Genomic DNA, 72,089 nt, shown 5'->3' with positions numbered 1-72,089 from the left:
CTTTTTCAAAAGTTAAGGATGGCTCTTGTAGTGATGAAACAAGTTTAAGGGTATGATGAAATGAGAATAATATAAACTTGTTTTCATTTGTTTACATTAATTCATGAACTAGAATATTAATTTAGTATATGTATTAGAGTATGAATACATTGATATACTTTGGAAGATACATGTCTAGTAGTGTCATCCATGTATCTTGAAAGATGTGAGGTGTGAACTTACTTATTATGTTTACATGTAGTGTAGGCTAGATACATGAAAGATTTCTCCTATAAATAGTCATATATTCCTATCCATTTGGAGCAAGTGAAGTTGAATAGAAATCACCCTTTCCTCCACTTTCTTCTTTGTGAGTTTTGAGTGTTCTTTTGTATTGTCTTGCTCTCCCAAAATTTTCTAACATAAACAACAAGTGCGATTATGTATTTTTCAATAGCGTCCTGCGCTGGCCTTGATTTTCCTTCAATAGAAGTTTAATTATTCACCTGAATGGCTGAGCTTATTGTAAAAGACTCCTGTCTGCTGTCTACTTCAATATATGAACGTTTTTTTTTTTTTTTCATATGCATTTTACTTATTTTTCTAAGGATGGATCTCTATACATTTTTTGTTTCCGCACGAGATAATATTCCAGCAGAAAGATTGGCAGCTACGATGATTATAATTCGAGGTTTCGGGATAAACGAAACACGTTATCATGTCTACCTCTTGTCTTAATTATTTTTATATCTTTTCCCATAAGACGTACGACTAATTTCCATTAACCCATATCTTCTTATTCTTCTTTTTGGAAGTTCTATATATATACTTTTTACATTTCATTGTGAGGTTATTGGGAGAGGGTATATATACGAATTGCAAATCAGAGAAGATTAGATGTAAACACACCGAGAATAAAGACAACAGAACTTGCTCGATATTTGGCATTTTTTTCTCTTAATTTTAAGAGAGAGTCACTCCTGATCTCAGTTTACAAATTAGAAAGAAGGAAAAACAATTGCTCTAGGAACAATGTCTTAAGCCAAGTCAAAGTGGCATAACGCCATATGTAACCATTCCCGTTTCTTTTTCTTAGAATATAATCCTCCAAAATGTTGGCATCTGAAAGTAATTCAATATTTTAAAAAAAGGACCTGTAGCAAACATTATGCATGTGAAGTAAACGAAAAGAAAGAAATGTATGTTTTCACTTGTCTGCATCTAGCTAGTAAAACACACAACCCAAAGAGAAAAGAATAAAAGAGAGTATTTTTTCATGTTAGACGTTTCATATTCTTAAGAAAGTTTTTTTTATGTTTGAATTTGAAAAAATAACGAAAATAACTTAATTTATACTATCAACTGATCTTTAGCCTTCTGGGCAGTCATGCTAACCCACTTGGTTAATTGACTACGTGAATTTCCACCTTATTAGTGAGATTCGATTTCTGACCTTGTAATCCTCGACCCCACCACAATTAATCCCCCCCTTTCTCCTGCCGTGTATACCAAGAAAATGGGTTAATTACACTAAACACACCCATAATTAGTATGACACAGTTTTGGATATACTTTCTGTATTTAATTTTTAAAATTAAACATGATTTATATCCATTTCCTACATATAAATCCCCGCAGAGGTATAATATAACTAAGTATTACCGATTATTAAAAATAATTTATAAATAAAAAGTTTTGCACATTTTTATTTTAGTATATTTATTAATTAATTCGCTTTAAAATTATCTTAAATTTACTTTTCATTTGTTTAATTATATAAGAGATTTAAATAATTTTTAGAAAAATAGGGATAACAATATTATATTTAAGAGTTTACATATAAAATTATTTTGCCGAATACGTAAAAGTTCTAGTCATCTCATAATCAAGTAATTTGTGTTCATTTTCTATTTAAGAGTTTCAAAAGATACATATTTTAAAAATATTTATTCTCCTATTTAATCAAATATGTGTGAATAAAGATTTTTAACAAGAATTTTATACTCTTTTTAAATTTCATAAAAAATTAAATGAATAAAAACTTTTTATTTATAGTTTTAATGTGCCAGCTGGTAATAATTAAATCTAATATAGGATATACCTCATAGGGGATATAAATATAGGATTTCTATTGTAAAGGGGATTTAAGTGTTTGATTTTGAAATACATGGAATGTATCTGAAGCTAAGTCTTATTACAGGAATGTTTAGCTTAATTAACCCTAAAAAATTAACCTGATGATCAGTTCTCAGCTGGTGCTTTATCTGGGTCCCTTAAGAATAATTTTGAGATATATATCAATGACATGCAATATTTGGGGCATAAAGTGATTAGTGAAAGTTGTTTTCATTAATAAAGTTTTCTACTTAAGGCATAAGTTCCACGTTGTATGAGAACTTCCACAACCATGGCAACTTGCTTTTGTTCCCCTAATATAAAAGAAGGCCAAGGGAGATGTATCCAAATTATGTCACATAGTAGCCGGCGCCGTATTCACTCCCATCACTCCTACTAGGAAATTCTACACAAATTAAAGGAATCAACTTAGTTAGAGTAAGTCTGCAGAATTCTCGCCAAAAAAGAACAAAAAGAAAAAGGAAAAAAAATGTTTAATTTCTATATAACGACGGTAAAAAATTATTCATGTAATCACATCACTTATAAGGTATTATAATTAATTTTTATATATAAAATAATTGATAACCTTAACAATTTGTTTGGGGTTGTTACATATTGTATTGTATCGTATTGTTTATTTAAATACAATGTTTGATGTGATTGTTACTTTAATTTTATTAAGGTATCATATCGTTAAATCAGTCGTTATGTATGTAATGAGGATTTGGTGTGGTGGCGTCGTTACCTTATTTTTTTCTCTCATCTTGTCATTCTTTATTATTAAATAATCATATTTTATCCTTTATTCTACTTTTTTATATAATAATAATTCTACTATGTATTATATTTTTTCTTAGTAATATTACATTATTCTTCATGTTGTTGGTGCGTGACATCATCAAACAACGGCAAATGATACATTATATCCAAACATTTTATTCATCAAACAATATAATACAATATATTATGAAACGACATGTAATAACCATCCAAATAAGATGTAAAAAAACTATAACGCAATAGCTAGCTCTCACTGTCTCATATGTTTAAAATCAATGGTAATACAAAAAATCTTACACTTTAATTTTAGTATATAACGTGTGTGTGTGTATATATATATATATATATATATATATATATATATATATATATATATATATTTTATTTTATTTTTTTAAAAAAAGGAGAAAGGTTTGTGTTGGTGGGATACGTGGATTGATAACCTGAAAGTAAGATTCATATTTTCCTCTTTAATTTGCGCTGGTAAGTAGGTATTGTATATGCATTCCCCTTGGAGAGTTTGGCCCTGTGCATCACTGTCTATTGGTCTTCTGGCTCACTGGTTTTATGATACCTTTGATGTTTACATTTTCGTAATGCTTGTCTTTGTCCAACTTTAGAACTTGACAAAGATATGGAATTAATTAATTAGGTGCTTACTTAATTGATGCGTGATAATGCTAGTTTTCTCCTATCCTATTTCTAAGATTAATTCTTACTCTTTCTGGAGATGCCGTCCCCGCACAGACTGGAACTGGAATTTTTTCTGCATATATAGCCAACACCAGGAAATTTTGATTAAAATCCTATATATGTGGTGTAATTAACACCGGATACAAGCATATAATTACATATGTTAACCAAATACATATATATATATATATATATATATATATATATATATATATATATATATATGGTAGGCATTTGAAAATATGCAACTATTATCTTTACTCCATTCACTATTACATATCTGTTATGCCAATAACTACTAGATATGCAGATTTGAAAGCTAAATAAAGGCAAAATACATCGAGACTCTTTGAATTTGGTACAGTTTATTCAGTGCATACCTGAATTATTTTTTGTCTTATTTATTCCCTTGAATAAGAATGTCTTATGTCACCATCCAAATCGAAGGATCACGACGGGCACCTGGTACCTTACTCAATCGAATACCAACGCATGGGTAAATGGGCCAGAAGGGCCGTCATGAAATAATCAGATAATAAAACATGAGGGAATACTCGACATAGGACGACACAATGTGATATACAAACTTATACATGTAACATACGGGCTTATAAGTCGACATGATCATTTGTACGCTCAAAACATAGGCGAAAAAGGCATACAAGTCTACATATATATATATATATATATATATATATATATATATATAACATCAGTGTACAAGCCTCTAAGAATACATAAACGTCATAAAGGTCGGGACATGGCCCCGCCATACCAATCATTACATGTCCAAAGCATACTGACTAAATAGGCAACTCCGGAGCACCAACACCTTCCGCTGAGCTGATAGCCTACTAGGTGGACTATCAACCTATCTATCGGGACCTACGGGCATGAAACGCATCGTCCCCGTGCAAAAGGGATGTCAGTACGAATAAAGTACCGAGTATGTAAGGCAAGAAAACATAAATAAGAACAGTAATATAAAGAGAGATAGGGAAGATACAACCTATAACATCTGAGTACCTCTGAGGGTGACTGGCATGAAATGTATGATACATATACTTTTAAAAACATACGACGATGTGGGCATCATCATCATATCGTACCCGACCTCAAAGAGGACTCGGTAAAAACGTACCCGGCCATCATAAGGCTCGGTAGAATCGTACCCGGCCACATGGAGCTCGGTAAAATCTAATTGATCAGTGATTGCACAACAGATTTCGTATCCGGCCGGCCATCTATATATATATATATATATATATATATATATATATAAAATGCATGTTGGACTCATGGAATCACGTCTAAACCTTTTGGAGTGACGTAAGGTCGTCTCAACTTTAATTAACATTATGGACATCCATTTCATCAATATGAACCTCAATAGGATTCAAGGACCATACATAGTTGCTTAGAATAACTTTATAAGGAAAGAACAACATGGACAACCTTAGTTGCTAGGAGTAGATATGTAATGAAATAACGTATCGTTTATGTTCATTTCACTTTAGATCATGCCAAAAGAAAGAAGGAAGTGCCTTAACATACTTTACAATCTTCTCTCCAATCGCCAATCAAGCTCAATATGATCTTCTTATATCTACAGTGAGTAAACCGACTTCGTCGTCATCATATAAGCGTTGTAACTCTCATATTTCGAAACCAATATTCTACAAGAAAAAAGATAGCACCTCCCGTAATTGTATTACATCCCATAAGTTACTAAAAGTCACCAAATAACCCAAACAATAACAATATAATTCACAATAAGCTCTCTGATTACTTCAACAACTATTTTGAGCGGCAAGCTCAAATTTAAAATTAATCAAAATATGGTTTGAATCCAATTCCTTTTCCATGAATATAGCCTACCACATCTATAACATCATACTTATGCTTACCATATCATTTTCAACCCAAAACATCATAAGAATAATCTTCAAAAATAGTCCACACGCCTAGCACCTTAACCTTTATCGTCAAACTCTTATTTTTCATGTTATCTTCTTCAATCAACTTAATTAGCACATAGACAAGCTTAATAATAACATCCATAACATAATAAAACTATTCCTAACAATTTTCTGTCACAACAAACTATATATATAACCTCAATACAGCCCACACAAAAAAAGATAACGATTCCTTATGCCATGTTAATTAATATCTTATAGATTTTCACTCAAACAATACATTAACCTTAAGGTCGGGACAAGCCTCTAAGAATACATAAACGTCATAAAGGTCGGGACAGGGCCCCGCCATATCAATCATTACATGTCCAAAGCATACTGACTAAATAGGCAACTCCGGAGCACCAACACCTTCCGCTGAGCTGATAGCCTACTAGGTGGACTGTCAACCTGTCTATCGGGACCTACGGGCATGAAACGCAGCGTCCCCATGCAAAAGGGATGTCAGTAGGAATAAAGTACCGAGTATGTAAGGCAAGAAAATATAAATAAGAACAGAAATATAAAGAGAGATAGGGAAGATACAACCTGTAACATTTGAGTGCCTCTGAGGGTGACTGGCATGAAATGCATGATACATATACTTTTAAAAACATACGACGATGTGGGAATCATCATCATATCGTACCCGGCCTCAAATAGGACTCGGTAAAAATGTACCCGGCCATCATAAGGCTCGGTAGAATCGTACCCGGCCACGTGGAGCTCGGTAAAATCTAATTGATCAGTGATTGCACAATAGCTGTCGTACCCGGCCGGCCATCTATATATATATATATATATATATATATAATGCATGTTGGACTCATGGAATCACGTCTAAATCTTTTGGAGTAACATAAGGTCGTCTCAACTTTAATTAACATTATGGACATCCATTTCATCAATATGAACCTCAATAGGATTCAAGGACCATACATAGTTGCTTAGAATAACTTTATAAGTAAAGAACAATATGGACAACCTTAGTTGCTAGGAGTAGATCCGTAATGAAACAACGTATCGTTTATGTTTATTTCACTTTAGATCATGCCAAAAGAAAGAAGGAAGTGCCTTAACATACTTTGCAATCTTCTCTCCAATCGTCAATCAAGCTCAATATGATCTTCTTATATCTACAGTGAGTAAACCGACTTCGTCGTCGTCATATAAGCGTTGTAACTCTCATATTTTGAAACCAATATTCTACAAGAAAAAAGATAGCACCTCCCGTATTTGTACTACATCCCATAAGTTACTAAAAGTCACTAAATAACCCAAACAATAACAATATAATTCACAATAAGCTCTCTGATTACTTCAACAACTATTTTGAGCGGCAAGCTCAAATTTAAAATTAACCAAAATATAGTTTGAATCCAATTCCTTTTCCATTAATATAGCCTACCACATATATAACATCATATTTATGTTTGCCATATTATTTTCAACCCAAAACATCATTAAGAATAATCTTTTCAAAAATAGTCCACACGCCTAGCACCTTAACCTTTATCGTCAAACTCTTGTTTTTCATGTTATCTTCTTCAATCAACTTAATTAGCACATAGACAAGCTTAATAATAACATCCATAACATAATAAAACTATTCCTAACAATTTTCAGCCACAACAAACTATATATATAGCCTCAATACAGCCCACAAAAAAAAAAAGATAACGATTCCTTATGCCATGTTAATTACTATCTTATAGATTTTCACTCAAACAATACATTAACCTTAAGGTCGGGACAAGCCTCTAAGAATATATAAACGTCATAAAGGTCGGGACAGAGCCCCGCCATACCAATAATTACATGTCCAAAGCATACTGACTAAATAGGCAACTCCGGAGCACCAACACCTTCCGCTGAGCTGATAGCCTACTAGGTGGACTGTCAACCTATCTATCGGGACCTACGGGCATGAAACGCAGTATCCCCATGCAAAAGGGATGTCAGTACGAATAAAGTACCGAGTATGTAAGACAAGAAAATATAAATAAGAACAGTAATATAAAGAGAGATAGGGAAGATACAACCTTTAACATCTGAGTGCCTCTGAGGGTGACTGGCATGAAATGCATGATACATATACTTTTAAAAACATACGACGATGTGGGCATCATTATCATATCGTACCCGGCCTCAAAGAGGACTCGGTAAAAACGTACCCGGCCATCATAAGGCTCGGTAGAATCGTACCCGGCCGGCCATCTATCTATCTATCTCTATATATATATATATATATATATATATATATATATATATATATATATATAACGCATGTTGGACTCATGGAATCACGTCTAAACCTTTTGGAGTGACGTAAGGTCATCTCAACTTTAATTAACATTATGGACATCCATTTCATCAATATGAACCTCAATAGGATTCAAGGACCATACATAGTTGCTTAGAATAACTTTATAAGGAAAGAATAACATGGACAACCTTAGTTACTAGGAGTAGATCCGTAATGAAACAACGTATCGTTTATGTTCATTTCACTTTAGATCATGCCAAAAGAAAGAAGGAAGTGCCTTAACATACTTTTCAATCTTCTCTCCAATCGTCAATCAAGCTCAATATGATCTTCTTATATCTACAGTGAGTAAACCGACTTCGTCGTCATCATATAAGCGTTGTAACTCTCATATTTCGAAACCAATATTCTACAAGAAAAAAGATAGCACCTCCCGTATTTGTACTACATCCCATAAGTTACTAAAAGTCACCAAATAACCCAAACAATAACAATATAATTCACAATAAGCTCTTTGATTACTTCAACAACTATTTTGAGCGGCAAGCTCAAATTTAAAATTAACCAAAATATGGTTTGAATCCAATTCCTTTTCCATGAATATAGCCTACCACATCTATAACATCATACTTATGTTTACCATATCATTTTCAACCCAAAATATCATAAGAATAATCTTCAAAAGTAGTCCACACGCCTAGCACCTTAACCTTTATCGTCAAACTCTTGTTTTTCATGTTATCTTCTTCAATCAACTTAATTAGTACATAGACAAGCTTAATAATAACATCCATAACATAATAAAACTATTCCTAACAATTTTCAGCCACAACAAACTATATATATAGCCTCAATACAGCCCACAAAAAAAAAAGATAACGATTCCTTATGCCATGTTAATTACTATCTTATAGATTTTTACTCAAACAATACATTAACTTTAAGTACAACTAAGAACATGATTTAATTACCTTAGGAAGTAGATACAATTTGAAATTCCCAGATGGTGTAGCTCACAACAACCCTCAATCATACCACACCATTATAGGAGTTATATTTTGTTCTTGAATTAACTTTTGGTGTTCAAGATGATATGTAAACACTTGTATTTCGCCTTGAAACTCTAATATACATGAAGTAGGGACTGATTCTTACCTTAATAAACAAGAAATATACGAAATCTGAGGTTACTTAACTATGAAGAACCATCCAAAACAGTCACACGACGAAGAACTACGATCTAGCAAGCACCACAAGATTTCTAGCATTGGATTCATGTTTTTATCTTTGGTTTTAACTCTAGAATCATGGAGAGTGTTTTGTAGAGTGTAGGGTCTTTTTGGGTCGAATAATAAACCCAAAGGAGCCTTGCACAAATTTTTAAGATGGGAGAATCATCCACCACCTAAGTGGGTCCCATAGGGGTGGCTGCGCAGTCTCATAAAAATGGGAATATCTCTCTATTCCGATATCGTATTGATGAACAATTTTATATGCTAAAAACTTGACTCGTATACCTTCAATTTTATAGGTTGACCACCCCGTAATTCTTATTATATTGATATAAAAGCTCTGCTATATTTGACCTAATTTTCATCATATTTATGAATGTAACTTGTGATGACATTTGCCAACTTTTGTTCAACAACTCGCTTGACTTCAAAACATAACACACGACTATCATACGACTAAAATAACTCATAACAAAACCATATTATCACGTTAAGTACCCTAGTCTCACCCCAAAATTACATGTTATAACGTTCCAACTTGTAGACTTTTGACGAAACTTATTTTCTTCAATTCATTTAGCTTGTCTTCCAATCCTCTTGGTACTTGTTATTCATAATCTTAAATATTTGCAACCCCCAAGGTAACATGATTAACTTAGTTTATGTTTTTTCAAGGATGATATCATTTCTGAACTTACATCAATTGACTTATGACGTACTCTTACGTACTAAAATATGGGGTGTAACATCATTCCCCCCGTTGGAACATTCATCCTCGAATGTTGACTGATGCGCTTATCAGTTTCATAACCTATAGATCTTATGAATACTTTTATATTGTCCTTGCCATCTAGGCAACTTTTCTGTGAATCAATCCAAAAGCCAGGACACTCCCCCATTTAGGCCTCTTTCTCACACCACTACTTGTGGTCAGAATTCTTCCAATATCGTAACTGTTGCTATCTTCTGTCATGCAGCATGTATGACTTTGTCCTTTTATGTGCGCTATGTGAATTTCCTCTTCTTTTTCCTCCAGCTTTTAGCCAATCACTAGGCCTCACTTTGTGAACATATACAGAAATATGACAAACTGTGTCTTTGGGCATCTATAGGTGTACTGAAGTTCTTCGGTTGGTACTTTGTCTAACTTACGACTATTGCTATATATTGTTTTATAGCCTCGGTTATATATTCTTATGACTGTACTGCATCTAGGTAGGTCATACTATACCATAACACTTTCTTCGATTTATTATTACTGAGGTTTGCCACCCAAATCTAGGTTACGCTCTCGCTACTTATCCTATATGTATAAATCCAAGTCCTTTAATGCTTCCTCGTTACTGTTTATCTTAAGAATAACAGTCTAATCTTATCTCATACTTTGTAACTTTTATCCATCTATTTTTGATTCACCTTAATGTTGATCTATAATCTACCATTAATAACTTGAAACCTCTTACGTAATACATTTTCACTAGGGCTGACGTCTCATCGAGGAACATATGAAGTGATTTGCCTGATCTACCTATGGACGATACTATACTTCAATAACTGTATTTCATAGCATCCCAACATGATTCATCTTATAGGGTATTCTAATCCCGTGCAATTCATGAAATGTCTTTTTTTATATCATTGCTCAATCAAAGGCTTAAACGTCATCCTCTTATCTATCATAATTACACCCTTATTCAACTATCAGGGCAGCATTCCATCTCTTCTAAATTCTCCTAGTCTTAGATTCCTTCGAGTTCATTCAGGCTATACTGAGCTTTCTATAACTTACGAAAACCATGAGCTCTCTTGTTTTGATAGGCTTAATCCCGAGGCCTTACCTATTCTTGTCACCTTATCACTCACCTTTTTTTTTATTCTTACTCCTATCTACCTAAAACCTTATCACTCCACCATACTTTAGCTTGCGACCTACATGTATCTGTTTATACTACTTGCAACCTTCCTTTAACTTGCTAGCACCATAGATTTTCTTTTGTGTCTTCTCAGTTGTCTTTAAATATAAGCAATTACTTTGCCTGGTAGTTCTGCCACTTGTTGCATGAATACTTGGCTTATCTTAGTGCCCACACGTATTGGAATTTCATGCAACCCATATGATCGCGAAAATTAATTTTGATTTTTACTTCCCGTTCATTAGTTATGATAGGCGCCACTTTCTAACGGTATGCGTACGATGTTGTAGTGAGACTGTTGTTACAAGATCATTTCTTCTCTACGTCACTATGCTTAGGTTGAAGCCTTCTTCCTTATTTCCTCAACTAGTCTTTCGCGGTAATACTTAGGGGGGACCCTCTAACTCCTATAATGTTGCGAGCTTATTACATCGTATACCCGAAGGAATTTTTTATGTTCTTACTCGCCTATAATTATCCTTAGTTACTTACCTCCATGCCCTTGTGCTCGTAGGGTTTCTTCTGAACTGAAATTTTGACTGTCTCCCCAGTGGCACTCTCTTTTATTTCTGTAACACTTATACGGTACATTTAACTACCCCAACTCCTATCTGAATATTTCTCAAGGATCACGATGTCATCATATCTGCAAGACTGAATTTCCTATGTTGGGTTTCACTACGTTTATCTTACACGATCTGTTGATTTATCCGTATCCTATTGACTAACCATAAATAGACTCTTCCTGAATCAACTACTAACTACTCGTTGGTCCATTCTCATATCTATATTTCGTGTAATCTCTCTTGGTTTATTTTATTTGTCTTAACTAACCTCTCGCACTGGCTCCTTATGTATCGAGTGTTCATTCACACTTATTTATCAATAACATCATGTGCGGGAACCCTTACTTTCTCTCCCCGACGTCATGCTTGCATAATGTTCTGGAGTCGTAACAAATCTGTAAGATCTGAATAAATGTAATCTCATTACCTTCGCCTTTTTACATCATTTATCTTTTACTATTCTAAAGTTACCTCTTCATTTTTGGCATTTTTTCACATCTTCACTGACTCTTACTCGCCTTGCGGTAACTCTTATGTACCCAGGATAACTGAACTTCTTGCGCACGAGAGTGACACGTAGTGTAACTGACACACTTAGTCCCTGAAGCTTAACTCTGCTCACAATGCTTTCTTTAGGGAAGCGTCTTCCTGAATGACCTTTAAAGGTTATTCTTCTATTGTCCATTCTATTATCGCTGGAACGCGATCTCTAAAATTCTCACGATGCCGACTATTATCGAACACTCTGATCCCTAACTCATGTTCGGTTTCATCTTGTCTACTAGCCCATATAAATTTCTATTACTATGGGGTCTAACTTAGCCTTTTGGTAATCACGTTGGAATTACCAACTCATTTTTCAAAATGAGGATACGACTTTATGACTTATACTCTTTTATTGTCTCAAGGCATGTCTCCTCTTGTACTTTTATTCACTGAATATAGACTTTGTCATCCTATCATATTTTGATTTACTGTTACCAACCATTTATCACATCTTAATCATAATGCTTCATTTCTCACTTCTTATTCTCCTTCTAGTATTGTTGTCTATCACCTTATTATGAAAACTTCAACAAAAAATTCTTTCACTTTTAACTCCCCTTTCTCCATCCGATGGCCCTTCAGTTGCCTAACGTTCTCTCTTTACTAGGGACGAGAGTTATACTAAGGTAAATATTTATCCCTTCTAGGATTCAGTGCCTATCTTCTGAATTTTCTGAACATTCTAGTATTCATACCTGACTGTACTTATTCTAGAGTGCACTACCTGAGTGTCTCACAAGGAGAACTACTATCACATTTGCAATATCCTTCAGAAATGTCAGCTAATGCTAATAATCCATCCACCATTTTGGGTTACTCTAACCCCATCTGGATACTAATATCTCATGTGTCTCTTAAACTATATTTGTTAGCTCCCGTATGGCATAACTGAGATGGGTGTGGCTAATTGTACATACCTCTGTTACTGTTGAAGGTAACTCAGAATACTTATATTTCTCTGCATGAGTTGTAAATATTGATAATCTTTACTAACTGGGTACCTCGTACCCTTCTTCACATTGCTTCTATTACTTGCTGAAACTTGTATTCATCTTCTGATTCTTTTATTGCTTTTTACCATATGGGTGGATAGATATTTATGCCTTAGGGCTCCTTATCAAGAAGCTTACACATCTTAGTGCACACATGATCTGCTGAATACCTCACATTTACTCATCATAAACATGATGCAAAATTGAGTTCCTCTGACTCAACTCTTCCACAACCACATTCAATCTCTTACCAACTGTCTTTCAGGATGTAGGTATTGTTGTGTTACGAATATTAATGGAATTTAGAATTTTGAATTCTTACAACTGGGCTCTACCATACGATCAAGAGTAAGAAGAAAGAGTAACAGTCCTAAATGCCCTGTAGCCTCCTGCTTATAAGTGTGGAGTACAACACACTCATAAACAAGACTCTACTAAACACGGCTTGTAGACTCCCTAGACAATACTACTCTGATACTAAGTTTGTCACGACCCAAATCGGAGGGCCGGGACGGGCACCCGGTGCCTTACTCAAATGAGTACCAACGTAATATATCTTTCTTATCATACCATCATAGGTAAATGGGCCATAAGGGCCGTCATGAGATAACCAGATAATAAAACACAAGGGAATACTCGACATAGGACGACCTAACGTGATATACAAACTTATACATGTGACATACTGGCCTATAAGGCCGACATGATCATTTTTACACTCAAAACATAGGCCGAAAAGGCCGTACATGTATCCTTATACATGATATCTATCAACAAGAATCTAAGAGTACATAAATATCATAAATATCGGGACAGGGCCCCGACATACCAATCATTACATGTCCAAGTCATACTGACCAAATAGGCAACTCCGGAGCAAGTAGAGTGCGCCAACACCTTCCGCTGAGCTGATAGCCTACTATGTGGATTGTCGACCTGTCTATCGGGACCTGCGGGCATGAAACGCAGCATCTCCAGGCAAAAAGGATGTCAGTTCGAATAAAGTACTGAGTATGTAAGGCAGGAAAGCATAAATAAGAACACTAATATAAAGAGAGATAGAGAAGATACAACATGTAACATCTTAGTACCTTTGAGGGTGACTGGTATGAAATGCATGATACATATATATATATATATATATATATATATATATATATATATATATATACTTTTAAAAACATATGCCTCCGTGGGCATCATCATCATCATATCGTACCCGGCCTCGAAGAGGACTCGGTAAAAATGTACCCGGTCATTATAAGGCTTGGTAGAATCGTACCCGATCTCATGGATCTCGGTAAAACCCAACTGATTAGTGGTTGAACAATAGGTGCCATACCCGGCCGATTATAGTATGTATGCTGGACTCATGAAATTACGTTCTAAACTTTTCAGAGTGACGTAAGATCGTCGCACCTTCGATTAACATTATGGAAATCCATTGCATCAATATGAACCTAAATAGGATTCAAGGACCATACATACTTGCTTAGAATAACTTTATAAGGAAAGAACAACATGGACAACCTTAGTTTCCAGGAGTAGATCCGTTATGAAATAGCATATCGTTTACGTTCATTACACCTTAGATTATGCCAAAAGAAATAAGGAAGAGCCTTAATATACCTTTGCAATCTTCTCTCCAATCGTCAACAAAGCTCAATATGATCTTCTTACGTCTACAATGAGTAAACCGACTTTGTCGTTATCATATAAGCATTGTAACTCTTATATTTCGAAACCAATATTCTACAAGAAAATGGACAACACCTTTCCTATTTGTACTACATCCCATAAGTTACTAAAAGTCATCAAATAGCCCAAACAACAATAATATAATTCACAATAAGCTCTCTGATTACTTCAACAACTATTTTGAACGGCAAGCTCGATTTACAATTAACAAAATATGGTTTGAATCCAATTCCTTTTCCATAAATCTGCCTACCACATCTATAACATCATACTTATGCTTACCATATCATTTTCATCCCAAAACATCATAAGAATAATCTTCAAAAATAGTCCACACGCCTAGCACATTTATCGTTAACCTCTTATTTTTCATGTTATCTTCTTCAATCAACTTATTTAGCACATAGATAAGCTTAAGAATAACAGCCATAACATAATCAAACTATTCCTAACAATTTCCAACCACAATGAACTATATATATAGCCTCAACACACCCCACAAAAAAAAGATAATGATTCCTTATGCCATGTCAATTACTATCTTGTAGATTTTTACTCAAACAATATATGATTAACCTTAAGCACAACCAAGAATATGATTTAACTATCTTAGGAAGTAGATAAAACTTGAAATCCCAGCTGGTATAGCTCACAACAACCCTCAATCGCATCACAACACTATATGAGTTGTATTCTCTTATTGAATTAACTTTTGGTATTCAAGTTGGTGTGTAAACACTTATATTTCGCCTTAAAACTCTAATATATATGAAGGAGGGACTGATTCTTACCTTAATCAATAAGAAATATACTAAATTTGAGGTTACTTAACTTTGAAGAACTATTCAAAACAGCCACAAGATGAAGAACTACGATCTAGCAAGCATCACGAGATTTCTAGCATTGGATTCATATTTTTATCTTTGGTCTTCACTCTAGAGTCATGGAGACTACTTTGAGAGTGATTTGAGAGAGTATAAGGTCCGATTGGGTCGAAAAATAAAACAAATGAGCCTTGCCCCGATTTTTAAAGGTGGGAGAATCATCCACCGCCTATGTGGGTCCCATAGGGGGCTGCCTGTGTAGTCTCGCAAAAATGCGAATATCTCTCTATTCTGATCTCGTATTGATGAACAATTTAATGCACTGGAAACTAGACTCATAGACCTTCAATTTAATAGGTTGATCACCCCATAATTCTTATTATATTTATAGAAAAGCTCTGCTATATTTGACCTAATTTTCATCATATTTATGAATGTAACTTGTGATGACCTTTGCCAACTTTTGTTCCACAACTCGCTTGACTTCAAAACATAACACACGACCATCATATGACTAAAATAACTCATAACAAAATCACCTTATTACGTTAAACACCCTAGTCTCACCCCCAAAGTATATGTTATAACATTCCCAACTTGTCGACTTTCGACGAAACTTATTTTCTTCAATTCATTTAGCTTCTAAGCCTTCCAATCCTCTTGGTACTTGTTATTCATAGTTTTAAATATTTGTAACCCCCAAGGTAACATGATTAGCTTATTTTTATATTTTTTTCAAGGATGATCTCATTTCTGAGCTTACATCGATTGACTTATGACATACTCTTACGTACGAAAACATGGGTTGCAACAAAGAAGTAATTAGATCTATTGTTAGAACAAATTTCATCCTATCAAATTAAGCATAATGTCTTAACCATAATAACATTTGACATGTTGTTATTGAGATCCTTCCTACATATCTAAAATATTTTCCAATTAAGAAAAAAGTTAAATATAGTTTATATTTTTAATAAACTTAGGCAACACGTACATTGATATAATAAAGCTAATACAAATTGTAATAAGCATCCTAAAGTCTTGACTAGCATGAATCATTAATTGGACAAAACCCTTATTCATATCTGACGTTTATATCAAATCAATACCGATTTTATGAAATTACCGAGCAAGTATTTTCTTGCCAATATGCATGATCATTTTATAAGGCGTTCGTAAAAAGCATATATCCACCTGCTTTACTTATTAAAAAACTCTGAAGAATGAGGAGATTGGATCGCTTTAACTATTGTGCTAAAGATATTGGCATCTTGCTGATTTTGATTCTTAAATATGTCTATTTCACGTACTTAAAAATTGGTAAAAATACAACAGTGTATCTCCTTGGATTCGCCATTATGTCCTTAGCTTAGATACTCTCCTTGAATTTTAAGGGCATTTTTCTTGTCAATTTGATGTTCTACAAACTGATTTTAAAAAAAAAGGATTTATTGCATCTTCCAGGGAAATTGCCTCTTAATATTTTTAATAGCCTTCCGTTTTCTTTTGCTTTTTACGGCCCTTAATCTTAAGATTAGAAAAAAGAAAGGGACCCTACTAATTTATCAATGATTATTGCCACGTGGATTATAATTAAACCGAAAGGAAATTTTCTTTATGTCCTATTAATTTAGCTTATACAACTAATTTTTCAGATTCCGACAGAAAAGGGACCAAAATATACTATTTAATTCGCTATGATTTAATTACTTCATGCACCTCTTTTCTTTTTTAATTATTTTCTCTTGCCAAGACAGTTCTATATTCGTTAACTATATATTATACAATTTAAAACTAATTACAGGGAGTAATTGACGCCATTTTGTGGTAGGAAATATGAAGCAAATCTTATTAGACATTTTATTGGTAATAAAACAATAAAAATGGATGTTTGTGTAGTATCTAATAAAATCACAAGGCAAGCACATGTACAAATTCAAACTTCAGGGGAGGTTTGTGTAATTGTTCCAGAACGGAAAAAAGAGAAATAAAACGAAATTATTTGTTATTTTACTTGTCTGTCACTTTCAAAGTACTACTGTACTAAGGTGCTCTACATTGTCCGTATCAAAGAAAGACTACTCTTCACAGAGCTATAAATCTAATACCAACCAAGAAAATAAAAATAAATATAATACCAACCAAAAGAGAAAATGAAAAAAATAATTGACCGTTGGATCATAATCCCACGTACACGGCAGACGTTGATTGCTTCGTGCGTGAGCCATACCTCCAAAAAGCATAAAGGAAACCATACAAAATTAAAGAAAGAGCACACAATGGAATCCCAACTTTAATTATTTCATAATTAAAAAAATTATCTCCGTACTTTATAACATTAATTATCATTCATTGTTAAATTCTTACATTATATTACTACCATTTAGGTTGTTTTTTTAATGAAAATCCTGTGAAACAATGTTTGGCCAAATATTTGAGAAGTCTTGAAATTGTGTTGTTTGATAGTCTTTGCAACAAAACAAAAATTTTAAGTTTTTTCAAAATACCTACAATTTTTCTTTCAAGTTTTCAAAAACTCAAAAATGTTTCTTGCAAAATCTGTCAAACAAACACAAGCAAATATGAAAATATTTTTGGCCAAACTCTTTTCGCCTTGTCCCAAATGCATTAGTTTTTTTGAAAATGATCGAGTAATTAAGGGTGTGTTGGGTATGGAGGAAAATATTCCATGTAGAATATTTTCCTAGAAAAAGTATCAATGAAAAATGAGTGGTGTTATCACTTATTTTTTCTTGTTTGGTTGGTGAGTGAAAGCTTTTTTCCGTAAAATATTTTCTAGTGTTTGATTAAAGAGTAGAAAATATTTTAGAAAAATAATTTTTTATGCTACTCACCTCATCCCCTCCCCAAGTCCCTATATTTCATGTGCTCTCCCCTCCACTCCACCCCCTCCCCCCCTAAATACCCAACATTTTCATGACTATTTTTTCAAGAAATTAATTATTCTTAAAAAAATTCACACAAACCCAAAGGAACTAATGTGTTGCTTTATTATTTTATGCAAAAACAACGTTGAACTTGTGCTCCATAATTTAAAAAAACACTCTTTTTTTGGTTGAAAAAGAAAGTACTATTTGTACAACATGAAAATAAAGTACTCATTTTGTTGAAATGAAAGAAAATGCTTTTTCTATATCATGAAAAGAAAATATTCATTTTATTGAAATGAAAGAAAACTTTTTTTACATCATGAAAAGAAAATACTCTTTTTGTTGAAATAAAAGAAAATACTTTTTACTACATTATTTTGTTGAAATGAAAGAAAATATATTTTCTACATCACGAAAAGAAAGTATTTTTTTTGTTAAAATATATAAAATATTTTTTATATCGTGAAAAAAAAATACTTATTTGTTGAAATAAAAAAAAGTACTCTATCTATAATATGAAAAGAAAGTACTATTAATAATATTTCTATTTATGTGAGGATGGAGTGGGGTGGGGTGTGGGGATGGGGAATGAGGGGAATGTTGGAAAAGAGTTTTGGAAAATATTTTCTCGGGAAAACATTTTCCTCCAATTGGAGGAAGAGTTTACGAGAAAAATATTTTCCAAAACATTTAAGCCAACCAAACATGAAAAAATATTTTTCTTCTACCAAACACACCCTAAATTTCTAAGTTCGAATTCTTACTGCAACACTCGATCTAGTGACCTTTGTCATCGGCAACAATTGAAATACTCTTTCTTTTTTATAGCTTCAATAGTTCACTGCAAATTTTTGGACATAATTTAGCAAAGGTTAATAAAAAAAAAAAAGATGGACAAGAGGGGTTGCTCAGATGGTAAGCAACCTCCACGGGAGTTCCGAGGGTCTATTGGAAACAGTCTCTCTACCTCATGGTAGGGGTAAGGTCTGCGTAAATACTACTCTCTCCAGACCCCACTAATGGGATTATAGTGGGTTGTTGTTGTTGTTGTTTTAATAAAAAAGATGCTATGCATAGTAGACGTAAATTGATTTAAAAAGAGTTGTAGATGCAAATTGGTTTCATAATAAAATAGTCAAAAATACACTATTTTATTTTAAAAAATATAGTAACTACTAGTATCATTTATTATTAAATTCTTTAACTCGTAACACCTCTTTTTCCACTCCACTATCTCTCTCTCTCTCCTATACTTGGCTTTTTTCACTCCTCTCTCTCAACTCTCATCTCCATTCTTACGCGATCTCTTCTAAAATCACTTTCTCCGATTCGAATTCTCGACGCTCTTTTATATCTTCATTTCTCTCTCTATCTCTGCCTCTCAGTTAAATCTCGGAGCGGGGACAGAGGTAGCGAGATTTTTCTAGGGTTTCGTTTGAGATAATATCTGAGTTGGATTCAGAAGGCCAAATCTGAAAGCGAGCTGTTTCGTGCTCGATGTGTGACAGCTCAGTACTTTACAGGTGAGATTTTCGTGATCTTTGTTTTCAATTTTATTAACAAATTTCTGACTATTAAACTTGTTAAAATCTGTACTTTTTTTTACTAGTTTAAGTGCATTGTTAGTGTTTTAGATCTGCCTGGAAAATCTGTCTATTTCGAGTTTTTGAGATCATGCTGATTACTGTAACTCAACACTGAGAGATCAGTAGTTGATTTATTTCTAAGAGGAACAAGCACTAGTTGCATATTGAAACATTGATTAACTGTGAATAAGTGATAAAAGATATATGTAAAATGCAAGTGTTATGCATCTATTAGTTTGATGCAAACACCGGGAGATGGCAAGAAGTGAATAGAACAATATTTTTCTGTTGTGATTCTAAAAAGAATTTGGGTACTGGAGACTTCGTCGTACTTCCTCTCACCAGTTTTGCTTGGCGTGAGTGAGTCAAGGGTTCTCTAATATCCGGAGACCCATCAATCTTTGAAATTGTATAAGGATAAAAGGGAGTTATTCCTTCGAATTGGATCATGTGTACTATTTCATGTTCAGGCCATATTGTGTTTAATCGGTTTGCTAGGAAGTTTCTCGTAGTGGAAAATGATTAATTACCTGTCGAAGGATCAACTAAATAAAGAAATGGGGTAGGAATTTCTGTTTTATTATGCATATGATTTGTAAGTGAAAGTTAAATTGTTGATACAAAACTATCTGTTTACGCCTACCAATAGTAAGGTGAAACAAGGTTTGATAATGTCACCTTAGTTATGCTTGTCTAAAGTCTTAACCACTTGGCCTCTAATTGATTGTCCACGTTCTTTTTGATGAACTGACATAACTATTGGTTACCATGGTTGTATTATGAAGCTGACTGCTTTAGTTGGCTAATTCTATCACCTATAAGTATGTCCTTGGTCCTGTTTAACTTTATGCCTGTTTGTTGGAATATCATTTATGTAATATTTATCTTCACAAATCTTGATTTGCAAATATATGGCGGGATTGACATATGGATTGTAGCAACAGCTTGAGATTCTATTATTCTTAACTAGATCGTGCCAGTCTTTTTCTGCTTGCAGGTTTATTGTCTTATACAAGGCTGGATATTTGAAAATAATGTTGTAGTAATTTGTTTGATTTTGCTATTTTATAGCAAAAGGAAATATGCCTTCATGGTGGAAGTCATCATCAAAAGAAGCTAAGAAGAAAGCAACAAAAGAAAGTTTTATTGACACATTGCATCGCAAGTTTAAGAGTCCAGCTGAAATTAAATCTCCCAGTAAATCAGGAGGTTCTCGAAGACATAGCAGTGATACTGCTTCTGAGAAGGGTTCTCTGTCCCAAGCACAATCAAGAGCATCATCACCTTCCAAACATGTAGCAAGATGTCAAAGCTTTGCTGAAAGGCCTCTGGCCCAACCACTACCACTTCCTGGTCTGCGCCCAGCAAATGTAGGTCGGTCAGACTCTGGAATCAGTGCATCCGCAAAGTCCAGAGTGGAGAAGGGCTCAAGGCCATCCTTGTTTCTGCCTCTCCCAAAACCTGCATGCATCAGGCACAGACTGGACCCTGCAGATACAGATGGAGAGCTTGTCTTTGCATCTGTTTCAAGCGAGTGCTCTATTGAGAGTGATGATCCTACTGATTCGCGTCAACGTAGTCCACTTGCATCTGATTATGAAACTGGGAGCAGAACTGCTATTGGTAGTCCTTCCAGGTTAGCAAATGTAGAAGGTCATTCAGAGGAAAATTTGGTCATTATCGATTCCTTTCTTTCAAAAGTCATCTCTTTTACCTTTGGCTGGCCTTAATTGCTTTGGCTAGTGTTTTTTCTTGTTAAAAACTTTGATGCTTTCTTTTGATATGTAATTGTAGTACCCTGATTGACACAATTCTTTTTCTTGTTGGTTTTGAAGTTTGATTGTTAGGGATCAATCTGCGGCTGGACAAATTAGCTTGAAAGAAACAACAGGACCCGTTAGTCTTTTGCCAAGTAAAAATGTTTCCTCTGTATCTCCTAAAAGAAGACCTTTAAGTAGTCATGTGACCAATATACAGGTCCCTCCTCATGGAGCTTTTTGCAGTGCTCCTGATAGTTCTATGTCAAGTCCTTCTAGAAGTCCTATGAGAACTGCTGGAAGTGAGCAAGTTACTAGTTCTACTCTATGGGCAGGAAGGGCTTATCCAGATCTTCCTTCACTTGGATCTGGCCATTGTTCAAGCCCAGGGTCTGGTCAGAATTCTGGGCATAATTCAATGGGAGGAGATATGTCAGGACAACTGTTTTGGCAGCCTTGTAGAGGAAGTCCAGAGTACTCACCAATTCCTAGTCCTAGGATGACAAGTCCAGGACCTAGCTCGAGAATTCACAGTGGCGCCGTCACACCAATTCATCCTAGGGCTGTAGGTGGAGCCTCTGAATTGCAGTCTAGTTGGCCTGATGATGGAAAACCGCAAAGTCACCCTTTGCCTCTTCCTCCTTTGATAATCTCCAACTCTTCGCCCTTTTCACATTCCAATTCAGTTGCAACATCTCCCTCGGTGCCTCGAAGTCCAGGTAGAGCTGAGAACCTTGCTAGCCCTGGCTCTCGTTGGAAAAAGGGAAAATTGCTGGGTAGAGGCACATTTGGACATGTTTATGTTGGTTTTAACAGGTACATTCACTGACCATGGCCTTCTGAAGTAAATACAAATCCAACATGTTGACATGTCCAATTATACTATTGATCGTCTGAAGATTTTGTTTAATACCTGGCCTTGTCTATTCTGCAGTGATAGTGGTGAAATGTGTGCAATGAAGGAGGTTACATTATTTTCAGATGATGCAAAGTCAAAAGAAAGTGCAAAGCAGTTGGCTCAAGTAAGTTTATCCAATAGGGAGCAGTCTATTGAAGGTTTAATGTTTGTGGACTGCTTAGAGTTGTTGATTCCCGAGTCATAATATATTTATATGTTCATGTTTGAGTATGCTCTTATATTCAAGTACTTTGCAGGAGATTGCATTGTTAAGCCGGTTGAGGCATCCAAACATTGTTCAGTACTACGGGACAGAAACGGTGAGCTTCGGACACAGTTTGCAGCCTTATCAATTGAGAGCTTGATATGTTAATTACTGTTAAAGAATTTGGTTCATAATCCTATCACTCCAAAGCTTAGTCGCGAGATTTAAGTCTGGAGAAACTATAAACCTGATCATATGAGAGCCATATACTTTTCCGTCCTGTGAATCAATAAAACAAGTGCTAAGTTTCAGAGTAGTGAATAAACCGAAAGGAAAGAAGAGACTTTCTCGAGCTCCGAAATTTTATCATCTTTTTGAGCTGACATTTTTTTCTAAATTGTTTACCTCTATCAGGTTGGCGATAAACTGTATATCTACTTGGAATATGTATCCGGCGGGTCCATTTATAAGCTTTTACAAGAATATGGTGCATTTGGAGAAACAGCGATCCGTAGTTATACTCAACAAATCTTATCAGGGCTTGCATATTTACATGCTAAAAACACAGTGCATAGGTAATTATGTTCTTTGGTTGGATCATTTTCGTAAAATATCATTCTTTTAGCAGTCTTTACCTTTGTACCCTGATTGCCTAACTCTGCATTTTCACAGAGATATTAAAGGAGCAAATATTCTTGTTGATCCAAACGGGCGCATAAAGTTAGCAGACTTTGGAATGGCAAAACATGTAAGTTTACCCATAGACTTCTAAGGAGTTATATGTTAGATGATCGCAATTTGCTGTATGATATAATCAATTAGAGACATCATATGGCTTTTTTTTATTCAAATCTGCTCTTCAATCTCTAAATTATTGCTGTTGGAATAGACAACATTTTTTCTAATCATCTAGCTTTGTTTCTTGTTTCTGGAGTGATAAATACAGTAACTTAATCCATTAAGTCATGCGCTGGTGTTATTGTCAATACTGTACCATCAGGAACACTTTTACCCTCTGTAGGTGTGCTCTTCAGGCTGAGCCTCATGTCTTTAATTTTTCAATCGCAAATTTACAGATTACAGGACAATCATGTCCATTATCATTCAAGGGAAGCCCTTACTGGATGGCCCCCGAGGTGAGGATTTGATTTGGGCAGTACTTAAAATTTTTGCATGTGCCTTGGTTGCTTATAGTTTGACTTCAAAGTGCCTCTTTGCTAATGTTTCAGGTTATAAAGAATTCTAGTGGGTGCAACCTTGCTGTTGATATATGGAGCCTTGGATGCACCGTCTTAGAAATGGCTACATCCAAGCCTCCTTTTAGCCAGTACGAAGGGGTGCGTAATTTGGCCTAGAGAACATTAGTTGAGCATTTCGTCTTTTTTTTCTTCTGGAATTTGTCTGGGGATTGAGTTTTGCTGTAATTTAATTTGAGATTGCAAGTTGTACAACACAATTTATTCCCTTAACCTCTAATATGTGGTGTTTGATGGGCCCAAAGGTTGCTGCTATGTTTAAGATTGGGAATAGTAAAGAACTCCCAGCTATACCAGAACATCTCTCAGATGAAGGAAAAGATTTTGTGAGGAAGTGCTTGCAGCGTGAGCCCCGTCATCGTCCTACTGCTGCTCAACTATTAGAGCATCCTTTTGTGAAAAATGCTGCAACTCTGGAGAAGCCAAATGTTTCTCCTGCATCTTCTGATCCTCCCCATGCAGGAATAAATGGCGTAAAATCTCAGGTACACTTCTGTTTATTTTAGTCTTCTTTTCTTCCCATCAATAAGACTTTGGAAGTCCTTTCTCTTTCTTTTCAGCTTAGTTGCTCGGACAGGGGTGCGGGTGTCCGATACATGTGCGGATCTTTGAAATGTAAATTCTAAGATTCGGGGATGCGGATCCTAGTACGGAAACGAGTGTGGGGATCCGGCTAAAATAATTCAAAAAAAAAAAAAAATCTAAATTATGAGAAATTTTGTGGGATACGTATGTATAGCTTGTAAAATGTGGATTTCTTTTTTATTCTCGAGTTGTAGATAAGTAAATGATTGATTTCCTAGATGAGATATGCTATTTTTTAAAAAATTACCCTAGTTTTGGTTCTGATTTTGGGAATCAAATGTATCTCGTCTCGAATATTTCCGTCCGTCGTGGTCAAAGTACCCAAAATTATTTGACCAGATCCGGTACGGATCCCATACTCACACCAATACTAGTGTCGTGTCAACACGGGTGCGGCATCTAAACTGCCATGTCGGAGCAACTTAGCTTTTCAGAAACAGGAAAGTTGTGATGATGGTACCGGTAAAAGTACACTGGCACATTTATTCTTCTATCAGTAAAATGATCATTAATATGATGTATTCTGAATCAGCAATTAGTTTTGGCAAAATTAACTGATTGGGTACATGTATCCAATATTCAGGCGGGCTTTCTTTATTTTAAATCTGTTGACCGCGTATATTGTTAAGGTTCATTCCTGGTTAAGATTAGTTCAAGCGTCTATATTTGGAGTTCATACAGTAATCAATCTCATATGCCGATAATAATTCAGTTATATGAACTTGTCACATAGGACTCAGAGAATGGCTAGTTCTTAGAAAAAAGATCGTTTCATTCTGGAAAAGTAGATGTGATTTAACTGGTATGTAAATATGGTCAAGGTTTATATTGTTGGATGTGTGCTAAATAATCTGTGTAGTAGAGTTTGTAGCTTTTCTCTACAGTGGCTAGGGGAGGAAACGGGTTCTTACAATATATTTTCCTTGGGTATCACCAATTAGTTTCTGTTATCTTTTCTGGAACCATGAACTTTTTTTTTCCTTTCCTTTTTCCTTCAGATAGGAATCTTTTAGCAATCGAAGTACTTAAAATTAAAAAGAGAAAGATAATGGATTTACTAGACAAGTTAAAAGAGGAACAGTGAGAAACTTTCTACTTGCTGACCAGTTGTATTGCATTCTGTCGTGTGGCTAAAAGCTGCTTCTTTTGACGAGATTAACAAGCTAGGTTCATTTGGATGACCAAACTTAAAAATTTTAGTCCTGTCATTCCCCATCCTTGCTTCTCTTCCCCTGTATTCAAACAAAAGCAGTGAGCTACCTCTGATGTCTGTGCATGTGCCTTCTTAAGCATAAATGTGTTTTATGTTAGAATGCCATCTCTTTTGTCATTGCTTTCCTTGAAGGTAATCGAGATTGGTGAGCCTAGTTCTTGTTAGCTTCTTGGTTCATAACAGAGTAAGATGCTTCACTCTTAGAAAAAAGACACAGAAAATAGAAGTGAACCTCTACTTTGAAAAAAAAAATTGACTTGCTTTTAGCTTCTTGATTCATTTGAGAGTAAGTTGCTCACCCTTGAAAGAAGAGAGACAGAAAGAAAATAGAAGTGAAACTTTTATGCTTAAAGGAAATGAAATTGACTTGTGTCGGTATCCATAAGGAGATCTAGATGGAGGATGCTCATGGTGCAGCATATCCAAAAAAAAGGGAGTGCAAAAGATTGATAACTGCATATTAAATTCATGATGTCTGAATGCACAAAAAAGTAATTCCAAGTGAAACTTACAGTAGATCGAAAACATTATACATCTTCATCTTGGACTTATGTGGCATGGTTTAAACTTACGGGTGTGTTCTTTATGAATCTTAGGGCATTGGACAGGCAAGGAACTCACCTACGTCAGAATCAGAAAGACTTGCAATCCATTCATCCAGAGTTTCAAAATCTAATTTTCACTGCAGGTTCTTTTCTCTTGATTATTTCAAATTTCTTTAGTTCTTTGATTTTTAATTGAGTCTCTTTCTGAAGAAAGCAATTGCCATTCAAGTTATAATTCTGAATATAATAGAGAAAAGAATGGAGGCAGTACTTATCTTTGTGATTACTGATATTCCTCTTTGATCTCCAGTGATATCAACATTACAAGGAACATATCATGCCCTGTCTCGCCGATTGGTAGCCCTCTTTTACATCCAAGGTCACCTCAACACCTAAATGGGAGGATGTCTCCTTCACCCATATCAAGTCCTATCACCATGTCTGGCTCATCAACACCTCTCTCTGGAGGGACTGGTGCTATCCCATTTCATCACCTTAATCAGTCAGTTTACTTACAGGAGGCAGCACCACTTCCACAGAGTCCTTATATGAATGGGCCTTCGTACTGGGATCCTGATGTTTTACGAGGGACACCGTCAGGATCTCATGCTTTCCGGGAATTGGCATCCTCTCAAAATGATGCTCTTGGAAAGCAGTTCGGGAGGCCTACGACAGGAGAGCTTTTCGATGGGCAGTCGGTACTGGCCAATCGAGTGTCTCAGCAACTCCTAAGGGATCATGTGAAACTGGTTCCTTCACTAGATCTAAACCCATGCCCTCCTTTGGAAGGTCGCACAGGTGAAGCATGATGTTGTATTTGTCAGATACAACATTCGAGGTTGAAAAAATTAAAAGATACAACATTCACGGGAAACTTCCCAGTTTCATTGTTTACTGGGTTTTCTTGTAAATCTGTTTATCTTTGTAACTTTGAAGGAAGCTGATTTGTGCAATAAGGATCCCGTGGAAGGGTGGGGGTTGGGGACTTAGGAAATAAAATAGCTTATTGAGCAGAACTTCATCCATTGTCGATGTCGTTCAGCTGATCAATATTACCTCTGCCCGGTCTCGAGTCTAGTGTTTCAAAGATGAAGCTTACTTCCCAGTGAATCTTTTGGCCTTCTTCACCATAGCATCTCTGGTCACTACAGCTGTTTGTAAAATGTTGAGTGCCTAAGATCGAATTTTATAACCAACCCTGAGCCATGAAAGGAGTCATTTGTTCGTGGAAGCTAGCTTCAAGTGATTCAATGTATAGCTGATCCTTCAACAAGACATTTGTGGTACCAAACATGTATATTTATGCTGTCCCATAGAAGAGAGTACAAAAGAAGCAAGCTTGCAAATTAAATAGGTTTAGGGCCCTTTATCTCCTCCGCTTTCACCCTTTTGGGGATGGAGGTTGAGGTTGTTGTACAGTGAACAATGAACTGAAAATATTGCAGATACTGTTGATTAAACAATCTGAGATGACAGCACATTTCTTTTCTATATTTTGCTTCTTCGACTGCAGCTGGTGTCTCACTGAGCCAAACTTCAAGTATGTTTTGATTTAAAAGACTTTTAATGCGTGCTCCAATTGTTTATGAGTGTTGGGAACCGTATCAGTTGGTTGGGACTAAATTAAATCCCAATACAAGATAGCGAAGTCAAATGACATGGTTATACCATAAAATGAGGCAGTTACCCGGTGGAACTGTAACTGCAATGAAGCTTATAATGCTGATAAGAAGCTTGACCTAGAGCTCCTCTTGAAAAAAAATCGGATATTTGTTTGGCGTGGTAGCCTATGAGTCCCCTCTTCACTCTAGTAGCAAGGTTTAAAAGAGTATACTTTATGTTAGTCAACTAAACTCATGGTAAAATCCCACAACTTTTTTGCCAATTCAGTATCTTTAGCTTGTGGGCTTGTCTCAGCTATGTTGCAGTCCGAATAATATTTGCCACTTACACCTTTAACATCCGGGTGCAAAGCCACATAGCATGTTGTTGCAGCCCCCTGAGACCAATTTTCACAGGGCAACATCAGCAAATATAGAATTATATCAAGAATCTTATGGTGACAACATTATTTGCCTATGAAACAGTTAAAAGGTGCATGAATGGAACAGCCAAAACTAAAGAAAATATTTTGTCTCCAGATCTCTCTTTTGGCTCCTGAAACTTCATTTGTGAAAGCTATTCATACATGTCAAAGCTACTTCTATAAGATTGTGGATTTGAAGCTATAACTGTAGAAATGGAGAAAAGAAACCACTTTGAACACAAATGATGACAAACCTCATTTTCTTCTTTTAAGTACTACTTGATAATAGTCAGAAGAAAGGGTTGTTCAAGGAAAAATAATAGCAGACTCTTTGTATCATACTCCATTTGGAATATAACCCAATGAATCGTGATTTGGAAGTTAAAATTCAAGTTCTAACAAACAAGGTAATTTAGACGTCTCATTTCTCTGCAGTCCATTTTTCTTCTTCTTGCAGTTTAATACAAAAGAATTTAATAAAACTTCCACTACTCCCATAATTACCTGCTGAACATTTTTCATCACATGCTTACCAAGGATATTAACAATGCCTGCATCACATCGAAAAGGGAAAATGGCTTAAAAATTCACAACCATTGTTTAAAAAAGAGTAAAACGTGAATAAGAACCATGTAGAAAGGGTACTAGTCACAAGACCAAAGAACATATCCATTAGTCCAAGTTTTCAAAGATTAATGAACATACCAACCTGCAGTATATTTAATTCATTTCTACTATTGGTTACTCAGAGTACAGAACCCGAAATACAACATGGCAGAAAGATCTGAGAGAGAATCTTTAGGTAATTTCAAAATGCCCTCAAAGAGAAATAGATGAAAGATAAATAAGCTCGCAGCCATATAAAGCTTATAATTTAGACCAAAGGCAGTGACCTGATCATATTGTTCCAGAAAATGTAAGTAACAGGTTCACAAACTTTAGTAAAGAACAAGACATAAGCAACACATGTAAGAAACGAGCAGATCCACTATGGACAGTTTACAAGGGCTCCAAAAACGGATTTGGCTTATTAGATGCTTACCTAGCTAATATCAACACCACCAAATTTAACTTAAATCCTCGCCTATGAAGTCATGAAGCAACAGAGATAGACAGAATACATGACTCAAAAGTCAAAGAGATTACCACTGATAATGCTGTGCTGACGGAAAAGGTCAGTGGCAATGGCTCCTGGGTGAAGAGAATTCGCTGTAATCTCCACGCCCCCTTCCTTTTCATGGAAATGACCACATTATTGTTCTTAAAGGAAATGGCCACATTATTATTCTTAAAATGGATAAAAAGCTTATCTTCTACTGTTAGGCTGTTACTCTTGACAAGCAGAGTACCAAAAGGTTCTTTAAGCCTAACAATGCTAGTTAAAGAGAGAATTCAATCTAACTACTTCAAAGTCTACTGGTTAGGTTAGCACGCCTAATCAGAAAAGAAGAGAGGATACTTATGCCAATATCTATTCAGGGACTATGGGCTTTAATATATTTTTAAGATAAAAATTGTAACTCAAAAGTGTTGCAATGCAATATCACAGGGACTGCAATGGATGATGTTTTCGTGAGAACATTTTTAGCAAATGCTGAAATTTAAAGGTGTGCTTTAAGTACTTGTTTAGCAGAAAGCGCAAAGCCAAAAGCCTCCTACCATTTGGTATGCCACTTCGTCGAGGAGATTTTGCTCATCATGGTAAATCCATCCGAAAATTACTAGGTCTAGTGTCAGTCTCAGATTTGATATCTTTATATGACATGCCTTTACAATGATCTAGTGGAATATTTTTACCAAATGTAATAGAAAAGAGCAATCATCAAACACATTAAACTGTTTAGTAGATCAGTTGTGTACCTTCAGACGTCTAGCAAGTTCATTAGCATGCAGCACATTGGCAAGCTTTGATTGACCATAGGCAGACAGGCCATTATACCTGAGGATCATTCATCCGCATAAGACAAAGCCCTGGTCTCAACTTTTCTGGACATAAGCATAGTTCATCTATTTTTGAAAACAACAAAATATGTACTTCCTATGACTGCAAATAATTGATCAACTCCTTTGGCTAAAACATTTTTGTCCTCCATCACCAAGAACTTTTATCCAAAAATTTTAAATTTGTGTAGGGAACAAATATTTTGCAGTAGTCAATGGAAATGGCATCCTTATAATGTTTCTTCATTCGATGTGGTCAGTGATAACACACACAACAAGGAAATCAGGGCCTGTTTCTAACAGATGCTCAGTCCCTTTGAGAGAGATTGGGAGAAACGGCAAAAACAAATTTCTATCACTTTAGTTCTTTGCAGATACTCTAATCCAACTAATCCAACTTATCAAATTTTTGGGGAGAAAATTAAAGACTCAATAATTAAAGAATTAGCACATGAAAGATATGTCAGACTATAGCATGTTCACCCTAATTGATCATTGATTTTGTCAAGCCGAATCCCTTCATGGTACGAAAATTTGTGGCGTCGTGAGGAGACATTAACAATCCTCCCTTCTTTTCTGCTCTGACTAGCCGTTCTTTTCATGGTCTTCAGCAATAAATTTGTCAAAAGAAAGTGGCCTGCAAATAAATATACCCGTGAAATCACCCTCAAGAGTGATGAAATTTGACCTTAGTATCACCAAAAATATAATGTAAATACAAGATGTCATAATGTTATGCAGAAATCTACGAATACAGAACCATGCCAAGCGAAGGAGTATGGCATTAAAACAATTAGCATCCAACACTACAAATGCCCACTAGGGTGCCTGCTTTAAATGATAATTAAACTAGAAAAGATGTCATAAAGTTATGCAAAAATCTAAGAACACACAACATCGCAAACTAAGGACATGAGCACGGCAAGGGAGTAATAATGTAAACATAAACCGAGTGAATTTTGGCTGTAAAGACCAGGTGATCATCCAAACTTAAGCAAACCAAGAATTGGCCATCACAGACAGTCTAACAAGCAGGACGTAGATTATTAGACGATAGAAACTTAGCCAAAACACTTGACCTCATCACTCCAGTGTTAAGGCCCAAAGACTGGAGATTCATGTTACCCTATATTAACCATATTGCCTCCATAGAAAATACCCAGTCCTATTCTCATTTTCCTTGACTAGTTCATTTCAGTGTTAAGTAGGAAATGTGTTGCATCTTACCAACATGGTTTGTTGCAAATTGCAGCTCAATCTTATCCTTGGAAAGTGTGAATGGGGTTGCCATGATACCTGCATTGTTACTTTGCCACAGATTACAATGATCTAGTTATTTCCGTGCTCAAAAGTCTGTCTATAAGCAAGTTAAAGCACAAGTACTCATGAATATGAATGCAAGTTTTGTTCACCCTAATGGTGGTGGGAGGAGGGTTTAACAAGATAATATCATCTGAATATTATTTACCAGCACAATGAACTTCGCTATATCAGCAACCAAATACGGATGGCCTTGGATTCAATCTGTCACCCTTTTTAGTTGTATAAAGTTAAAAGGAATATGCAGCCATAATTACTTGAACTATGGTGCTTTCTTGAGCGAAGAAATAATAATCAGGGGTTGTTTTGATAGGATTGAGAATTGATCTCTGAAATTAGCATGAATGATTACGTTAAGCTTCTAATTTTCAAGAATTGACCCATTAATTTTGTGAATTTCCTAGTAACTTCACATTACTTGGTAATATAAATTGCTAACCTTTAGAAATTGCATGTTGATTTTGTATTGTCTGAGTCGATTGATTGGAAAATGAAACGGTGATCTCCATTTATATTGAAACATTGAAACATAAAACTTATCTTATGTACTGCAGAGAAGAAAACCCCCTGAGATTAAACAAATAAGTCCAATATGTCACATTCAAATATGGAATATTACAGTTCGTTGGAGATGCTTCTTTTGATGAAGATTGACTCACCTATTCAATTTAGTGATAAAGTCTAGTGATTTTGACTTAAAACTTGTATAGAATACAATTTGGAACTTAATGTATTAAGTAATCTCATTTTTACATTTTTTAATCATTCAAGACATTCAATTTCAACCTTTAGATTAGGTTACCAAAGCATGCTGTGTTTGGAAACTAACACATAACAATGGTTAGCTTCCCTTTATGTTCTTTTAACTTCTTATTTTCTCTTGTTTCTATCGTTACATACATACATACATACTTATATGCCCGGGCCACCACACATTTAATGAGACTTAGGGTAGAAATTCGCATAAGACCCACAGCAGATATACATACTTTCTAATATGGTGCTTTAACTTTCTCAACATCAGTAGTTAACATACTTCCTAGTTGAAACTAATGAAGCGGTCATAAGTATGTTAGTTCGCCTAACACAGTTTACTAAATTCAAATCAAGAAAAGAAAGCATAAATAGGAATACTTGAAATTGCTCTGCTATGAATTTACGTCGGAGAGTATTGAAAGTAACTAAAACAAGAGAAAGTCTACACTTATCCATTTCCGTCTTACATAAGCAGGTTTAGAGGAAGGCCGAAGGAATTGTAAGTTGATGCAAAATTCCTCACTGATGCAAGTGAACTAAGATCCAACTCCATGGCATCGATTTTAGCTTGTGGAACATCTCTAATTATTGCCTCTTTAACTTGTTTTCCAGCAGAGATATTCCTGACCCCCATAATTACATGCACACCTCGCAATGCAAGAACACGTGCAGTTTCAGCACCAATTCCACTTGATGCTCCTGTTAACCTCAGCAGAAATATAAGCATGTACTTTGATAGCAAGTATCCACAAAGATAAAGAGAGCATTTAGTGACAGATTATTACCACTTTTCAGATACTACAACCACAACAACTATTGCATCTCAACTCCAGACTAGTTCGAGTCAGCTTAAGAATCCTCTATACACATTCTGCTCTATTTGGGTTCGTTTCGTTCCAAATACACTATCATATGAAATTCATGCAAATTTACACAGCGTTAATTTTTTTTTTTTTTGGGGGGGGGGGGGGGGGGGGTTACACAATTGAGGTAATGTTGGACATATGATTCTGTTTCAAAACGAATTTAAATGTTAAAGAGGGACGATCAACCATGATTCAAGTCGTGTTTAAGCAGATTAGACATATATGAATGCACGGTGCCTGTAGATTTGAGGACAAACAAACAATCTATTAATCCTGCAGATTTTATGCACCCTAAGTTAGTTTCAATAACTTAATTTCTGACTCAACAACAGAATTAGAAACCAGAAATGAACTATGCAAAATCTATTTAAACACTAAACCAAGAAACTTCTGTTGGCAGGTAGAATTTTCCTAGAAATACTATGCTCACAACTCAGTTTGGAAAAATTGAAAGAAAGAGTTAGTTACCAGTAACAATGGCAGTAAGAGCAGAGCCATCAATTCCTTGAGTTACTTCCTCAGCTGTTGAATTTGCAGAGGACCCAGAAGCACCCTTTTTGCTTAGAAACCACATAGTATATGCTTCTTCTTCTTCTTCTTCTTTCTCAAAGCTATACAACACTCTAGCAAACTGTAAAAACAGAATTTTAAGCTATCCTCTTTTCTCTAGCCAACTTTTGGGCAGGTGCGGCTTACTGGGCGCCTACTGGCCTAATTAATGAGATAAATGTGACCTATTTATAATTTTTAGACTACCAAGTAATTTAATGATTAAATTTATTATAACACTAGGGAGTTACACACAATTAATTTTTTATAAAATAAAATGATTATAAATATTTTTGTATATCAACAACAACAACAAACCCAGTAAAAATCTCACAAGTGGGGTCTGAAAGGACAGGATATACGCAGCCTAACTTTGTGAAGGTAGAGATGTTGTTTTCGATAAATACTCGGTACAATAAGAATATTACAATTAATTGGATATTGTAGAGATCACTTGACACATCCATTTTGCATAAATTCGAAATGTGATGTACAAAAAGAATATGAAAATAGAAATGCGTGGACGGCCCTGGAGGCTCAATTGTTTAAGATGGACATTTTGAGATTAATTTTTTATGAGATTTGAACATTGTTGTTTACCCCCAAAATCGGATAATAATTGAATTTATACGCGATTTTAAGGATATGTGATCTAATTCGATACAAAGTGAGGAATCAGATTTAATATGGAAGAATAAGTAGAAAAATAAATGCAAACCATGCAAATTGAACAACTTAATCCTAGCAAGATTAACTTTCTTCGAACTTACATGTGATATTATTGAAGCCAGAATAATATGAACAAAAATAGAAAAAATAATATCTTCTTGTCTTAAGTATGTTACAATGTGTGCCATGGATTACTCCATTCCCTTTATATATACGGGGAGATGAAACCTTTAAGACATTATTTTATAAGAAATTATGTAGACCGTTGGCTCCCTTTTTGACTTAATCCCGTAATTTCTGCCATAATGATTGGCTAATGGCGAGAATCACGGATACTTGTCGTGTGAGTTGGCAAAGCTTTTCTTTGAGGTCGTTAGAAGCGGGGTCGGTCGTGCCCCCGATAAACTCGAGGGCAAATCTGATGGTCTTGTTCGAACTTCGATCCTCGATATCGAGCTAAGTTATATCTATAACTTCGATCTCTTACGTAGGTGCCGAGCCTTGACCTATTGTTCCAGATGCCTCGATCAAGCATAGAGCTCGGTTCTACCAGTATACCGATAGTCCCCTCGTTTTTTGGAGAGTAAGCGATTAAAAACGATATGAACCCTCAGTCCTTACTTTGATAAATCATGACGACAGGTACATGACGTAGGTGATAAGAATAGTGGAAACGTCCCATCAGTACGGTCTTCGAGGCATTAAATGTATGTCAGTTGGCGGTCGGCTATCTCGGGAGATGAACCGCCGCTTGAGGAACCTATAAATACCCTTTAATCCGTTTGTTAGAACTTTTGCGCTCAAATCCTTCTTGCGTTATAAGAACTTGATCTTCTTCATCTTCTGGTTTTCTCAATGCCAACCTCAAATCTTCCCCTTATTAACAATCTCTTTCCTTCATTTATTTTTATAAAAATGGCAAAAACTTCAAAGTCTATTCCTCAAAAAGAAACACTTTCTTCTTCAAAACCTTCTAAAAACGCTCCTCACGCTGCTACTGAGGAACCCCCTCTGAGATCATACATCCCTACTGGGTGCCCTACTGTGGCTGATTTCAAGGTTGAGAATACACCCATGGTATCGGGTCAATGCGAACCGGTCTCGAGGTACATATGTACGATCACAGACATCATCCTCGATAAGGTTAAAGAGGATTGCAACTGGGTAGGCAAACACGTAGTGGTTCCTACGCCTGAAGAATCAATTACCACCTACGAGAGTTTCTTAAGTGTTTACACTTACCATTTCACGTTGGGTCCTCTAGACCGGGTTATCATAGCTTTTTGCAAAAGGTATGATGTGACGCTCGGGCAGATATATCCTTCATTTTGGAGGATCGTTATTCTGCTTCGATTCTTTGTGAGCAAGGTCGAGGGATGTCCATTCACCATCGACCATCTCATGCGCCTGTATAGCCCTTGACTTTACCGATGAGGGTTAATTAAGCTTGCACGCCGAGCCACCAAGACCTTATTCTCGAGTATCGACGAGGATCGAGACAGGGGCTGGTTTGGTAGATTTGTTCGAGTGAGGACCTCAGACTTAATCCCGGCTGCAGATATGCCGTTCCCTGAGAAATGGAACATGAAACGTAAGTTTAGCTTTGCCTTTGGTATTCCTTTTATTGCTTTTCATTCCGTTTGGTTTCTTATCGATGTTATGTGATGCAGTTGTTGCCCAGATGCCGAACCCCGTTCCCGAACTTAAAGAGTGGGTCGAGGGCATTGCGACATAGAGACCTTATTCTGAACGCTTATGGCGTGAGCTCTCGAAGGTCCGATGGGAGGCCCGTAATCATGATAAGGATTTTCTCCTAATAATGCATCTGATCTCATTTTTTCATCATCAGTCTCTGATCCGTTATATTTTCATTTTGTAGGTTTAGGAAAGGACGTCGAGATGAGGCCTCCATCAGCTGATGATGATATACACACTGATCCCCCTTCTTCAAAACAGGGCAAAGAGAAGAAGAAAAGAAAAGCCCCGAGTCCCTCGGCCCCTGAAAGGAAAAGACCGAGGAAGCGACCTGCGCAGAACCCTAAGAAAACCAGCGCCCGAGAACTTTCATCGGACTTACTCAATCGTTTGAGGGATGAGTCCAAGGAAGAAGAAAATTTTGAGTTAGTGGCCTGCGACTCCGAAGTGCCTCAAGCCATGGAGGCCGTAGAAGAAACAGTGGCTAAAGTCTCCGAGAGGGTCAAGATCGATTTGGTCTGAGCCAGTGAGGTCGAGAAAGAAAAGGTGACCGGTACATCCCGGTCAGAAGATAACGTACCCAAAGAGGCGCTTGGGGTGATTGACCTTTCTGGGTCGCTTTCGTTTACAACTTCTATGATAAACGAGGCCCAAGCATTGAAAGGTAACCTCGACGAATGGGCCCAATGAGTAGCCGATTCTTTCTAATTTTTTTTTCGATGGCCTTGATTCCACTGCTTCGGAGGATGCTACCGGTTTAGGCGACCTACTGGTACCAAGGAAGATACCGTCCCCGGGAGCTGGCGGGTCCTCTTCGAGCCCGAAATTAGTGAATCAGTTCCCTGCTCCGAGTGTTGATCCTACTCGGAGGCGAGAAATTTATATGTCCATCCCGGAGGACGCCCGGATTCTTTCCGCCCTGATGGGAATTGCTAGTTACCTTCGGTGCTTGGTGACCGAAGAGGATCAAATAAAAATGAATAAGGTAGAGGCGCCCTTCCTTTTCAACGAAGCTCAACAGGCGTCGAATTGGGTAATTTCGCATATCCCTTTGTTATATACTTAGCTTTAATAGTGAATAATCCTAACATCTTCCTTCGTGTTTGCAGGCCTCGGTGCTTCATCATGAGGCCTTTCTCCGATACCGGGAAGAGTTCAAGCGTCACGAGGCCGAGACTCGGGATCTTGCCGAGAAGAAGGATACTTACAAGCTTCTTAGTGAGAAGCTTCAGGCCGAGTTAGAAGCGGTTCGGAAGGAGCATGCCGGTTTGCTCGAGCAGGTAATACGAATATTCGATCTTAGCGATGTTGATTCAGATACTTTGGCTAACGACCCGAAACTACAGGCTCAAAAGAGACTTGACTACGTCGGGCAACTTCAGGTAGAGGTGGACGTGGTGAAGGTCGAGGCCAAAAAATGGAAGAAAAATATGAACCGTCTGGCATCGGGAAAAGAAACTGCCCGAGCACAATTGGCTTCTGCTGAGGTTCAGCTTCGGGTTGCAAAGGAGAAGAACTCAGCGTAGGCCAAAATGATCGAGGAACTCCAATCTCAGCTGAGTTTAGCTGTTTCTGGCCAAGAGAATCTGGTCAAGGAGCTCGAGGCTGCCAAGTTAGAAGTCATTATGGCTTGAAACGAAGCTGATAAAAGGGTGGCCCATCTCAAAGTTGATGCCGAGGCTATACATGATCATGAAAAAAGTATGGTGAAGCATACGTGGTGGGAATCCCGAAGGAAGACCCTCAAAGGAGTCCATGCCCAGAATTTCGACATATTGAATGAAATTGAGAACGCCAAGACATGCGAAGCCAATGCTTGAAGGCTAGCTTTTCCCGAGGAGGATTCCGATACGTCTGAAGAGTCGGACGAGTCTGGTGGCTAGGGAGACTCCGAAGGCGATGACATAGCCCCCGGTGAAGATTAAGCCGTGCAAATTTTGTACTGTTTCTTTTGTTGAGGCAATTTGGCCTTTGTATATGACATGTAACGGGGCTATTCAGCCTTTGTAAAAATCTTTGAATATATATATATATATATATATATATATATATATATATATATATATATATATATATATATATATATAAGGCCTCTTTCATAGCTTTTAAATTTCTTCTTTGCTTTATTATTTATTTTCACAAAGGTCGAGATGTCTTAGCATGAAATAATTAGGTTGTGTTCGAAGGTTCAAACAAACCTTGCCTTTATTGCCTTGTTAAGGCTTTGTAGGGGTTCGGTGTTATCGATAATTTTTCCCTGAAATATTTTAAGTTTATAGCCTTGCCGAGGGTAATCTTTAGAACCGGGCAATGCCAAATAAGCTTCATGTCCTCGAGTATTTTTAACTCGTAATGGCCTTAGCCTTTAATTCGGAAAATTCCAAATAAACTTCGTGCCCTCGAGTTTTATTAACTCGGACTGGCCTTAGCCTTTAAATTTGGGCAATGCCAAATAAGCTTCATGCCCTCGAGTTTTATTAACTCGGACTGGCCTTAGCCTTTAAATTCGGGCATGCCAAATAGGCTTCATGCCCTCGAGTTTTATTAACTCGGAACGACCTTAGCCATTAAGTTTGGGCATGCCAAATAGGCTTCATGCTCTCGAGTTTTATTAACTCGGAACGACCTTAACCATTAAGTTCGGGCATGCCAAATAATCTTCATGCCCTCGAGTGTAATTAACTCAGAATGGACTTAGCCGTTAAGTTCAGACATACCAAGTAGGCTTCCTGCCCTCGAGTTTTATTAACTCGGAACAACCTTAGCCGTTAAGTTCGGGCATGCCAAATAAGCTTCATGTCCTCGAGTGTTATTAACTCGGAATGGCCTTAGCTGTTAAGTTCGGGCAATGCCAAATAAGATTTATACCCTCGAGTATCTTTAACTCAGAATGTCCTTAGCCTTTAGATTCGGGCAATGCCAAATAAGCTTTATGCCCTCGAGTATCTTTAACTCGGAATGGCCTTAGCCTTTAGATTCGGGCATGCCAAATAAGTTTTATCCCCTCGAGTATATTTAACTCGGAATGGCCTTAGCCTTTAGATTCGGGCATGCCAAATAAGCTTTATGACCTCAAGTTTTATTAACTCGGGATGACCTTAGCCTTTAAAGTTAGGCAATGCCCACAGTCCCCGAGTGCAGTGAATGTTCGAACTCAGATTAAGGTAGCCCTTGGGCTCAATATCTTTAGGGGCTCAGGTGTAGAAAATTCCTTGAAAAATGCAAGTGACGTAGGCGACGAGATGTTTATATGCAAATAAGAGTCTCCTTTTTTATTCCTTTGCATAATAGTTGTACATGTATACACGTTTTGGGCCAGGGCTCGAGTGATTTGAGCGGGCACGGTTCATTTGACCGTTTGGCCTTTACAATAAATCCCATTGATCGAGGCCCTTCAATCACGAAGTCGAAATGCCTTGTAAAATCTGATACCCGAGGATATTGCCCCCAAGTGTTCGAGGTTGACCGATGAGAGGCCTCGAATGCTGTCGTGATCATTGTCATCAGTTCGTAGCCTGCCTTTGATTCTAAGTTAGCACGATTACTTGTTGCCTCGTTAAAAATGTTATCAAAAAATCCATTTGGGACAAAACCGGTTCAAGGAAAAAAGAGTACAACGCGTGCTTTCAGAGGATCTCGTATCATCCTTTGTAAGTTGCCTGCAAGTATCAATTTGAAATGTAAAAAAGAAAAATAGAAGAAAGAATTGGGGTCGTACCTTAGCAATAATATCGTTTTAAGTGAGATATATTCCAGTTGTTTGGTAATTGCTCGCCGTTCATTGTTCTGAGCTTGTAGGATCCTTTTCCGGTGATCCTGATAATTTGGTACGGTCCTTCCCAGTTCGGCCCCAATTTTCCTTCGTTCGGGTATTGGGTGTTCAGTGTAACATTTCTTAATACTAAGTCCCCAGTATTGAAATATCAAAGGTTGGACCTTCGATTATAATATCTCTCGATCCGCTGTTTTTGGGCGGCCAAATGGACAAGGGCGACTTCACGCCTTTCATCTAATAGTTCCAGGCTCGTACTCATAGCCTCGTCATTCGATTCCCTTGTTGCATGTCAGAATCTGATGCTTGGTTCTCCGACCTCGATCGGTATTAAAGCTTCGGTGCCGTAAACCAAAGAAAATGGTGTGGATCCGGTACTGGACTTCGAGGTTGTACGGTACGCCCATAGGACCTCAGGTAGCACTTCTTTCCATTTTCCTTTGGCGACGATCAATCTCTTTATGATGTTTTAGATTATGGTTTTGTTGGTGGATTCTGCTTGTCCGTTCCCACTGGGGTGGTAAGGAGTGGATAAGATCCTTTTGATCTTATGGTTCTTCAAGAAACTTACTTACTTTGCTACCAATAAATTGTTTCCCGTTGTCACACACAATCTTAGACGATATCCCGAATCGGCATATGATGTAGTCCCAAATAAAATCAATGACTTCTTTTTCCCTGATTTTCTCATATGCATGTGCTTCCACCCATTTAGAGAAATAATCAGTCATAAACAAAATAAACTAAGCCTTACCGGGTGCCCGAGGGAGGGGGCCGACAATTTCTATCCCTCATTTCATGAAAGACTATGGTGACAAAACCGAATGTAGCGGCTCCCCAGGTCGTTGGATCATTGGAGCGTGCCTTTGGCATTTATCACATCTTTGAACGAACTCCTTTGCATCTTTTTCCATGTCGATCTAATAATAATCGGCTCTGATTAATTTTTGAACCAGTGATTCGGTGCCTGAATGATTTCCACAAGTACCATCGTGGATTTCCCTCAGAACGTACTCAGTATCCCCCGGCCCTAGACATTTTTCAAGTGGACCATCGAATGTTCTTCTAAACAAGGTTCCGTCTTCGGCCAGGCTAAATCGGGCTGCTTTTGTACGCAAGACCCTCGATTCATATGGTTTCGATGGCAAATTTCCGATCCTGAGATACTCGACGTACTTGTTCCTCCAGTCCCAAGTTAGGCTCGTCGTGTTGATCTTGGCGTGGCCTTCTTCCACCACCTATCTCATAAGCTGCACAACTTCTCCTGAATTAAACTCGTTATCTTCGACCGGCGATCCTAAGTTAGTGAGGGCATCAGCCTCGCTGTTTTGATCCCGAGGTACGTATTGCAAAGTCCATTCTTTGAACCGATATAATGTGACCTGTAACTTGTCTAAGTATCTCTACATTCGCTCTTCTCTGACCTCAAATGTTCCCTTAACTTGGTTTACCACAAGGAGGGAGTCGCACTTGGCTTCGATCACCTTTGCTCCCAAGCTTTTGGCTAATTCAAGGCCTGCAATCATGGCCTCATATTCGGCCTCGTTGTTAGTCAATTTCACAGTCTTAATAGATTGTCTAATTATATTACCTATTGATGGCTTTAGTACGCTACCAAGTCCAGACCCTTTGGCATTTGAGGCCCCGTCTGTAAAGAGGGTCTAGATTCCCGAAGATGTCCCTGAGTTAACCAATAACTCTCTTTCGACCTCAAGTATCAGAGCCGGTGTAAAGTCGGCCACGAAGTATGCCAATATTTGGGACTTAATGGCGGTCCGAGGTCGATATTCAATATCGTACCCACTTACTTCCATGACTAATTTGGCCAATCGCCCCGAGAGTTTGGGTTTATGCATAACATTCCTTAACGGGTAAGTAGTTACGACACATATGGGGTGACATTGGAAGTATGGTTTTAGCTTCCTCGAGGCACTTAGCAAAGCGAGCGCCAATTTTTCCAGGTGGGGGTATCTAGTTTTGGCCTCACCCAAGGTCCGGCTAACATAATAAATCGGAAATTACGTGCCTTGTTCTTTCCGGACTAGGACTCCACTTACCGCTATCTCCGATACTGCCAAATACAAGTATAGTTGTTCGTCTGTCTTTGGTGTATGAAGCAGCAGTAGGCTCGATAAGTATCTTTTGAGCTCCTCCAAAGTTCGTTGACATTCCGGGGTCCATGAGAAGTTTTTCTTCTTTTTCAGTAGTTTGAAAAATCGGTGGCTCTTGTCGGACGACCTCGAAATAAATCGTCCTAGAGTGGCTATGTGCCCGGTTAGCCTTTGCACGACCTTTACGTTGTCTATGATCGTGATATCCTCTATAGCTTTGATCTTGTCGGGGTTGATCTCGATTCCTCGGTTGGATACCATGAACCCGGGGAATTTATTCGATCCAACTTTGAACGCACATTTTTCCAGATTCAACTTCATGTTATACTTCTTTAATATAGTGAAGGTTTCTTGCAAATGCTTTAAATGGTCCTTTGCTCGTAGGGATTTAACCAACATATCGTCAATGTAAACTTCCATCGATTTTCCTATTTGTTCTTCGAACATCCGATTTACTAGGCGTTGGTATGTCACACCGGTATTTTTTAATCCAAACGACATTACATCTTAACAGTATGTGCCGTTTTCGGTGATGAAAGAGGTTTTTTCCTGATCACCCGGATCCATCCGTATTTGGTTATACCCGGAATAAGCATCGAGAAAACTGAGGATCTCGTGACCGGCAGTGGTATCGATCATACGATCGATGTTGGGCAAAGGAAAAGAGTCTTTAGGGCATGCTTTATTCAAATCTTTGTAATATACACACATTCTTAGTTTATTCCCTCTTTTAGGGACTACCACTATGTTTGCTAACCAATCCGAATATTTAACCTCCCGAATGGACATTATTTTTAGGAGTTTAGATACCTCGTCTTTGATAAAAGCACATTTGACCTCAGACTGGGGCCTCCTCTTCTGCTTGACCGGATTAATTTTTGGGTCCATGCTTAGTTTGTGAGTGGTTATTTCTGGTGGGATCCCTGTCATATCAAGATGGGACCAAGCAAAATAATCTATGTTAACTATAAGAAATTGAATAAATTTTTTTCTGAGCTCGGGAGTTAGTCCCGTGCCCAGGTATACCTTTCGATCGGGCAAATGCTCGATTAATACAACATGTTCCAGCTCTTCAACTATCAATTTGGTTGGTTAGAGTCATCGGTGGTTATGAAAGATCGGGGAACCCCGTAATCATCGATTTCGTAAGTCTTTTGCTTATCTGATTGGATCGTTACCGGAATTGGTAATTGCTATTTGGCCTATGGGTCGGCACCAGAATTCACTTCCTTTGGTATTGTGAGTGTTGATATCTGAACAACTTCTTCGATGGCAAATATCTCTTTTGCGGCCGGTTGTTCCCCGTAGATTGTCTTGATCCCTCCTGGGACTGGGAATTTTAACACTTGGTGAAGAGTTGAGGGTACTGCCCTCATGTGGTGGATCCATGGTCTTCCGAGAAGGGCGTTGTACCTCATGTCCCCTTCGATACATAAAACTTGGCCTCTAGTACGATTCCGGTGGTATTGACCGGTAACGTTATCTCCCCTTTGGTGGTTTCACATGCCATGTTGAACCCGTTTAGGACTCGGACTGCTGGCACGATCCTGTCTTGTAGACCGAGCTATTCTACGACCTTCGATCGAATAATGTTGGCCGAGCTACCTGGATCAATTAACACACGTTTGATTCTAGTTTTATTTACGAGTACATATATTTCCAGTGCATCATTATGAGGTTGTATGATACCTTTTGCGTCCTCGTCGCTGAAGGATAAGGCTCCTTCAGGTATGTAGTCTCGAGTTTGTTTCTCCCTGGTGATGGAGATTCTGGTGTGCTTTAACATTGGCCCTTGTGGGATGTCGACTCCACCGATGATCATATTTATGACGTGTTGAGGTTCGGTATCTTCTTGTCCTGTCTGTTTGTTAGAATCCTTGTTTCTAAAGTGGTTCTTGGCTCGGTCACTTAAGAATTCTCGAAGGTGCCCATTGTTGAATAAATGGTCTACTTCTTCTCTCAGTTGTCGACAATCTTCCGTTCTATGACCGTGAGTGCCATGATATTTGCACATCTGGTTAGGGTCCCTTTGAGATGGATCAGATTGTAGAGGTCGAGGCCATTTGGTATCACTGATGTGTCCGATAGCAGATACGATGGCGGCAGCATCGATATTAAGGTTGTATTCCGATAGCCTCGGTGCTTCTTTAGGCTCGAGGGACCTGTCAAAGCCATTTTTGGTCATGAGCCCTCGGTTGCTTCGACCTTGATCAATTCTCCTATCATTTCTTACGTGGTTCTACCCCGACCCACTGCTCATTCGATCTCCATTATAAGGCCGATATTGATCCCTGTTTGATGTTGATTCACGATCGATGTTCCTCTTAGATCTATCGAGAGTCCTGGTGGGATATATAGACTTCGAAGGTGCCCTGAGTTGATCATCTTCGACTCTGATTTTCGATTGATACCGATTGTGTAAATCGGTCCAGGTAATGACAGGGTATTCTATCAGGCTTTGCTTTAATTGCTGTGAAGTCACCGAGCTTCAAATATTGAGTCCCTGAGTGAAATCCTGAACAACCAATCATCAGCGACCGGCGGCAGATCCATTCGTTCCATTTGAAAACGGGACACAAACTCCCTGAGCATCTCGTTCTCCTTCTGTTTGACTTTGAAAAGGTCCGATTTCCTGGTTTCGACCTTGATGGCACCGACATGTGCTTTTACGAAAGAGTCTGAAAGAATAGCAAATGAGTCAATATAATTAGGAGGTAAGTTATGATACCATATCATGGCTCCCTTCGACAGGGTCTCCCCTAGGGGTGTTCAAAACCAAACCGAAACCGAAAATCGAATCGAAACCGAAGCTTAATGGCTTATTGGTATCGGGTTAACGGTTTAACGGACGGGGAACGGATTGAAATTTTTTTATTAACGGCTTATCGGTTTGGGGGCGGATTATTCAATTTTCTTAACGGATAATCCGTTAACCCGTTAAGAATATATATATATATATATATATATATATAAATTATTTTTATCCATATATATATTAAATATCAAAAACTCTTCCACTTCTTCCAGCTATTTGCTTAGCTTATTCTCCCACCCTACTATAAGATTGTTTAAGCTATTGTCTATAGTTCACCTCAGTTTTTGTTTTTTTAAAACTAATGCCCGCTGTCTATGTTTACTAGAAGAACAACAGTGTTGTTGCCACAACTTTTATCCCACAATATTGACGATAGTACTGTCTTGAATTATGTTCTGGAGAAATAGCGCATCTGTGTTTCCTGTAAATTGTTTACTACTTATAATTCATCCCTATTTCTATACATAACTGCCTTTTGCTCGGTGTTGTTTGTATGGTTAATGATATAGCGTGAAATGCCTGGTTGAGAGTTTAAGTTAGAAATTTGAAGTTGTTGTTTGAACTTTGAAGCTGCATAAATTCAAGCTCTGTTACGCGTTAGCTGCAGGCCAAACATTTCTGTGTATTCTGCTCACTTATGGATTAATCGTTTTGAAATATATATCCTGGACTCACTTTGAATATAGACTGGAATTTCCTATTCTGAATTTGTATGCTAGGCGTTAACAGACATATGTATGTCTGGACTCATGTAATGTAGTCTGCTTTGGGATTTAATGGTAGGCGTTAACATATATGTATGTCTGGACTCATATGTAGTCTGCTTTGGGATATAATCTAGCCTATAATGTATTCTACTTTTTTTACTCTACAACACATGACACACTACATCATTCTTATGTAGGCGTTAGCAGACATGTTTGTCGGGACTCAATGTGTAATTTTCTATTATAAATTTGTATGCTAGGCGGTCAACAAATAATTAATGCACACAATATAGATTTAATTAGGCCGATAAATCGCCTGATAACTGCCCGATAAGAGCTAAACCGATACCAATCCGCCCGATATCTTATCGGGTGGCTAGCAGATTAATACATTTAAAAGCCGATAATCGTTAAGCCAAACCGTTAAGAGTAATTAACCGCTCAATCTATCAGATAAGCAGCCCTAGTCTCCCCATAATTTTTCAGCAAAACAGATTCGATTTCATCGTCTTCTAAGTCATTCCCATTGATGGCACATGTATAAGAGGTTACATGCTCGTTTGGATCGGTCATTCTATTGTACTTAGGTATTTCGGGCATACGAAATTTCTTGGGGATCGGTTTTGGGGCAGCGCTTGGGGGAAAAAGTTTTTACACGAACTTCTTGGAATCCAGTCCCTTTAATATCGGGGGTGCTCCTGGGATTTGATCTATCCTGGAATTATAGGTTTCAACCCTTTTATCGTTCGCTTCGATTCTCTTTTTCCCTGACTCTATCCGCTTTGTTAGCTCCTCGAGCATTTTTATAATTTCGGGGTTAGTCCCCGGTTCTTGTTCATTCGACCTTACCATGACCGGTTCCGTTTTACGGGTGATTTCTTGGGGCAGATCGGGTTCAACCCTGCTCGGTGCCTGGGCTTGGCTCTGTAGCTGAGCTATCACCACATATTGAGCTTGCAACTTTTCGAAGATCATGCGTGGGTTAATCCCGTCTTCTTCAATATTTTGTGTGTTTTGAGCTGCTGATCGGGTTCCACCAGGGACGCTATTTTCAGGGTCGGTAAGCAAGTTTGCGTCGATGGCCACATGTGAATTTACATCAATTGGATCCGCAGTCTGAATTCCAACGACATCAACGGGTGGCCTTGCATTAGCGGGCGCCATGTTGTTATTCTCACCTTGATGACCGGCCTCGTTGTCGATACGTAGAGGTGCTATTTGAGAGTTTGTCATTTTTGGCCTAAAATCAAAGATACTTCAAAGAGCAAGTATAAAGTAGTGTGTGTCATGAAGATTTGTATCAAATAACCACTATTATCCTTAGCCCCACGGTGGGCACCAAACTGTTTACCCCCAAAATCGTATAACAATTGAATTTATACGCGGTTTTAAGGATATGTGATCTAATTCGATACAAAGTGAGGAATCAGATTTAATATGGAAGAATAAGTAGAAAAATAAATGCAAATCATGCAGTTTGAACGACTTAAGCCTCGCACGGTTAACTTCCATCGAACCTAGATGTAATATTATTGAAGCCAGAATAATATGAACAAAGATGAAAAAAATAATATCTTCTTGTCTTAAGTACGTTACAATGGGTGCCATGGATTACTCTATTCCCTTTATATATACGGGGAGATGAAACCTTTAAGACATTATTTTATAAGAAATTATGTAGACCGTTGGTTCCCTTTTTGACTTAATCCCGTAATTTTTGCCATAATGATTGATTAATGGCGAGAATCACGGATATTTGTCGTGTGAATTGGCAAAGCTTTTCTTCGAGGTCGTTAGAAGCGGGATCGGTCGTGCTCCCGATAAACACGAGGGCAAATCTGATGGTCTTGTTCGAACTTCGATTCTCGATATCGAGCTCAGTTACATCTGTAACTTCGATCTCTTACGTATGTGCCGAGCCTTGACCTATTGTTCTAGATGTCTCGATCAAACATAGAGCTCGGTTCTACCCGTATACAATTGTCTCACATAGTGCATTTCTATTGTCACGGAGAAATTAAAACAGAATAAGGTGTCCAATCAATTAGAAATGCTTCTAAACCAATTTTAATTTTCACATTAATGCGTTGAAATACACAAGTTGATGTAATAAATCAAAATAGATGTATTCATATAAAACCTGCTTTAGATATACATATATGGAAATTTTACAAACTTGTGGCTAGTTGCCACTGATTTTATTGCGTGGGAGAATTTCATTAAAAATGTTGGTTAACGAGAGGAACAGTATTGCACCTTGATGGAGTACATAAATCAATATGTTCAAATTGAAGATTAACTGAAATTCTTAAGGGACTAATTGCATAGCATGGACCCTTCAACCCTAGCTATGATTGGGGCGAGGAACTGCAAACCAGGCTTTGTGAAAGGTAAAAAAAAAAAGAAATACCCAAAAATCCACTCCAAGCAACATATCAGTTTGTATCTTGGAATGGAACAAAATATTACTTGCACAAGAACCCAAGATGAAATCAGAAGGGAAAGCAGCATGTGAGATTTAGTTATGAGAAGATCACCTTTAACTGTTTCTGGATTGAGCCTGTCGCACAGGGCTTGTCTAGTGCGATTTACATCCTCTGTGTGGTTTGCAAGCTATTACACAGGGGGAGATTTATTCAGTGCGCACAAAGTGCTCACCCGAGAGACAGAGACTGTGACAGAGGTCGTAGCGACAGCGGGTTTACTCTCTTACCAAAAACAAAATGATGGCAACAACTACTACTATTACACGCCTCAATCATAGTTAGGTCGGTTATATGATTCTTTAATATCTCTTCCGCTCCATTTTTCATTTGGACCCATTTCATTCAAGTACTCCACAACTTTACTTTTAAGCACTTAGGGGTTCTGCAATACTAGAACTCTCTACATATTCAGTTGTTACATAGCAATTGCAATATAACAATATGCTGAAAAAAGTTATCAAGCGACTGAAGCACTAAGCAAACAGAGGTTTATTTTATAATCAGGAATTCTTTTGTTTCAACACCGAAACTTTTTTATATTATCTTTCTTGGTCATTAATTTTGTCAAACTGAATTCCCTCACGATATGCAATACAATGAGCCTCTGATGAAACATTGACTATCCTTCCCTCACTATGTAAGTTTCACCATTTTTCATATATTCTTTTTGGATTACATTTAAAGCAAATTCAGACTAATTTGAAATGTCATACTCTTCTCTGAGAAAAACTAAAGAAACCTCTTATTGATTTTCATTTCATAGAATTGTCTAAACTGAGGCATCTCCACATCAAAAGACACAAACCTTATTGCTTTACTTGTTTATCTCCATATTACGATAATGTAAAGTAAATGTAGACAACATAGTGACGACACATTATTATTATTAAGTAATATTTTAAAACTTGTAATTAGGTAAAAAAAACTATTCTTTATATCCAATACTATTAGTTAGCATAAGTAAAATATAGATTCATAAAAATTCACCGAGTAAAGAAGCATTCGGAGCAGCTAAATCAGTTCGCCAGTATTAAAAAAGCACAGGTCTCCTATTACTAAGGCTGAAATAAAATTTGTGGACTTAATGACTCTAAATAAGCTGAGTCAAGCATATCGTCAAACATCTAGGATGCATAATCCACTTCAATGATCATTATTAATAATCACATTATAAAAAGTAAAATTACACAAAAAAAAAAGAAACAGAGTGAAAGAACTGAAGGAAAAGAATATGGGTGCATCTTAGTCTTCTGACTTTTTTTATCACACAAGCTGATAAAGTAATCATACCCGGCGTATATTAGCAACCACAGATCACCTATTCACTCATCTTTTACGTTCTAGAATCGATCTGTAGTATAGCACAAATTAAATTTTCAGTAAAATGATTTAATTCTAAACTGATAAGTTAGTAGCAAAAGACAAAATACATAATATATTGTCACGACTACAAACTCTTTTTAGTATGATGTCATGATGACACCTACACTCTAATACTAGCTAAACCGATTATTATATAATTAAGTCAGTTTTAACAATGATAATTTGAAACATAGATTAATATGAATACCGACACAAGAGCGAAATAAGCCTACACGACAATAATCAAAACAACCTCCAAGACTCGTAATACATAGTCACGAACTCTAGCTAGATACATGGAAAGATCTCAAAGATTGATATGCAATACTGTTCAAATACAAGCTGAGAGTACAATGAAAGGAAAGGACTCCAAAGGTCTGCGACGACCAAGCAGCTCTACCTTGAATCCTCGCGATCAACAAGCTAACTCTGCCCTAGTCCGATATCTCCAATACCTGGCTCTGCACAAAAATATGTAGAAGTGTAGTATGAATACACCACGGTGGGTACCAAGTAAGTATCAAGACTAACCTCAGTAGAGTAGTGACGAGGCACAAGTCAAGACACTCACTAAACAAAATAACCTGTGCAGTATAAAAGTATAAAGCTAATAATGGAAAACAGAAATCAATAAATGGCAACAAAATCAACATGTGATATAGACAGTAAAGCAATAAGAACATCGTAAAGTATCATTGAAACCAATTAAGAAATGCAAGGGAAAACCAATTAATCAAGCCGTTCTACACCAGTTTCACAATGCAATCACTCCGTGATACTTCATCTCATAGTCACAAATCACGGGTCTCAACCCACCATCATATACTCACGACACCTTGTACCCACATCTCGAATCACAACTGCACCGACAACTCACATGCCAATCTCTCAATCCACCCAACATGATCACAAGCTCACATTCACAATCCGCCCGGCATGGTTAGAGGCTCACAATCACAATCTGCCCGGCATGGTCACAGGCTCAATATCAACATGAAAACAGGTAATACGAGAACACATAGATATGATCAATAAATGACAAGTTTCATACTCATGAGCTAGTATAAGTGGCATGCTATGGTGTATGCTTGTGCGAGTGTACTATTGCGACCCAAGTCAACAAGTAATATCAAAGATATCGAGTACTCATCGAAACAACACAATAAGTCATGTAAGGTATATGACATACACACGGAAAAACACACCATCACACGAAAATTACCAACACAATATACCCAATCCATCATGCATCATCCCTGACACTGCCACCCTTATCTCTTTGATAGCCACCCGTATCATTCCGCCCTGACAATATCATTAGCCTCCTTTATCTCTCCCATAGCCACCCGTATCATTCCGTATACTAGCCACCCTTATCGCTTCGCCCAGACAATAATGCAATAGCCATACTTATCACTCTGTCCGGACAATAACATAATACCCACCCTTATTACTCCATACATTCAACAACAGTGAGATGCCACCCTTATGCCCCGCATAACAACAACGGTAAAGTGCCACCCTTAAACTCCGCACAACAATAACTAAACCATACAACAATTTACAAATGCTAGCATCACAATAACATGATATATCAACTCGTGTCACAAGTGCCCATAAGCCACAACCTCTCCAGAGATCCAACAATATCAATATTTTCACGACAAATAGCACGCGACTCAAATATGATGTGTATAGAATCTCAATAACAACAAATGAACGGGAAAGTAACTCAACAAGGAACAACATCCCTTTTCAACACAACTTCAATTAAAATAGATTAATGACTTTCGGTAATCTCAATTTCAATTAATTATTTAAGGACAATCTCAATAGAGAAAGTATCTCCATAAAATAACAAACTCCAGATCCTAGTATATGAATTAGGCTAACAATGAAAGAGATGGCACAAACTAGTACTACGTCTAAATGCATGAGAATAACCCAGCAACAAAGGGATATCATGTAATAATAATTTCAACTAAGAGTAACTCAACAATAAAAAAGATCGGAAAATGATAAAGTGGTAATAACTTCAAATAAAGCATATAAGAGCAAACTCGACAAGTAAAGGATGTGAAATGTAATGACAACTTCAAATATAGCATGTGATAGTAGACATAGCGAATAAAAAAAAAATATAACATGTGCTAACAATTCCAAATAAACACATGAAAGAAGCCTAAGAGACTAGACCAGTCAATTTTCACAAATAAGCCCGAGTACGTACTCATCACCTCGCGTACACGGCTTTCACATAACACAATTAGCACAACGACTCAAATCCTAAGGGTTTAGTTCCTCCACACAAAGTTAGGCAAGATACTTACCTCAAAGAAGCTAAATCGATACACTAAAATGACTTTCTCAAATTAAACAACCTCCGGACGGCTCAATTCTAACCAAAATAACTTAATATTATAAATAAAAGCCATATGAAACAGTTCTGGATAATAAAGCTTCGATCTTTAATGAAAACTAAAAAGTCAACCCAAAAAGTCAACCACGGGCTCGTACCTCGGAACCCGATAAAATTCATAAAATTCGAACACCCATTCCGATACGAGTCCAATCATACCAAAATTATCCAATTCCGATAATAGATCAACCTTCAAATACTGATTTTACATTTTAAAAAGATTTTACAAAAAATTTCATTTTCCCCAACTCAAATCACTAATTTAATGATACAAATAATTATGGAATCATGAAATATAATAAAATCCGGATAAAGAATACTTACTCCAATCCAACTCATGAAGAACCCCTCCAAAATCGCCCAAAACCGAGGTCTACAACTCAAGATATAATAAAAATGGGCAAACCCTCGAATTATAATATGTTCTGCCCAGAACTTCTGCATTTGCGGACCAACGAAGCGCACCTGCGAGCAAAATCACGCATCTGCGACCTTCACTTAACAGCCCAGAAATCGCACCTGCGAGCGACCCATCGCATCTGCGATCTCGTAGAAGCATCAAAAACTCTGCAGAAGCGAACGACCATCTGGAGCCTCTATTTCGCATCTGCGATCATTGTTCCACAGATGCGATCTCGCACCTGCGATGCCCCTTCCGCAGAAGTGAACCAATAGGACATTCACCAACTCACATAAGCGACAAAAATCACGCAAAAGCGGCCCTGCTCTTGCGCTCCAAAATGTGCAGATGTGACGCACCAGAACCAGACTTGCCAAAAAAATAAAAATGATCTGAAACTCGTCCGAAACACACCCGGGGCCCCCGGGACCCCGTCCGAACATATCAACAAGTTCTATAATATAATGCGGACCTACTCAAGGCCTCTAATCATATAAAACAATGTTAAAACTATGAATCGCACCTCAAATCGAACTGAATGAACTTATGAGCTTTAAACTTCTACAACTCGCGTCGAAACATATCAAATCAACTCGGAATGACGTCAAATTTTGCATGCAAGTACCAAATGACATAATGGAGCTAATACAACTCTCGGAGTCGTAATCCGAGCCCGATATCAACAAGGCCAACTCCTGGTCAAACCTCTCAACCTTCAAAACCTTCAACTTTTTAATTTTTGCCAAAATACATCCAATCAATCTACGGACCTCCAAATCCGGACATACTCCTAGGTCCAAAATCGCCATACAAAGCTATTGGAATCATCAAAATATTATTCCAGAGTCGTGTACATAAAAGTCAAACTTCGGTCAATTCTTACCGCTTAAGCCTCTAAAATAAGAATCATCCTTCTAAACCAATCCAGAATTATCCGAAAAACCGAACTCGATCACACACGCAAGTCATAATACATAACCCGAAGCTACTCGAGACCTTAAGCCACCGAACAGGGCATTAATTCTCAAAAAGACAGGTCGGGTCGTTATATTCTCCCCCTCTTAAACAAAAGTTCATCCTCGAACGTGCTAAGAACCGTTCCGAAGTCATCAAGTCACTGAATGAACTCACCATACATATACTCGCGGTTGATCCCATGTCACCCCAATCTACATAGGCCCGAAAACACCATCTCAACTGAGAATTATTCCTTCCACACACTAATAAACCTTAGAACCAAAATTTTCGCCATTCGATCATTTCCCAAAGACCCGGCTCCCTCTCTCACATAAGGTATCAACCTCAACCAACACTAACAGCTCCTGCATACACCCACAAGGTATAACCACATGACGTAACACATTACACATATGCCCATAATAACATATCTTACCACCATAGCTATCCATAATCAAATATGGCACCCACAAATAACCTCATCTCAGCTAAAACCTTGTCCTAAACCTTCACAACGCTGACAATGATGCAAGAAACATGAGAATCTCATAACCATCCACCCGAATCAACCAGTCACATCTAATGCCACCTAGGAACACACCTTACAAGCTAAAACCCAATAAGCACAACGCGAATATAACTGAATATGAAAAGAGAAACACATGAGAGAACTATCAAACAAGCCCGACAGGCATAACTCCCTATCAGTACCATACTACGAATCAATCCTACAAGGGAGAATTAAATCATATGAACTAATCACAAGGATCTTATCCTAATATAGCCCCACCGCGGCACACAACCCAATTCAATCATATCAAACCACATGAAAACACGAGGATCCTATCCTCAGCTATGAATCACAAGTAAAATACACCTCACACTAACCGAAAACTTCCACTAACTCAATTTCGCAAAATAAAATCACAACACGTAACAGATTTCCCATACAGGTAGAGTACCTAAATCACAAATTATAACCAAACCATCTATAAATCACATCAAAACCTACCGTAATGAGTAACAGAAAGTCACTTCTAGTGTCATAGCTCTTAATAGTGAACAAAGCAAAACGATAGACATGGGCTACCACTATAGAAACTCCCAACATGGGCAAACACATAAGTAGAGTATAAAATTACGAAACTCACCCATATGTGAAGCAAGATAAGAGGACTCGCCCGTTAAGCAGAACCAAATCAAAATAAGAATGATGTTCCTCGTTAACAAATTGAAATCATACCTGTAACGACACCATCTGGTGCAGCAACCTCAGCCCTATCATAGAAAGCATATCAACGGGCCGGGCCTCCCCCTCTAGGTCACCCTCTACCCGCCTGTCCATCACCCCTAACTGGCTGTGTAGGTGGAGTAACAACTGGAATGGGGCCCGTAGCCTGGGTGCTTCGATGAAATCCGCCCCTCCCGAGTTTGGGACAATCTCTCATGATATGGCTAGTATCACCACACTCATAACAACCCCTATGCAGGCATGGTTGCTCGTACTAAATCTGTGCCGGATAATTAGAATAACCGTTGTAGGAACCCCGTGCTAGTGGTGCACTAAAGAATGACTGCCCCACATGAGTACCCTGACTAACTAGAGCACCACGAGTAGTCTGAAGTGCGGAATGGACTGGCCGACTGGCCGAGCCTCCGCCATGCTGAGTCATAGCTGAAGAGTAGAATTCACTAACCCTCCAGAACTTCGATACCTCTTGGTCTTCTTATCCTCCCTCTTTTCACCCCGAATACGCTCTAACATCCTGGCAATCTCCATAACATGCTGAAATGGAGTATCAGTCTGTAACTCCCGAGCCATGCAGAACCTAAGATCATAACTGAGCCCCTTAATGAATCTGCAGGCTCAGTCTCTGAGTGTAGGAACCAAAGTAGGTACAGGACGGGATAATTCACTGAACCTAATGGCATACTCTAATATCATCATGGTGCCCTAATGCAACTGCTCAAACTCTGTATGCCACGCATCCCGGAGGATCTGGGGAACAAACTCCCTCAAGAACATCTCTGAAAACTGAGCCCAAGTGGGTGGTGCTGCATCGACTGGTCTACCCTCCTTATAAGCCTTCCACCACTGATACGCTACTCCCGAAAGCTGAAATGTAGTAAAAGCAACTCTGCTCACCTCCACAATACCCATGGTGCAGAGAATATAGTGACACTTCTATAGAAATCCCTGTGTATCCTCGGTAGATGTGCCACTAAAAGTAGGTTGTCTGTATCTCTTGAACCTCTCAAGCCTCTTCTGCTCCTTCTCTGATGCCCTTGGCCTGACCTCAGGCTGAACCGGAATAACAGGCTGTACCGGCACCACACCCGGAACCTGACCAATGTGGGCCCGCTGCTCTAGAGTACGGGCGGTGGGAGTCTGAGCTTCTCCCCCAATCTGCGAAGTATCTGGTGCAACGGGGATCAATCCTGCCTGAGCCAATGTACCAAACATGCTCAGAAATTGCGCTAAAGTCTCCTGAAGTCCGGGGGTAACAACAGGCACCTACGGTGCCTATCCCCCAACCGGAGCTACTAGTGGCTCCTCAGCTGCTGCTCTGGCAGGTGCTCTAATTGCAGTACGTGCCATTTCTCGGCCTCTACCTCGACCCCGGCCTCTTGCATCTCTAGATGGGGGCGCGGGTGTCTGCTCAACTGATCTGATAGCGCGTGTCCTCACCATCTGTGAGAGAATAAAGATACAAAGGCTCAAACTTTGAAATCAACAAATCCGCACAACAAGAATGAAAGAAGTGGAGTTTTCCTAACAGTTCCGTAGCCTCTCGTAGATAAGTACAAATGCTTTTGTACCGATCCATAAGATTCTACTAAACTTGCTCGTCACTCGTAGAACTTATGAACACATGGCTCTGATACTAACTTGTCATGACCCCAAACTCTCTCCATAGGATGTCGTGATGACACCTAGTCTCTAAGACTAGATAAGCCGATTACTATACAATTAATCCAGTTTTAACAATTATAATTTGAAACATAGTTTAATATGAATACCGACACAAGAGCGAACTGAGCCTACGCAACAATAATCATAACAACCTCCCAAGACTGGTAATATTAAGTCATGAACTCTAGCTAGATATATGTAAAGACCTCAAAGATCGATATGCATTACTGTTCAAATACAAGCTGAGATTATAATGAAAGGAAAGGGCTCCAAGGGTCTGCGACGACCAAACAACTCTATCTTGAATCCTCGCGATCAACAAGATAACTCTGCCCGAGTTCGATATCTCCAATACCTAGTTCTGCACAAAAATATGCAGAAGTGTAGTATGAGTATACCACGGTCGGTAACCAGTAAGTATCAAGACTAACCTCGGTGGAGTAGTGACGAGGTATAAGTCAAGACACTCACTAGATAAAATAACATGTGTAGTATAGAAGTATAAAGCTAATAATGGAAAGTAGAAATCAGTAAATGGCAACAAAATCAACATGTGATATAGACAGTAAAGCAATAAGAACACCGTGAAGTATCATTGAAACCAATTAAGAAACGCAAGGGACAACCAATTAATCAAGCCGTTCTACACAAGTTTCACAACGCAATCACTCTGTGATACTTCATCTCATAGTCATAAGTCACGAGTCTTAACCCACCATCATATACTCATGGCGCTTAGTGCCCATATCTCAAATCACAACCATACGGACAACTCACGTGCCAATATTTCAATCCGTTCGGCATAATCACAGGCTCACATTCACAATTCATCCGGTGTGATCACAGGCTCACAATCACAATCTGGCCAGCATGGTCACATGCTCAATATCAACATGAAAACATGTAATATGAGAACATATGGGTATGATCAATAAGTGAAAAATTTCATACTCCTGAGCTAGTATAAGTGGCATGCTATGGTGTATGCTTGTGCGAGTGTACTACTGCAGCCCAAGTCAACAAGTAACATCAAAGACATCGAGTACTCATCGAAACAACACAAGAAGTCACGTAAGGTGTATGGCATACACAAGAAAAAGCACACCATCACACGAAAATCACCAATACAATGTCCCCAAGCCATCATGCATCATCCTGGCACTGCTACCCTTATCTCTCCGATAGCCACCCCTATCACTCTGCCTTGACAATATCATTAGCCACCCTTATCTCTCCAATAGACACCCATATCAATAGCCATCCTTATCACTCCGCTCAGACAATAACACAATAGCCACCTTTATTACTCCATCCGAACAATAACACAATAGCCACCCTTATCACTCCGTACATTCAACAATAGTGAGATGTCACCCTTATGCCCCGTATAACAACGGTAAATGGGGCAATACCTTCACTCAATCCTCACAGTCACTCAGGATGAGGCAATGGTTCGTAGATGGAAACATATGTATGGCAAATATGACATCAAATTACTAATTGTTGTTGGAATTGATGGAAATGATAACATTCTGCCTCTTGCATTTGCTATTGTTCATAGAGAGTCGAAAAAGGCGTGGAAGTTGTTTTTTAAAAACTTGAGCACTCATGTAGTAAAGGACAGAGAAGATATATGTGTGATTTCTGATCGAGCAAAAGGAATCTCGACTAGTTTGCCGGAGTTGCGTCGATGGAGGGAGCCTAGGGCCTTTCATCTGCCTTAGACATCAAAAGAGCAATTTTCTATCTCGTTATCCAAATAAGGCCCTCAGTCACCTTATGTGGATGGCTGCTACAACACAACAAATCAACTAAGAAAATTTGAAGTTTTGATGTGGCAAATTAAAGAACATAATGGACATCCCATTGGAGAAATGGACCCTTAGTCATGATAATGGGAAAAGATGGGGAGTACTAACAACTAATCTTTCGGAGTCGTTCAATGGGCTGTTGAAGAAAGCACGACGTTTACCAATTACCGTGATGGTTAAACTTTTATTAAAGCAAACTGTTGAACGGTACACCCGTAGGTGGTGCAGCTTCAAGAGCAAGAGGAATTATGGACAAGGAGGTTCAAAATCAATTGGGAGAAGAATTATGAAAGTTCGAAAAGGCATTTTGTTAGTGATTGGAATATTGCTACAGGGGTATATGAGGTTAAGTCAATGATGTTGGACAATACTGGTGGTAATGCCCATCGAGTTGAACTGAATGCCAAAAACTGTGATTGTGGAAAATGGACTAATTTACACTTCCCATGTTCACATGTCATGAAGGTTACAGAAATAATGGGAGAGTTAGCTAGGACCTTTGTAAGCGAGCTCTTCACGGTTCAGAGTTATGTTGCAACATATTCTGGGTCTTTCTGACCAGTTGGGCACGAGGGGCATTGACCAGATCCAAGTTTTAAATTAAAAAGTAATGAATTTTATCGTCGTCCCAACAAACACGGTCGGAAAAGGACAACTAGAATTCCCAATGAAATGGATCGTGGTCCTGCAATATATGGGAAGGCTTGCACGTTATGCAGGCAGATCGGGCACAATGGGCGTCAATGTCCAAATAACGTTTGATATGTTGTGTTGCGGAAGATCGTGGGTTAACTAGTACACAATCACACACAAAGCAAATATAGAAGAAAAATTAACACAAGGATTTAACGAGGTTCGACTAAGCGTAATGCTCGGGGCAAAAACAGAGAGAGTTTTCCACTATGAATGAGAAGAAAAGTATAATACAATCTATAGAATTCCCAACTACAACCCCTATATATAGATCCCAAATAGTCCCAAACCTATAAGAGAAAGGTTTCCCAATTTGACAAGGACTATATGTTTTCCTTTCCCAAATCTATTAGGACAATAAATTTTCCTAAACCTGTAGGGATTATGGATTTCCTAAAAATACAAGGAAATAATTCAAGTCACAAAATAACAAATCTTTCCCTTGGCTTGAATTCTCTTTATTAACAGGAACAACGTCTCTCTACCTTGCCCTCAGCCCTCACGAGGGCTCTACCCAATGCAGCACACATCAACCAAGTCTAGGCAATACCTAAACTTGTTAAGAGACTCAATCTCTTCAGCCATAGAACTAATCCGTCGATTTGGTTCTGTACCCGGAATAGCTTCTAGATAGCTATAACACTCAAACACATCAACGGTCTCTGCAACTGCTAAAGCAAATCCCACAGGATTCGTATGTCCAAGAAGATTCCCATCAACTACGTTTGCAAACCTTTGCGATCGGTTGATCACCCTCTTCTCTCTATATGTTACAATGCTATATGGTTGTTGTTGCGCAAGTGCATCAACATTATCATCTTGATCAATATTTTGCACCTCCTCCATTTCTTGTATTCCAAAACTATTAGGCTAAGCTAGTGGAGATTCAATTTCTAACTCTATGCGATCACTGACACCACGATCTGTTTCTGCTATTGCCTTCTCCCTCTGACTGTCCAGTGAGGCAAATTCATTGAATGTTACATCCCTACTGATAATTAGCTATGTAGTCTTTTGATCTGTGCACCACAACCTATAACCTTTCACTCCAGTTGCATACCCTAGAAATATGCACTTCTTTGCCCTCGGCTCAAGTTTTCCATCCCTCACATGAGCATAAGTAGGACAACCAAATATCCTTAAATTTGAATAATCAGCAAGCGAACTGGACCATACCTCAAAAGAAGTTTTGAACTCAATAGCTGCGGATAGAGATCTGTTGACCAAATAACAAGCGGTATTGATTGCTTCAGCCCAAACATCCTTGCTAACACATGAGTGTGAAAGCATGCTTCCTACCCTATCACAAAGCGTTTTGTTCATACGTTCTGCAATATCATTTTGTTATGGTGTTCCGACACAAGTGCGGTGTCTCACTATGCCCTCTCTGTTGCAGAAATTATAGAACTCAGAATTGCAAAATTTTAACCCATTGTCAGTTCGAAGACACTTATCTTTTCTTTCCGTATGCCTCTCAACCATCGTCTTCCATTTAACAAATGTCGGAAATGCCTCATCTTTTGTTTGTCTCTAGTCTTGTGCTCGGTCTTCTTGCTGAACTTTACTCTTGTCTGTTTGCCAAACACACAATGCTCACAAAAATTCAAAACTTGATTTTTGTACCCATTTAGTAAAGTCTGCTTACTCAATAAAGACAATCCATTATCACTCATATGGCCAAGTCGCAAGTGCCACAACTGATACTGATTCAGATCACTTTCCCAGAAGCTACAACAACTTCCCCTTCAACTACACTGGCCTGAAGATGATACAATTTAGAATGCAGTTTATCCTTCATGAGTACCATGGAGCCTTTACACACTTTAAGTATTTCATTTTCGGAGTAAAATTTATACCCTTGATCATCCAAAGTCGAAAGAGAAATCAAATTTCTCTTTATCCGAGGAACATGCCAACGCTCAATGTTTCTGATAATTCTATCGAACATTCTCAATTTGATGGTACCAATCCCCTCTACTGGTAATGGATTATCATCTTCCATGTAGACAGTCCCACTCGTTTACTTGTAATTTTCAAACCAATTCTTGTGTGGACACATGTGGAAGGTAGCACCAGAATCAAGAACCCACGAATTATGCCCATGACTAGAACTCACAACACAGACTTCCCCTACATAGTCACTATCATCAGAATTATTGCAGTGGCAACAATATTTGCTGCATTATCTATTTTTTGCTTCCCTCTTTTCTCCTCCAGCTTAGGACAATCTCTCTTGTAGTGACCTTGCTCCCCACACTCATAACAGTTTTGCTTTCTTGCTCTAGACTTTGATCTGGCAGTTGACTTTTTTCTGTTAAAGTTCTTTTGTTGTGTTCTTCCTCTAATCACAAGACCCTCGCCCTCAATTATGCTGTCTGGAAAGCTCTTTTTCAACTCTTTAGCTTTTGGTGCATTACTAACATCTTCCAGTAAAATGCTGTCTTTCCCATATAGCAGCATATCGGCAAAAGTATCATAAGATGACGGTAAAGGACATAACATAATCAAGGCCTAGTCCTCACTCTCAATTTTGATATTCACATTCTTCAGGTCCATTATAATTGAATTAAACTCATCAATGTGAGTTTTAACAGGTGTACCTTTGTTCATACGGAGATTGTATAACCTATTTTTCAAGTAGAGGCGATTTGTCAACGATTTCTTAGAATACAGATCTTCCAGCTTCTTCCATGCCATTGCTGCAGAAGTTTCTTCAGCAATTTTCCGAAGAACGCTATCTGTAACGTTCATGAAGATCGCACTCAAAGCCCTCTCCTTCAGGTCTGCCTTCTCTGTCTCTTTCATCTCTTCACGAAAATGCTCATCAATTGCTTTCCACAACCCTTGTAACACCAGGGGCGATTTCATCCTAATCTTTCATAGACTGAAACTAGAATCCCCGTCAAATTTCTCTACTTCATATTTTGTTGAAGATGATGAAGACATCTTAACCCTAGATTATATGTAGAAGCCCGAACCTTGCTCTGATACCAATTGTTGCGGAAGATCGTGGGTTCACTAGCACACAATCACACACAAAGCAAATAGAGAAAAAAAATCAACACAAGGATTTAACGAGGTTCGGTTAAGCCTAACCCTTCGGGTAAAATCAAAGAGAGTTTTCCACTATGAATGAGAAGAAAAGCACAGTACAATCTATAGAATTCCCAACTACAACCCCTATATATGGATCCCAAATAGTCCTAAACCTATAAGAGAAAAATTTCCCAATTTGATAAGGACTATAGGTTTTTCTTTTCCAAATCTATTAGGATTTGTTTTATTTGAAAGTTTTTAGCTGCAATGAAAGCCTTCTGTTTTATTTTCCATGTGTTAGGTCGAAGTGTAAGCTCTATGTTTTGTTGTGGGACCTGCACTTTTCAGTAGTTGTTATACAAAGAGAAAATAGTAGTTGTTATGCATGACTTTCGCTTCTTAACTCGGCATCAGTAGAAAAGTTGAAGTAAACAAAATTCTTTTCACGTTATACTCACCTTTATCTCATAAACTCATTTTTTCTATATTCCAAATGCTAAAATCACTCCAGAATTAAAAATGAACATTTAGAGAATCCAGAACCCAAAATGAAAAAATATAATAAAAAGAATGAAGCTTTAAGTAATTTTGATAATCTTACCAGCTGAACAGAAAATGCAGAAGGATTAAAGTGGGAAAAAACTGAACTTGTTATAGCTAATGCCTAATGGAGTGCAGAATACAATTTTATGTTCATGTGCTCTACGCAAAATAAATTACAGAATATAATCTAGCTCTTCACTTGTTCAGTTGCTATATACAAAATAGAGTACACCTATAATAAGGCACAAGATGTGTCTATAAGTTTCTCCACAAAGTTTTAGATACTTGAACAAAAATGATATGCCTTGTATCAGCTTGATTAACAAATGGACTATCAGGAAGAAGCTTGTAGGCATGTAGGTATTCTTCTGCAGCAGCTTGATATAGGCTGCCCATACTAAACTGATGCCCTGAAATGATAATTGGAGCGATCAATGGTCCATTCCTACGTCAGTGCTTGTAAATATAGTGACTCCCTGTAAAATAAAGTAATATAATCAAGTACTAATCAATACCACAAGAATTAGATTAAATGTGATTAAGTAAATAAAATACCAGTCCCACATCGTGTATGCTTAATATTACGCCTCGGCTTTTGCAATAGTCCAGCAGGCCGAATAGTCACAGACGCATGGCTTGTATCTCCATCATCGTTCGCATCATCCAAATTGTTACCATCTACATAGTCATTGGCATCATCTAAATCGTTACGTTCTATATCGTCGCTAGCATCTTCCAAACTAATATCATCTATACCACCCTCACCAACAACACCAGGAAGCTCAATAGATAGTGGCACAGGCGACGAATTAAATTGTGGAGCATGCTCAAATTGTTCAGCCCGAAAATTAGCATAGACATCCGCAACTGATGAAAAATGCGGATTCGCAGAATATTGAGGAGTCTGTGGCGTCATGTATGGCACAATCTGAGTGTCTATGTTCTGATATGTCATACTTGATGCCTGACTGTCATCCTGATTGTGCATCCCTGAAGTGGATCCAATATCATAATCAGGTGCTGCCTGATCATTAGAGGTTGTCGGATCAACATAGGCTTCATGATCATCTAATGTTTCCTGCCGCTTCCATCCTTGCAGCAGGCTCTCGTCCCCTCTCAACAGCCCGGACCCTCCTACAAGCAACACCACCTTTTCCTCGCCTATGAACAGGGTGGTGTAAATGTTCTGTCTGTATCGTATCCCTTCTATAATCTACTGGTATCTGAATTCTATCAGCCTCATGCACATATGCCAAGCAACTATACCCTTGATCCCGTACCATTGCCCGAAACATGTATAAATCCTCATATGTTGGCTGATCACCCAGGGATTTTGCGCTATCAACCATTACATGAATATGCTGCACCTATAGAATGCAAAGGAAATTTTAATTGAGCACATATACTATGATGAATTGACAAGCAATAATTATAGAGCTCTAAACTTGCTATGAACTTCTTAATTAAGGTAACAACAATGGAATTGTCTGCCGACTCAAATGGTTGACAATATGACAATCATATTCGTTACCACCTTTACCAAAACTAGCTGTCCATTTTTGCTTCTCTATAGTCAAACAAAGTGATCTTTGACTAAGACTTCTAAATGTATTCTTTTATCCGTCATACAACAAAACTGCAACCTCTATCATTCTTCATTATATAAATTAATCTATGCAGATTTAACATGCTCACAAAGAAAATTTAATCACTAGTAAAATCTAGTACAAAGAAAATTTTGTCATTTATAATGCAAAAGCAGAAGTTTCGAAATTAACCAGAAGCTAAAGATCTCCTCTGCAGAGACAAAATAGAATTAAGCTATAATGAGAGTTTGAGAGCAACAGGAAACAAGAAGATCGCATCACATCAAGTAAATTCGTGTCTAACCACAAAAAGGAAGAAGCTTGCTGCCCTTTCCAAAGAATGAAAATAGAAAAGACCTCAGAATTCAGCTAGCTATGTTGATTGTTAAAGAGGAACAAGCTATTTCCAGTTGTAAAATCATGCCGTGCAGCTTCTAGTCTAGATCTTATAAACACTTAACAATATCAAACTAATTATCCCAGCGGATACATTGTTATACCTTGTATCATAGGTACAGAAATAAGGGGACAAGAAATGAGAAAAAGGAAAACTTAAAGAAAAGAGAGTTAAAAACAAGAAGAAAAAAGATCTTAACATGATATATCACTAGTAAAGGCACACAGGTTTAATCATGCCCACTGGTTCCATTATTTGATCCAGTACAAAGAAACTCAATCCTCTTTAATCATGCCCACTGGTTCCATTAGTTGATCTCTTCATAGTGAAGATACAAAATTACTACTTCCTCCTTCCTAAATAAAGTTTAACTATTCAACTACGATTACATATACTTACCATTGCTTCATATGCTGTCGAGTTAGGCACATAACCTTGATGCCGCTGCGGACGATGAGTTGGATTTCCAATAAGAAGATGGGTAATGCGTCTGAACCAAATAAGGTAGATGTCATCGAATTGGAGTGGTCCCTGACTGACTGGTGCATTATAAACATATTGGTGTCGTTGGTTCCAAAAAGGTAACCATTGTGCATGTTCCTGATCCCAATGCTTATTCTTCCTTCCTCTACGATCGTGGTGAAAGTGTAAAACATCAAACTGGAAATGATCCGGTATCCGCTGCATAAACCCAAACTGCCTCACAACTCGATCAGGCAAGTGAACCTCAACCCCGTCCCAACAAAAAATAGTGACTCTAGCACGCCATAAGTCTCGCCCAAGGCGACAAAAATCAGGGAGGCTCCCAATTAAGTCATCACAATATGGCTCCCAAATAAACTACAACAAAAAATTAATTCATATAAGTGTTTACAATTAAAATCATAAAAAATAAACTTAGACTAATACGACAACTTACCTGATCCTCTGTCATTGAATCAAGTGCATCCCTATAAACAGACAACACATATTTGGTAGTGTCTGTCCTGTTAGCCCCAAGGTTTCACATACGATATCAAGCCAACATATCTTAATCAAAGAACATTTACTTATGGTAAATTTATTTTATGCAGGTTTGTCAGTTGTGTAAGGACTTGGACAAAACAGGAATGAAGACATTTACAAAGAAGGATTATTTTGATGAAGACCCGGACAAATATGGAAAAGAAGCTTTTATGAAATCATCATAGAAGTAAAAAAAATGAAGATGAGGAGGAGAATTCTACCCCTAATCTAGCAAGACTGAATGGGCACATCAACCAAGATGGAATCTGGAAAGCATAAAGGAAGGATGAATTGAGAAAAGATTCAAATGGGCAAACGGATGTGACGTGGGTCACTAGTATTATTTTACTATCACAATCAAATAGAGCACTAAAGTTTTGAGATACAATAGAAGGAAAAGTCTTTCACAAAGGAAGAAATATTTTATTAGAAGGAGATAACATGGAATATTTTAAGAAGCAAATAAATTGATCTAGTGAAAAAGGAAAGAAAATCACGTTGAAAAACTACAAGAAAGGATGATTGAAGAGTGATCTTTGATAGACAAAGAATTATGGAAAGTCAATCATGGGTTCTTGAATAGCACATGGAGAAAAAGATCCAAAAGCAATTCCTTGTAGTATTTAAAAGCCCATGTGAAAAGCTTCTTTATGGAAATATCTTTTTGGTCAAATCTAATCTCCATTAGATTTAAAAGGTGTAAGCTGGCAGAAGCAAAGAATGAACCGTTGGAAAAGTAATTCAGGAGATCCAAAACAAAGTGAAACGATATAATAGACATGATTGCAGTAAATCAGGAGATTCAAAATGGAAGGGAAACACAACATAATGGTTGCCACCTACGCTCTGCCATCCATTCAAAGTTTAGGAACCTAGGTAGTCGGCGAAATTATATGAATTGAATGACTTCAGCTTCGACAATCGTATCCTCCCTCCAGCAAATAAGGTGGAGTGAGCTAGAGACGAGGATGGCACCGTGAATGCTTAGCCAGAATAGACCAAGCTAAGCAAAGAGGAACTTTCTTTTTTGGGAGAGTATGCCAATATGATCTTAATGAGGTGCGGGGAAACTGACTTCCGAGAGAGCTGCTTTCGCCTCGGTAATTACCTAACGAGAGAGAGCCGATGCAAAAGTAGTCCTTTACATGATCTACTAGTTGAAAAAAGGAGAATGCGTTGAAGAGTTTATGTTGTCTCGGTAGGGAATAGTCCAATCTTTTCTAGGAAGACAATTTGAGTGTTGTCCTTTTTCCCTTAAAGCCATCAAAAAAGAAAGGGAAACAAATCAAGTGCAATAACCACAAATCACTCCCTGGATTTCGGGTATGGAAAGCAAGCACTTAAATGAATCCAACTCATCTCTCATGAAGGATTCAGAGGCACCTCTTGGGTCAAATATCATTAGAATATTGTGGGCCTCAATCAAAAAGATCAATCTACAACAGCTCTCAAAACTCTACTATAAGAAGATTGGCAAAATCAAGGATTAAATATGCAGCCTTCTATACAATTGTCTATCCAACTACAAGCTCTTTATTCTACTCTTAACAAGCATTGAAATTTACTTTTAGTAGATTTACTGTGTACACAAAAGAGTGAAGAGAGACTGAAAAATATTGGAGAGGTAGTGTGTCCTTAGAGGTTGTGTCATTATTCAGTACTTTGGTGAGCGAGTGAAAGCCAAAGAATCGTTGTTGGTGAGTGAGTAAAAACCAACCTTTTGAGTTGTTGGTGAGCGTGTTAAAACCAACCCTTGGTCGTTGTTGGTGAGTGAAAACCAACCTTGTAAACGTTGGTGGTGAACGTTGAAAATCACACAAGCTGTACACAACTCATATTACAAAGAGATCAAGAGATAACATCCTTGCAACCCAAGGAGGCTGGAGTAGGATACCAAATTGGTTCCGAACCAGTATAAAATTCCTGATGTCATTTACCTTACTGGTTTCATATTATATCATAAGCAATTACTGTTTGTTGAGATTAGTATTTGATTGAATCGAAGTACTAACAATATTGTGCAAGCTGTCTCCGCAGCGGTCGACTAAGTGTATATCCTTGTCGACTAGAAATTTTAAATAGACTTACAATTCACCCCCCCCCCCCCCAACTTGTATTTCATTTCCAACTAAAATGTGCAAACCATCTACTTGCATGTGGACCCTTAGGTAAATTAACCGGAAAAAAATCTCTCGTGTCCCTTTGTGCTACTACTTGAGGCTGAGAACAGTAATTCTCTCCCATGCCTAAATCTGAATACAAATATAAATATATAAAATATACAAATTTATATAATTATTAAATATACCTAAAGTAGTGGAAGGAATCCAGCTATCTCATTATGGTTACTCTGTGAAGCTCTACAAAGATTGCGATACAAACAAGCTAGGGTCGCACTACCCCAACTGTAAGACCCAATTGCATCGATGTCCTCAAGCATTGGTAAGTACATAAGCTTTAGGAAAGTCCCGGATGTATCTGCCATCATCATACCCGCAATCATCCAGAACATGTAACATCTTGCTTTTTGATAGACCTTCTCTATTGTTGCAAAGTCAGGTGAATATTAACGCCAGCCATAATAAATAAAAATATCTGCACGCAAGTGAATATTTTCAGAACGTCAATTCAACAAACAATTCAAAAGTCGAAGCTTTATGTGACTGAAACGTCTAATCAAAGTTACTAAAATCAACATTTTTCAGAAATTGCAGTGTACTTTTGAGAATCTCTTCCAAATCTTGTACATTCGACAAAAGTTACTTTGAATTACGTTTACACAACAAGACAGTTTCAACCCTTTATAAATACAATTGATATATCTGTTATTATTCTGTATTGCTGTAATAAACAATTAAACTTTCTGGAAAAAACAAAACAGAAAGTTAGTAATACTTATTTAACGAAATAGATTCTGGAAAACAAATAAAAAACAGTATAGGAATAAATCAAGCCCACTGAATACACAGTGTGTCCTTAAGGAAATTATTTCCCTCAAGTACCCGAGTTGCTGGAATATATCCTCCCAGGATAGAACGATTTAACTCACCAGTATATTGGTACCCAAACTCTGATGAACTGCGAACCACTCAATGGTCGTAAAACACACTAGAAAATATTGTGCAGAAGAAGAAGAAGAAGCGCAGAAAATTTCGTAAAGAAAGATTCTGGGATTCAAACTCTATTTATAGAGTTGCTGGCATTGTTTCTGAAAAGGGTTGCAACCTTTCAGAAATAGCCATGGCTGTTGGAAAATGGGTGTTTGGAAATATTGCGGGAAAAAATATATTTAAAATAATCCGGGAAAGAAAACGGGCCTGACCGAACCGGGTCGCGGGTCATGGGTTATTCCGGATTGAATTTTTCGTTAATTATTTAATTAATTAATTAAATAATTGAAAGGAATTTTGTCCAAAAAGATTAATCAATCAATCGATCTTTGACAAAATCCAAATCCGAATCCGAGCCGAGCAAGCAACGACGGCGGCGCGAGGCTTGCCTTTTTCTTAACTCTTTAAGAGCTAGAAGAAGAGCAATTATATATATACCCATCAAAAGCCTTTTCTTCCTCCGATATGGGACAATGTCCCTTTCCCAAGGGAAACTCAAATATTTCATTTTCCCTACATTTCTCATTCACCCTCTTTAAGCTACACAAACTTAAAATCCCAACAATCCCCCACATGAATGAGGAATGGCTATAAAATAAAGGAATGCACGGACGCGTGTGTGTTTTACATGCAAGAATTAATTACATCTGGATAAGTAGGTTTCCCTTTGAACTTTCCGTAGTGAACTTATATCGGATATACTCGGTCAATCGGTAGATTTGATATCTTTAAACCGTCGAGCTTTGTTGTATACCTAGACAATATAAGTCACACAATCAATCCTTAACCATCTATGGTTCTCACGGTTGTGTTCGTTTCAGCCATGAACACCGCCTGGTTTCATGAGTGCTTAGAGAATGGGCCTTTACTTTCATTCCCCTTGAAGCGGCTTACACTTCACACTCACATAGGTCATTTCTAAACGTGTAATCCTATAGACACACTATCTGGTCATATCCTGCCAGACTTAGCAAATCATAAAAAAAAAAATTAAGCTTTGTTGACTCATCAAAAAGCCTTAATGCTTTACCTTGATTTCTGAACATTGTCTTCATCACAGGAATGGGTTGAGTTATTTGACAATGTTGAACCGTCATTCATAACTTTGTTTGATCTCTTTGAACCTAGCTCATGGGATCTCCAGTCTGCTAGGTAGAGTTACCGTCATGATGACTTGTCCTAGACCTTAACCCCATTCCCTTTGATGATCTTTCAGCTGCCTCTCTAGATATGCCTTTTGTAAGTGGATCCGACACGTTATCTCTTGACTTTATGTAGTCAATTGTGATAACACCACTAGAGAGTAGTTGTCTAACGGTATTGTGTCTCCATCGTATATGACGAGATTTTCCGTTATACATAACGCTCCCTGCCCTGCCTATTGCCGTTTGACTATCACAATGTATACAAATAGGTGCCAAAGATTTGGGCCAAAATGGAATATCTTCCAAGAAATTCCGGAGCCATTCAACTTCTTCACCAGCCTTATCTAAAGCTATGAATTCAGATTCCATTGTAGAACGGGCGATGCACGTTTGTTTGGATGATTTCCAAGACACTGCTCCACCCCCAATTGTGAAAACATATCCACTCGTGGATTTAACTTCAGATGATCCAGTGATCCAATTTGCATCACTATATCCCTCGATCACAGAGGGATATTTGTTATAATGCAAAGCGTAATTTTGGGTATATTTGAGATACCCCAAAACTCGTTTCATTGCCATCCAATGTATGTGATTGGGATTACTAGTAAACCGACTCAGTTTACTAATAGCACATGCTATATCTGATCGTGTACAATTCATGATATACATCAAACTTCCCAATACTCTTGTATAATCCAATTGTGAGTCACTTTCACCTTCATTCTTTTGAAGTGAATAACTCACGTCAATTGGAGTCTTGGCAATTTTGAAATCCAAATACTTGAACTTGTCAAGTACCTTTTCAATGTAGTGAGACTGTGATAATGCTAGACCTTATGGAGCCTTGTGAATTCTGATTCCTAAAATCACATCAGCAACTCCTAAGTCTTTCATATCGAATTTGCTAGCCAACATGCGCTTAGTAGCATTTATATCTGCCATGTGTTTGCTCATTATCAACATGTCATCAACATATAAACAAACAATGACTTCATGACCTGGAGTGTTTTTAATGTAAACACACTTGTCGCACTCGTTGATTTTAAACCCACTTGCCAACATTGTTTGGTCAAATTTGGCATGCCATTGTTTGGGTGCTTGTTTAAGTCCATAAAATGACTTAACAAGTTTGCACACTTTCTTTTCTTTACCAGTTACCACAAAACCCTCAGGTTGTTCCATGTAAATCTCTTCCTCTAGTTCTCCATTTAAGAAAGCTGTTTTAACATCCATTTGATGGATTTCAAAACCATACACGGCCGCTATTGCCACTAACACCGTAATAGATGTTATCCTCGTTACTGGTGAGTAAGTGTCAAAGTAATCAAGGCCTTCCTTTTGTCTATAACCTTTGACAACAAGTCTTGCCTTATATTTGTCAATAGTGCCATCAGCTTTCACTTTCCGTTTAAAGATCCATTTCGAACCTAAAGGCTTATTTCCTGGAGGAAGATCTACCAATTCCCATGTATGGTTATCCAAAATTGATTGAATCTCACTATTGACTGCCTCTTTCCAAAACGCTGAATCAGAAGATGACATAGCTGCTTTAAAAGTTTGAGGCTCATTTTCAAGCAAGAATGTCACAAAATCTGGTCCAAAGGAAGTAGATGTTCTTTGACGTTTGCTACGCCTTGGATCTTCTATACTTGGAGTATTTTCCTTTGGTTCTTCCCGAGGTCGTTTAGGTCTTTCACTTAACGACTCACATTCAGTTTTATATGGATAGATGCTTTCAAAGAATTCAGCATTATCTGATTCCATTACCGTATTAATGTGAATTTCGGGATTATCAGATTTATGAACCAAAAACCGACATGCTTTACTGTTTGTAGCATATCCAATGAAAACGCAATCAACAGTTTTTGGTCCGATTTTAACCCTTTTAGGTAAAGGAACTTGTACCTTTGCTAGACACTCCCACACTTTGAAATATTTCAAGTTGGGTTTTCTTCCTTTCCATTTTTCATATGGAATAGATTGCGTTTTGTTGTGGGGTACTCTGTTGAGTATTCGGTTAGCTGTAAGGATAGCTTCGCCCCACAAACTCTGCGGTAATCCGGAACTTATTAATAAAGAATTCATCATTTCCTTTAATGTCCGATTTTTTCCTTTATGCAATTCCATTGGATTGAGGTGTGTAAGGTGCAGTAGTTTGATGGATAATTTCATATTCCGAACATATTTCTGCAAATGAAAATTCATATTCTCCACCCCTATCACTTCTAATTATTTTGATCTTTTTATTCAATTGATTCTCCACTTCATTCTTGTATTGCTTAAATGCTTCAATTGCTTCATCCTTACTATTAAGCAAATAAACATAACAATATCGAGTGCAGTCGTCAATAAAAGTAATAAAATACTTTTTCCCACCTCGAGATGGTGTTGACTTCATATCACAAATGTCAGTATGAATTAAGTCTAAAGGATTTGAATTCCTTTCAATAGACTTATAAGGATGTTTTACAAACTTAGACTCAACACATATTTG

At 37.7% G+C, this 72,089-nt stretch overlaps 2 protein-coding genes across 4 annotated transcripts; one reads left to right on the top strand and one right to left on the bottom strand.

Annotated features, from left to right (window-relative positions):
- Positions 1–19,670: 19,670 nt before the first annotated feature.
- LOC104091155 (mitogen-activated protein kinase kinase kinase YODA-like) lies at positions 19,671–27,992 on the top strand. Of its 3 annotated transcripts, none has more exons than XM_070197191.1 (12): positions 19,671–19,979; positions 21,114–21,678; positions 21,878–22,615; positions 22,734–22,821; positions 22,955–23,017; positions 23,317–23,477; positions 23,575–23,650; positions 23,979–24,038; positions 24,132–24,239; positions 24,404–24,643; positions 26,553–26,644; positions 26,812–27,992. In XM_070197191.1, the coding sequence occupies exons 2-12, from the start codon at positions 21,125–21,127 to the stop codon at positions 27,308–27,310; spliced, it is 2,679 nt and encodes an 892-aa protein (XP_070053292.1). In that variant the 5' UTR covers positions 19,671–19,979; positions 21,114–21,124; the 3' UTR covers positions 27,311–27,992. The 3 variants fall into 3 exon arrangements, with proteins under 3 accessions (XP_070053292.1, XP_070053293.1, XP_070053294.1); XM_070197192.1 differs by having other exon boundaries at positions 21,040–21,678; XM_070197193.1 differs by having other exon boundaries at positions 21,023–21,678.
- Positions 27,993–28,022: 30 nt separating this feature from the next.
- LOC104091928 (short-chain dehydrogenase TIC 32, chloroplastic-like) lies at positions 28,023–34,116 on the bottom strand. The gene is made up of 8 exons (XM_070197194.1): positions 33,879–34,116; positions 33,012–33,243; positions 31,696–31,775; positions 30,952–31,105; positions 30,388–30,466; positions 29,674–29,758; positions 29,032–29,078; positions 28,023–28,500 (listed from the first exon to the last, which is right to left on the bottom strand). Exons 1-8 carry the CDS (start codon positions 33,982–33,984, stop codon positions 28,342–28,344), a joined length of 942 nt encoding a protein of 313 aa, XP_070053295.1. The 5' UTR covers positions 33,985–34,116; the 3' UTR covers positions 28,023–28,341.
- Positions 34,117–72,089: the final 37,973 nt, after the last annotated feature.

This window comes from Nicotiana tomentosiformis, chromosome 3, assembly GCF_000390325.3.
Source record: "Nicotiana tomentosiformis chromosome 3, ASM39032v3, whole genome shotgun sequence".
In the NCBI taxonomy this organism is placed as follows: Eukaryota; Viridiplantae; Streptophyta; class Magnoliopsida; order Solanales; family Solanaceae; genus Nicotiana; species Nicotiana tomentosiformis.
Note: the sequence above shows the minus strand (reverse complement) of the source record. Positions and strands in the feature narration are given on the sequence as shown.

What these genes read in the sequence shown, in the direction of transcription:
- LOC104091155 (XM_070197191.1), top strand. Translation starts at nt 21,125, where the DNA reads ATGCCTTCATGGTGGAAGTCATCATCAAAAGAAGCTAAGAAGAAAGCA. An exon ending in TAAATGGCGTAAAATCTCAG is followed by an intron (nt 24,644 to 26,552) that starts GTACACTTCTGT and finishes TATGAATCTTAG; the next exon opens with GGCATTGGACAGGCAAGGAA. An exon ending in AAATCTAATTTTCACTGCAG is followed by an intron (nt 26,645 to 26,811) that starts GTTCTTTTCTCT and finishes TTTGATCTCCAG; the next exon opens with TGATATCAACATTACAAGGA.
- LOC104091928 (XM_070197194.1), bottom strand. Translation starts at nt 33,984, where the DNA reads ATGTGGTTTCTAAGCAAAAAGGGTGCTTCTGGGTCCTCTGCAAATTCA. An exon ending in CTTCCTCTAAACCTGCTTAT is followed by an intron (nt 31,776 to 33,011) that starts GTAAGACGGAAA and finishes TCTGTGGCAAAG; the next exon opens with TAACAATGCAGGTATCATGG. An exon ending in AACTTGCTAGACGTCTGAAG is followed by an intron (nt 29,759 to 30,387) that starts GTACACAACTGA and finishes TTCCATGAAAAG; the next exon opens with GAAGGGGGCGTGGAGATTAC.